Below are 72,089 nucleotides of genomic sequence, written 5' to 3'. Positions count from 1 at the left end.
CACCTGGGCATTGATTTGGCTGGACATTTTTAGAGAGCACCCACCCTGCAACTTATCAAAGGCTTATGATCCTGTGTAATGAATCCTGTACCTACTTGCAGGATTTCTGGGATTTCCATGATTTATATAGAAAACTAATACTTTGAGGCTGTTTTCTACCCCAGCACTTGGCCCACTCCCCCAAGGACCCCAGGTTGGGAGACAGAGCTACCCATTCTTCTCCCACCCTGATCTCCCAACCTTGAGAGATTCTGCCCAAAGACCAACAACACACAACCATTTTGTGCATTCATCACCAAGTACCGTGACATCCTTAGAAATGCACGATTTTCAACTTTCATGGCTGTTGCCTTAAATGGGCTCTTAATCTCCATGGGCCTTGAATTGTGGCAAGACTTCAAAGGAAGTGATCCCCAAACCAATGACTCGAGCACTCTGAAGTTTTCAAAGCAGTGCTTAGTTGCAGCCATTAGTTCCCTAGCAGGGAACTGGCAGGCAGCCATCAGGCTCAGATCAGCATTCACAGCAAATGTAGGTTGTCGGGGGAGGGGGGGTGAAAGGGGTTAGGGGGGAAGACTCGGGAAACACTGTTCTTCGTAGGGCCTGGGATTGCTCCATGTGTTGTAAAGCCTAATAGAACCTGTGAAAAGGATGATGAATGGGTCTGAAATTCCTGTCTTAAAAAATCTTGAGAAACAGATGTTAATGGAGACATTTGCTTCTCTGAGTCATTTCATAGTCATTGCCATAATTTTCTTTTCTGCCATTACCATTTCATGGCTGTTCTGAGTTCCTACTTTTGGTCAAGTGATTCAACAGTTCCCTGCTACTTGGTGAAAAGAAAAATAACCTTTTAGAAGCAGTGCACCTTTCCCTCAATCGACTGAAGGCATTTTTTTTTCATTGAGTTGGATGTTCTAATTTTGCTTTGCTCCCATTTGTCACCCCATCTCTGTTGACTCTGCCTTTTAAATTAATCCTTCTGCCCATATGACTTAGTCTCATCGCTAACACTTCTCCCCATACAACCTCATCTGTTTGAATTGCCTGGTGTCAGTCATTGCTTAGGGAACAGAAGAAATGAAAATGGCTTCTTGTATTTATTTCATTCCCTTTTCCTGCAAGATTATTCTACCAAGGGGGCCTTTTGAGAAGGAGTTTTGGCCTATTCAGAGGCACACAGTATTCACAGACATGTACAAAGTCTTCCTCCGATATTTAATCATTGAAATTATTCTTTGCATTCAACTCTAGCCAGTGATCTGGAGATTTCTCAGGCCACTTAAAAGGAGGCCGGCTCATCCTTGGGATCTGGTCTTTCCAAATGCTCTGAGTTGCTTTTCCTTTTTAGTTGATACAGATTCTTCCACTGAGGTCTCAGCGAGAGCTGACGTTCCCGTCCCAAACCTTCTCATGACTCATTGCCACCTTGGGAAACTCCCTCCTAGAATATTCCCCGAGGCTGGAGCACTGCATCTGCAGTGTCACACAGCAGACATCCACCTGAACCCTACACTCACATGTCATCACATCTCTTATTCTGTTGCAAACTCACACTGCAGCGTGTAGCCCAACTGTTGTTCTCATCTCTACGAGGGAGGCGGAGGCCTAAGGAGGCCTGGCTTATAGTTTCCACGTTGCTGCTGAGCAGCTGGGTGCACTTGAACAAGTGGCTTTTCTCTGTGTCTCGGTTTCCTCATTTCTACAATGAAGGGGTTATTATCCAAAACAATTCTATATTGGAATCTAGCTTGGAATCCTTCTTCCTCCAACATTTGGGCATGGAATTTACGTTCCTTAGCCATCAAACAGATTCTGTTTCTAAACTTTGGTCCTCACTTTATCATTGCCTACTCTTTTTCCTATTATTTCTTTTGATGGGATACCTTACCATTTAATCATTGAAAACCATTTTTATTTCTATCTAAGAGTTATTAATGTATTAATGTTTGAATATAATAGCATCAAATTATTTTTAGTATCTATAAATAATTTTCAAATTTCTGCCTTCAGTTTTACTCTGGTAGTAAATTTTTATTGCAGTGTTAACATACATGTTAAAAAAGTACACAAATAATAAACATAGGGCTGAATGAATTGTCACCAAGTGAACCACATGTATTCGGAACCAGATCAAGAAACAGCTTAATAAGCTTCTCAAAAGCTCTCTTTATTCCCTATTGAATTCACTCACCTCTCCCCCTATAAGGGCAACCACTGTGCAAACTTCTAACACTATATAGTTATATTACTCGTATTTAAAATTTAAATAAATGGACTCATACTATATGTACTGGTTGGGATCTGGCTTCTTTCACTCATTGAGAGTCACATATGTTACGTGGGGTACTGTAATTTGCTTATTCTCATTGCTGTTTAGCAGTTTAACTTTTTCAAATGATTTTCTTAAACTAGCATAGGAATTCAGCCCTGTGTTTTTATACCATATAAATGCTGATGATGTCCTTCTATGTTAGAAATTATAACACTGGAATGGTATAAGATTTCTAACTTTTTCCCACCTGTGGCCATGGCAACCATTGGAAATGCTGGGGAGCTTGGTGCTTAAAAGGGGCTACCAGACTGTTTTTTGGATAGTTCAGAGGATCCCAAAATCTTTCATAAAATGAAGAAAAGCAGGCTTCAATAAACCTTAATCTATTTCACTGAGCAAAGTAACCACAACATAGATGCTCCGCTACATATTATGTCGTCAGTGTTATTTGGAAAGTAGACAGATATAGGACATAGTCAACAACAGCGTTGGATAGGTCAAACAGAGGTTCCAGGTAGGAACAGAAACACCATGAGAAGGAAGCCCACAAAAGTCTGGCAGGCAAAAGTCCAATAAGCAAACAGCAAGCTCGGGCTCAGGGCACGGACTCAGGGCATTCTGAGTTCAAATTCGAATCTATCATTGGCTATGCCTTTGAAAAGATAGGCATACTTGGTTGAATCTCTTTCTCCTCCTTCTAGGGAAAGCGATTTCAGTACAACAAAAAGCTTCCTATTTGTCAAGGTTACGTATTCTAGTGAAGGAGAGATTAAATGCCATTTTGACATGGACATTAAAAATCCTCATTTTGGGAATTATTCATGTACAAACTCTCCAAGTTCCAAGTAGGAGTACTATCTCCAACTATTTTTCCTACATGCCTGGTTTCTCCTATACCTGTTGACAAAGAAGCTGCCCTAGAATTTTTTAGTTCTTTTTCACCTATCTGCTAAGGGACAATTAGTTGTTACTTTCTTTAGCATTTTCACCATTCTCCAAAGTGAGTCAAAACAGCAGATTCACTCCCTTTAGATTAGGGCCTGGATATTTTCTTCTTGTTTCTTGGTTAGGGATGAAAAGTTTTCCTTTCACTCATTTCCTTCTATCCATCAGGATTTCGAATGGACGCAGCATATATTTTTCTTATTGAAGTATAGTTGACACACACGTTACATTAGTTTCAGGTGTACAACATAGCGATTCAGCAAGTCTGTACATGATACCACGCTCACCACACAATGCTCTTAGAACATCCTTGACTATATACCTTATTTTGTACTTTTCATTGTGTGACTGATTCAGTCCATAACTGGAAGCCCGTACCCCCCACTCCCCTGCACCCATTTTGCTCATCCCCCTAGCCCCATCCCCTCTGGCAACTGCCAGCTCTCTGTATTTATGGCTCTGTTTGTCTTGGTTTTTCGATTCCACATGTAAGTAAGATCTTACGGAATTTGTCTTTTTCTGTCTTACTTATTTCATTTAGCATAATAGCATCTTAGTCCATCTGTGTTGTCACAAACGGCAAGATCTCAATCTCTTTTAAGGCTGGGTAATATTCCACTGTGCATATATACCACATCTTTATCCATTCATCTCTCAATGGACACTTGGGTTGCTTCCATATCTTGACTATTGAAAATCATCCTGTAGTAATCAGAGGAGTGCATATATCTTTTTGAATTCGTGTTTTCATTTTCTTTGGATAAATACCCAGTAGTGGAACTACTGGATCATACAATATTTCTATTTTAACATTTTGAGAAACCTCTATACTGTTTTTCACAGTGGCTGCACCAGTTTGCGTTCCTACCAAGAGTGCACAAGTGTTCATTTTCCTCCACATCTTCACCAACGCTTGTTATTTCTTGGCTTTTTGATTCTAGCCACTCTGACAGGTATGAGGTACAGCTCATTGTGGTTTTGATATGCATTTCCCTGATGACTAGAGATGCTGAGCATCTTTTCGTGTGTCTGTAAGTCTTCTTTAGAAAAAACGTCTTATCTAGGTCTTCTGCCCATGTTTTAATTGGGTTATTTGGGTTTTTTTGTGTTGAGTTATATGAGTTCTTTATACATTTTGGATATTAACTCCTTATCAGATATATCAGTCGCAAGTATCTTCTTCCATTCAGTTCAATTGTCTTTTCATTTTGTCAGTGGTTTCCTTTGCTGTGCAAAAGCTTTTTATTTTGGTGTAGTCCTAAAAGTTTAATTTTGCTTTTGATTTACTTGCTTGAGGAGACGTACCTAGAAAAATATTGCTAAAGTTGATGTCAACGAGATGACTGCTGTTGTTTTCTTTCAGGAGTTTTATGGTTTCTGGTCTCACATTTAGGTCTTTAATCCATTTTGAGTTTATTTTTGTGTATGGTGTAAGAAAGTGGTCTAGTTTTCCCAATACCATTTGTTGCAGAGACCATCTTTTCCCTCATTGTATATTCTTGCCTCCTTTGTTGTGGATTAATTGACCATATAAGCAGGGATTTTTTTCTGGGCTCTCTATTGTATTCTGATCTATGTGTCTGTTTTTGTGCTAGGACTCTACTGTTTGGATTATTATAGCTTTGTAGTATAATTTGAAATCCAGGATTGCAATACTTCCAGCTTTGTTTTTCTTTCTCAAGATTACTTTGGCTATTCAGGGTCTTAGGTGGTTCCATACAAATTTGGGGGATTATTCTAGTTCTGTGAGAAATGCTACTAGTATTTTATTAGAGATTGCATTGAATCTGTAGATTGCTTTGGGTAGTATGGTTATTTTAACAATATTGGTTTTTATAACCCATGAGCATGAAATGTCTTTCCATTTGTGTCATATTCAATTTGCTTTATCACTGTTTTATAGTTTTCAGAGTACAGGTTTTTCACCTCCTTGGTTAAGTTTACTCCTAGGTATTCTATTCTTGTTGGTGCAATGGTAAATGGGATTGTTTTCTTAATCTCCTTTCTGCTACTTTATTATTGGTGTATAGAAATGCAACAGATTTCTGTATATGAATTTTGTGTCCTGCAACTTTACTGAGTTCATTTATTACCTCTAATAGCTTTCTGGTGGAAACTTTAGGGTTTTCTTCGTATAGTAACATGTCATCTGCAAATAGTGAAAGTTTTACTTATTCCTAACCAAATTGGATGCCTTTTGGTTCTTTTTTGGGGGGAGGGGTCTAATTGCTATTGCTAGGACTTCCAGTACTATGTTGAGTAAAATTGGTGACAGTGCACATCCTTGTCTTATTCCAGATCTTAGGGAAAAGCTCTCAGTTTTCCATCACTGAGTATGATAGTATCTGTGTGTTTTTCGTATATGGTCTTCATTATGTCGAGGTATGCTCCCTCTAAACCTACTTTGTTGAGAGGTTTTTTTTTTTTTCAAACTATGAATGGATGTTGAATTTTGTCAAATGCTTTTTCTGCATCTATTGAGATATGATTTTTATCACTTATTTTGCTAATGTCGTATATTAAGTCGATAGATATGCAGATATTGTACAGTGCTTGCATACCTGAAATAAATCTCATTTGATCACAGTGAATAATCCTTTTAATGTATTGTTGAATGCTGTTTGTTTGCTAATATCTTGTTGAGGGATTTTTGCATCTATGTTCATCAAGGATATTGGTCTGTAGTTTGTAGTGTCTTTGTCTGGTTTTGGTATCAGGGTAAGGGTGACCTCGTAGAAGGTATTTGGAAGTTTCCCTCCTTTTCCTGTTTTTTTGAATAGTTTGAGGAGAATAGGTACTAACTCCTCTTTAAATGTTTGGTAGAATTCACCTCTGAATCCCTCTGGTTGTGGAAATTTGTGTATTGAGAGTTTTTTGGTTATTGATTCAATTTTGTTACTAGTAATTGGTCTGTTCAGATTTTCTCTGTCTTTCTGATTCAGTTTTGGAAGACTGTATGTTTCTAGAATTTATTCATGTCTTCTAGGTTGTCTAATTTGTTGGCATATAATTTTTCATAGTAGTCTCTTAAAATCTTTTGTGGTATCAAGTATTCTTTTCTTTCATTTCTGATTGTATTTATTTGGGAACTCTTTTTTTCTTGATGAGTCAGCTAAAGTTTTATCAATTTTGTTTATCTTTTTGAAGAACCAGCTCTTAGTTTCATTGATTTTTCTCTGTTGAATTTTTTTTTTTTTTAGTTTCTATTTCCTTTATTTAGGCTCTGATCTTTAGTTTTTCCTCCCTTCTGCTAACTTTGGGTCTTGTTTGTTGTTCTTTTTCTAGTTTCTTTAGGTGTAGGGTTAGATTATGAGAGATTTTTCTTGTTTCCTGAGGTAGGCCTGAATTGCTATAAATTTCCCTCTTAGAACTGCTTTCACTGCATCCCAAAGATTTTGGACTATTGTGTGTGTTTTCATTTTCATTTGTCTCCATGTATTTTTTTATTTCATCTTTGATTTCTTCAATGATCCATTGATTATTTAGGAGCATGTTGTTTAGCTTCCATGTGTTTGTGCTTTTTCCAGTTTTTCTTTTTGTAATTGACTTCAAGTTTCATATTATTATGGTTGGAAAAGATGCTTGATATGATTTCATTCTTCTTAAAGTCATTGAGACTTGTTTTGTTGCCTAACATGTGATCTATCCTGGAGACTATTCCAGGTGCACTTAAATAGAATGTATATTGCTGGTTTGGGTTGGAGTGTTCTGTATATATCTGTTAAGTCCATTTGGTCTAATCTGTCATTCAGAGATACTGTTTTCTTGTTGATTTTCTCGCTGGATGATCTATCCATTGATGTCAGTGAGGTCTGAAAGTCTCCTATTACTGTATTACTGTCATTTTCTCCCTTTAAGTCTGTTAATATTTTCACTCTATGTTCTCCAATGCTGGGCACACAGATATTTAAAATTGTTATAGCTTCTTATTGGATCAATCCCTTTATCATTATGTAGTGCCCTTCTTGGTCTCTTGTTTTAAAGTCTATTTTGTCTGATATAAGTATTACAACACCAGCTTTTTTTCCCACTTCCATTAGAATGGAATAGATTTTTTTCATCCTTACACTTTAAGTCTGTATGTGCCTTTAGGTCTGAAGTGAGTCTCTTGTAGGCAGCATACAAATGGGTCTTTTAAAAAAATCTATTCCATGACCCTATGTCTTTTGATTGGAGCATTTATACCATTTACATTTAAAGTCATTATTTATAGGTATGTTCTTATTGCCATTTTGTTAATTGTTTTCTGGTTATTTTTGTAGTTCTTCTCTGTTCCTTCTCTTGCTCTCCTTCCTTGTGATTAATGACTTTCTGTTGTGTAAGGCTTGGCTTTCTTCCTCTTTTGTGGATCTATTATCGATTTTTGGTTTGTGGTTGCCATGAGGTTTATAAATAACTTAAAAGTTATAGCAGTCTATATTAATTTGATGGTCACTTAAGTTTGAACACATTCTAAAAAACTTCATTTTTACTCCCTCCTCCATATTTTATGTATATGTTACCCCATTTTACATTTTTTGTGAGTCTTATTAACTAATTTTTAAGATATAAATAATTTTACTACTTTGGCCTTTTAACCTTCATAGGAGCTTTATAAGTGATTGCTCTACTACCTTTATTATATGTTTGCTTTTACTTATGAACTATTTTTCTTCCACAATTTTCTCCCAATTATGGCCTTGTCTTTTCCACTTAAACAAGTCCCTTTATCATTTCTCGTAAGGCTAGTTTAGTGGTGATGAACTCTTTTAGCTTTTGTTTGTTTCTGTAAGAAACTCTGTATCTCTCCTTCAGTTCTGAATGATAAGCTTGGCAAGTAGAGTATTCTTGGTTGTAGGTTTCTTCCTTTCAGCTCTTTAAATATATAATGCCACTCCTTTCCAGCCTGAAAAGTTTCTGCAAAAATTCAGCTAACAGCCTTATGGGATTTCCCTTGCATGTAACTAGTTGCTTCTCCCTTGCTGCTTTTAAAATTCTCTTTATCTTTAATCTTTGATTTTAATTATTATGTGTCATGGTGTCGACTTCCTTGGGGTACATCTTCTTTGGAATGCTCTATGCTTCCTGAACCTGGATATTTGTTTCCTTCCCCCAGTTAGGAAGGTTTTCAGCCCTTTTCTCTCTCCCCCTTTTCTTGGACCCCTGTTCGATTGATGTTTTTCAAGAAATCTCTCATCTTGTTCTCATTTTTTTTTAAGATTTTATTTATTTGACAGAGATAGAGACAGCCAGTGAGAGAGGGAACACAAGCAGGGGGAGTGGGAGAGGAAGAAGCAGGCTCATAGATACCACCTTACGCCAGTTAGAATGGCAAAAATAGACAAGGCAAGAAACAACAAGTGCTGGAGAGGATGTGGAGAAAGGGGATCCCTCCTACATTGTTGGTGGGAATGCAAGTTGGTACAGCCACTCTGGAAAACAGTGTGGAGGTCCCTTAAAAAATTAAAAATTGAGCTACCCTATGATCCAGCCATTGCACTACTGGGTGTTTACCCCAAAGATACAGACGTAGTGAAGAGAAGGGCCATATGCACCCCAATGTTCATAGCAGCATTGTCCACAATAGCTAAATCATGGAAGGAGCTGAGATGCCCTTCAACAGATGACCGGATTAAGAAGTTGTGGTCCATATATACAATGGAATATTACTCAGCTATCAGAAAGAACGAATTCTCAACATTTGCTGCAACATGGACGGCACTGGAGGAGATAATGCTAAGTGAAATAAGTCAAGCAGAGAAAGACAACTATCATATGATTTCTCTCATCTACGGAACATAAGAACTAGGATGATCGGTAGGGGAAGAAAGGGATAAAGAAAGGGGGTAATCAGAAGGGGGAATGAAGCATGAGAGACTATGGACTATGAGAAACAAACTGAGGGCCTCAGAGGGGAGGGGGGTGGGGGAATGGGATAGACCGGTGATGGGTAGTAAGGAGGGCACATATTGCATGGTGCACTGGGTGTTATACGCAACTAATGAATCATCGAGCTTTACATCGGAAACTGGGGATGTACTGTATGGCGACTAACATAATATAATAAAAAATCATTAAAAATGGTCAAAAAAATAAAACCACATCTCACCACAAAAAAAAAAAAAGCAGGCTCATAGTGGAGGAGCCTGATGTGGGGCTCGATCCCATAACGCCAGGATCACGCCCGAGCTGAAGGCAGATGCTTAACGACTGCGCCACCCAGGTGCCCCATCCTGTTCTCATTTTTTTAAAATTCTTTTTTTTCCCTTTTTGCTGTAAAGCTTGGGTACTTCTCATAAACTTGAAGAAATAATCTTGTGTATGGCCAATCCCTGTGTAGACTATGTGTGCCTGGTGACTTTGGCTGGCTGGCTGGAGCTGTGGCTGTCACGGACTGGGGGTCACTGGGCACTCTGTCCTGGGCTTCCCTGGTGTGATGGCCTGAGCTGAAGTGGGCATAGGCTAGGGCAGTCCTGATGCTCTCTGGACGGAGGGCACCCTGGCAGGATAGATGAAGCTGAAGTGGGTGCATGCCAGGAGCTGAGGTGAATGTAGGCTGGGGGTACCCATGACACTGCATGCAGAGGTCGTCCTGGAAAGTTGTCTGGAGCTGAAGTGGTATGGGTCTGGAGTGTTCTGGAGTGCTTTGCACTTGTGTCACTTTGGCAGGATGGCTGGAGCTCTAGTAAGTGCTCACCAGGGTGTCCTAGTGTGTGCCATGCTAGGGTCACCTTGGTGGGATGGCTGGGGTTGGTGTGGGCCAGGGCCCCAGGGATCACTGAGATGGTAGGCCAGCTAGGGCACTTAAATCCTGCTTCCAATCTGTTGAGGGTGGAGGGGAAATGTAAACTGTATTGCTCACCAGCCCTTCAGACCTAGACAGAGTTTCTGCAACTCCCCTACCATTTGGTGGAATTCTGCAGCTGGCTCTTTTATATTCCAGTTGGTTTTTTAAACTGCAGCTTTTTTTCTATGCTCCAGGGTATCTGGGGTTGGTATAGACTAGGGGCCCAGTACTTGCTGAGGTGACTGGCTATGGTGCTCACACCCTGGAGGAACATATTTATCTGATGTGGGATAAGTAAATATCCCAGAATCCATTTAAAACATCATGTACATAAAAGAAATGTCAGTAGTCTCATGCCCTTCAGAGTTCATCAGTCTCTCACTTGACGGGGACACTTAATCTGTTGAGGCTAATGTGAATTGGGGCCATCTGTGCCATAGTTAAGTGAATGCTGTAGGCTTAGAGGGGGTTTCAACAAGCTGATCTTAATTTTTTTTTAATAAGTGGACTCTTGCAACATGACTATAGTTTTGGTATTCTATAGTGGGATAATACTTGGGGGCTGTGAAGAAGGTTATGCGGAGAATGATTGATTTGGTAAGAAAAAAGTGGTACCCAGGAGGGGATACTAGGATTGTAAGGACTAGGTTGCAATAAAATCCCATGTTCGTAATTAATTATTCCAATCACTGATGTCCCTTTTTCCCCATTTTCTCCAACATTAATTTATTCTTGCACTTTATTCACAGTTTTTTGAGATTTACTTTTAGGTGATGAGCACTATTTTCTATTACTATTACTACTCTTATTACTAATAAATGTGTATTGAATGCTGAGTATATGTCAGGCATTATTTTAAGTATTTCACATATTTTATACAATCCTTACAGTAATCTGAAGATAAAGGTATTATTATTATGTCCAAGGTACAGCTGAGGAAAGTGACTTAGAGATTTTAAGTAACTTGCCCAATATCACTCAGCTGTTAAATGGTAGACACAGTATTTGAACCCAGGCAATATTACAACAGAATAATACTAGTAGTATTAACTACTAATTATCTTACTTCATGAGTGACTACTGAAAATTAAAAAGAAAAAGCATAAATTTAGTTTATGCACTCATTTAAAAGTTAATTTTCAGTCTTCAAATAAGCTCTCAAGTAAACTTTATGGATTCCACATATTTATTCATTGCCTTATATGTCACTGAAAAACCAATCCCAGTTCTCACCCCCAAACCATAATTCTAAAAAGTATCATTATCTGTAAAGCATTTTATTAGCCCATAGTGATATTAAAAAGAATAGATTTGCCTTCTGTTTTGTAAGGAATTATGACATGTTCAAAAATAACTTTTAAGTCAATGTGTTAACAAGATGTGTAGATGAGAAAGTTACAGGAATTTAGAAGTAATAGCAGTTAGGTTGAAAATTAAAGAGTGGCTAGGAATTTGACAATGAAAAAGAGTTCACTCCATTGCATATGGAGGCTACAGTTACAAAGAATGGAAAGGCGTATTTATAGAGCTGCAACACATTCATTTGATTGGAATAGGGGAGTGTCAATGGTGTTCCTGAGCAGACGGACTCCTACAGGCTAGGTAGAATCAATTGTTAAATATTCAGGAATTTTTGTGAACGAGTTTTAAATCTTTGGTAGCTTGAAGTTGATCATGGTGGGAGCATTAAAACCATGAAAACCGGCAAATAGTACAAATTACGGATTTGTTTGTTAAACTCGTGAGAGGTGGTTTTCCACATCACCGGTTGTGTGAGAGAAATTAAAAAGACAGGAAAGGTTGTTGGAAGCAGTGTTTGGCTCCAAATTCCAGCCCCAGGTATACAGGCATCATTCAGTACGTAAGGGTGGTTATGGAAGGTCATTTGGCAAGACGTCAAAGTAACTAGTGAGGAGAATAGTGATACTTAGATGTGACGACTCATTGACTCTTACTATCTCCAGTATGAAAGAGACCTCAGTGGTCCAAATACTCCTCTGATGTTAGAATTGTGATTCTGCTTTCATTTTCCCTGAATTCTCCAAGTTCTTTAATTATTCAGGTGATTGGGTTTTCAAAATACTGCAGTTATGCAATATGTATATATTTTCTTGCATATAGGTATTCTGTTTAGGCTTGATGAAAACAGTTTGAGCACTAATTTTAAGCAGTGAGATACAACTGTCTTGCCAGTGTTAGTGCCATCTTTCTGAATGCAGATGATTCTAAATTACAAAACAGACTCAGGTCAGATTTAAAGAAGAATGGACTATGTTGTGGTGAAGCTCTTCTGAAAAACTCAATGCAAGATAAACTCAGCCTTCAAAATGGATAATCAGATTATTCACATTTAAAAATAATTTGTCATAGGCTTCCCTGGTATAATTAAAATGGGATTTAAAATACTAAATATTGACAAAGGTTGTTGAAACAAACATTTTGATGTTTTGAGGTGCACCTGCCCTGAACATTCATTACCCTTTTTCCACTCCATGGTTTCTTACAATTAATCTTTACTAAAATGATTCTCCTGGGTGACAGTAAGCAGATGGCCTATTTTTATCATGATCAGATCAGGCTTTTTAATATCTACATTTAAAAAAAATATGTTTAGTATGTTTTGCTTCCTGAATCAAGTGTGTGAATATGCTTCAGAACAATTTTTAACAGGATTTTAAGAAAAGGGGTTTAGGTTAATTCTTGGCTAATCAGAAGTTATACACGGAAAAGATGATGGAATTTTCAGCTCAGAGATCTTTTTATCAGTTCTTGGTTATGTAGTTTTAGACAAATAACTGAGTCTCTCTAGGCCTTAGTTTTGTCATTTGTGAAAGTGGGATAGTAATAAGCCTGGTTTGCCTTCCTGAATACCTGTGAGGATCAAATACCATGAACTCTTTAAAAATATCTACAAATTCTAGTTACTAGTCACTAAGAAAGTAAATTATTTGGTAGATCCCATTCCAGAAGCATTCTGCTTAATTGGTGTTTGCTTCACCTCATCTTCTTGTCTCTGCTTTCTATTAAGGTCTTCCTGTGTTATGATATTTCTGAAAAAAACCTAGCCATTAGCTCTGGAATTACACATAATTTCTTATGCTGTATTCTCTGCTCCTATATTTCTTATGGTTGTAATCAGAGTTGGTTCTTTCATGCACTAAAGTTGTATGAATGTGTGAGGAAAGACAGTTATGAAAGCAAGTGAGGGAAAAGCTCCTCACAGATAAGGAGACAGAGCAGGTGACTTCCGAATATTTCCTCTGGAAGGTAGTAAGTGTAGTCAATGTACCTGCAATTGTCAGGTACTAGACTGATCACAAATAAGGTGAGAAATACCCTCGGTTTAGCTTGAGAGGCCACTATCTTAGAGTTGAAGTTGATTGGTTAAAGCCACTGATTGAGATTGTCCAAGGTTTGTGAGTTGTTAAAACACCATGTTGTAAGGCTGATGATAAGAATTAAAATTCTCTTGTGCTTTATTCTAAATATCACCACAGACTTTGCTCACAACTTGGAGAAGCTGCCTTGCAAGTACCTTTTATTGTTATGGACAACAGGCTAAGACAGGGCAGAAAGGGCAAAAAAAGTATGCAGCCAAATTGATGTTTGCATTATAACCTAACTAGAATGGGTCAAGAGTTTTATATTTTCTCTATGGGAAAGACAATTAAAATGTAAGTGATCTTTTAAAAAGCCAGTACATTAGCTTTGATCCTAGGAGAGGAAACTGAGAATGAAAGCAGTTCACTTATCTCAAGTAAGTTGTGGTCCATAGGGAAGGGTGGGAGGTAGAAAGGAAGAAACTCATGAAGAATTACAACATGTTACACCTAGAACATTCGCATTTTCCAAACGAAGGAACTAAGGAAAGGTAAATGGTTTACCCACAACTGATGCCTTTGGAGGTACTTTTCTCATTTCAGGTGATGACTTTTTTTTTTGGTAGAAGGTCTGAATTGCTTTCCTTTCTGATTCCCATGCTTTTGGTCAATGCAATATTATCTTCATTTTGGTGTACTTCGGCTTCTTAAAAAAATAAAAGGCTGTTAGAGTTTATCTATTTCACAAGGCCTTTTATATGCCGGGTCCTGTGCTAGCCACAGGTGACATAATGGCAAGACACTGTAATGCAAACACAGTGCCGTCAGGACCAACCATCACAGACAGATCATTTTTCACTAAGAGTTTATTCAATTTATGTTAACTCCAAAGAAACCAAATTTTGGGATTATGAAGTGATCCAATCATTTGCAGTGTACCATTCTACTAATTCAAATCATCTCAAGAGAAAAAGCACATTACACTGCTCAGCAATGGAGAAACTCCATTGTTTTTAATTTCTTACTGAGGTTTACTAAGGGGGCAAAGGCAATATTCACTTTTAAATTTTATGAATTTATGTCCATGAGGTTTGGATGAAAAATAAATTCATTTTCTGTAGGACTGCTCTAGGGACTTTTGGTTGGTTCAAGCTTCTGTTCCAAATAGATTTGTTTAAGAACCTCAAAACGTAATGAAACTGTCCTATTCATGGCATGCCACCTGACTCTCCCACTCATATCTGCCTGGGCTAAAAGTAGAGCAAAACAATACAAACACGTTTTCCACTCCTAAGTAGCATATTGATGCCCACTGTTGAGTCTCAATATCTTAAGTGAAAACATAATTTGCGTATTCAGCCAAGGAGAGCCAGGAGATGCTTTCATAACCTTGCTGTAAAACTAAAACAGCTTGAAATTTGAAACCGGTTGAATACGTAACAGTGAAAGAAAATTGTGCTACAGTGAAAGAAGCAAACAAAATGACAAAGATACTGCCTTTAAAAAATCAACTTTCACTTGGTTTTCAACTATAAGACTCCTACTTGAAATATTTTAGAAAGCATTGATCCTCCCAGAATTTGTGATACCATAACTACCAATGGAATATATAGCCCCAGATCTCCACTCATGGCTCATGGCCTCAGAGAGCATTCAACATATCACTATGGGCACACCCAGGAATGTGAGGCGCGAGGGTTCTATTCCAACTTAGGGTTAGGAGGGCACCTGCTGTTTGGAATGAATTTGCTCTAGGAATGATAGTGACAATAAGGAATGCTTGGTGAATAACACTTTTTAAGATTTTGGATTAACATGACTTGCCTTTTGTAGCATATTAATTAATATTCATTAATAAGACAATTTTGTATATATTCTGGTCCTAAGCTTTCAAGTTAGTATAGTTGATGGGATCCCATGGTGCTGTCCAGAGTTGGTACTTACCAGAAGAACGAAGTAACGCTGAAGAGCGGCTGGCTGTCCAGCTGGACAGCGTACACACCATAAACCTCTGTGAACTATCCTCATGTTATAACTCGGCCTTCTGTTGAGAGAGTCACAATCAAGGGTCAGCTCAACAGGAAATGTTTTATATTCCCATGGTGTATAAGAGAAGGAAAGGTATAGATGCCCTTGGTTTCAAAAATCATTTACTGCATATTTTCTGATTACATAAATTTAAAGGCAATAGAGTAATTATAAAAAAAAATGGGTGCAAGAAAGAAAACTACCCATAGTTCTATCATCCAAAGGCAAATGTTAACATTTTGTTGCATTTCCTTCCATAGTTTTTCTAAGCATATTTTTAACTAATGGTGATCGTTCGAGAAACTTCCTTTTGTTGTCTGCATTTTCGGGGTTGGTATGAAAATTTAATTCCATTGATAAGTTTCTAGAGATTTAATCATCCTTCTCTTACAGAAGGATAAGTTCTATTTAGTTTTCAGAGCTTTTCCCTTGTTGGCTATTTCTTTCCTTCAAGATTTATTTATTTATTTGATAGAGAATGTGAGCAGGGGGAGGGGCAAAGGAGAGAGAGAATCCCAAGCAGACTCCCTGCTGAGCACGCAGCTCAACACAGGACTCAGTCTCAGGACTGTGAGATCATGACCTGAGCTGAAACCAAGAGTGGGACGCTCAAGTGACTGAGCCACCCAGGCGCCCCCCCCTTGTCTGCTATTATTTCTTAAAAATAGCCTAAAATATTCCTTATGCCAAAGCAGCACATTCTGGGGTACACATTCTGCTCCCCATCTCACTGGACCAGTCTCTTAATCTTGAGAATAGGCCAGTTCATTTAAACAGTGTCTCTTGTCAGGAGGCAGTGATACAGGTGGGCTCCCAAAGTTGGGCTAGATGGCATAAGCAATCAGGTGCAAGACATTTCTCTGGAAACAAAGCAAATACAGAGTTTAATCACTGGAGCAAGATGATAAGCCCTGTCTGAGTCCTGATGGCACGCAGCCTGTTAAGAAAGATTTCTAGATGTTGGGGGCTGCAGCGTCTTTTGCAGTTCAAATGTCTCTGATGAGGTCCTCAAGTGTGCAGGTAAACTTTCTGAGTGGCCCACATAGCAACAGGCATAAAGATTTTCTAAATATGAATTGTTGTGGTGATTTCTTGGAAAAGTAGTCAAAAGTATGGGAAAAATTTGGAGAGTTGTAGTCAGATATTGGAGGAAACTAGAATTCAGGATCCAGTCTAGTTTACAGGTAAAAAATCTCAAAGATAATTAACAGAACTAGAATTTGATACACAACTGTATCTTACGGTTACTACTGAAACATATCTATCAGACATAAAGCAAGATTAATTTGTTTGAAAAATAAATCTAGTCTCAATAAATTGGCCTGCTTATTTACACAGGTACAATAAGAATAGTGAGTAATCATATAGGCTCTTTTCATAGGAAATCTCAGATTGGACTTTTAAAAGCCTCTTCAAGTATTTAGACTTCACCTGCAATATCTACAGATCTGGGTAGACTCCTCTCTTCTTGAGGTCCCCCAAATATCCTGAGTTTCCTGCAGGAAGCGACCCTCTTTACTTACCTGGTTAGGCTGCAGGGAACCCTGTAAGTACAGCACCAGGTGGCTTTTCCAAGGGTCTTTGTTGTCTCCATAAAGTCAGACTTTGTTCCTTAAAATTGTCTGGTCACATCTGAGTCTATGCACACCATTCTCAAGACATTCCAGTCAAAGCCTTGGTAGTACCACCAGTGTTTCCGATTTTGTACTGTTATGAGGAAAACAGATTCTTTCTGAACTTAAATAATGATTTTGCCGTGAAAATAAGAATACTAACAGTTTCTGAATTCTGGAGGGATCAGATAGGGAAAAAAGTAATTGTATCATCGTTGTTCACAAAAAGGTATACTTTTTGTGATACATCACAGATATAATTTTTTGTGCTGTAAGTCATAGATGGCTTAAGAGAAAAGATATTCTTAAATCTGGATAAAACAAAACATTGTTGATTCTTATTTTATAAAATTTTTATGCCTTTTTTCTTTAATCATTGTCATTGGTTCATTCAGTCCCATGTAATTAATTCTTGACTTGTCAGAGTCCTTTCCATTAATCTCTGAAGATGAAGCACTTTTGCAAAAGCATCAGGATAAAATAAAACCGTCCAGAAAGGACAAAAGATTTTAAAATGGCCTTGGTTAAAGATCTGATGAGAGATCATTATTGAAAGGAAGACTTGGTTATTTCTGCGACATGCATTTTAAGATGGTAACTAGAATTATTAATATCTCTCTAAGGAGAGAGAACAAATCTTTTGAGATGTTCCAGCAGCCCTCTGGCAGTTCCTTCCTCGTCAAAAAGATTGCAGTTAGTATTTGATTTGGGGAATGTTGTCAAAACTATCAAAAGTTTTGGACATTGGGCTGAATAGAATCACAGATCATTACGAAATGCTAATTATCTGTTTAACCATAGCTGTGAGCAAAACTTTAGCTCTTTTAATACTGAACAAGTTCATTTTCTGAAAAAAATCAAAGACCTAATTAATATACAAAATCTTTGTTTCCTATGAATATTATAAATGCTTTTCTTTACCTTTTAAGTAATCCAGAAGTCCAAAACAAACACTTTTTCCCTTTAGCAGATGAAAGAAGCTAAGTTTTTTTATTTTATTTTTTGAAGATTTTATTTATTTGACGGAGAGAGACACAGCCAGCGAGAGAGGGAACACAAGCAGGGGGAGTGGGAGAGGAAGAAGCAGGCTCCCAGCAGAGCAGGGAGCCCAATGCGGGGCTTGATCCCAGCACTCTGGGATCACGCCCTGAGCCGAAGGCAGACGCTTAACGACTGAGCCACCCAGGCACCCCAAGAAAGCTAAGTTTTAGTTTTACATAAGTACACTATTGATATTAAAGCTTATTTTAATAATCCAATTTTAGCCATCTTAACTTCATAAAGTAAGATTTTCTCTTTCCAGCTTTTTATATCCATTGAGTTTATACTTCATTCTCCTCTTTGCCTTTCTGAAATAACCAGCTTTACTTTCATTTTCCTTAACAAAATGCATCTCCATACCTTTTCTTAGCCCAAACCACTTTGACACTAGCATTCTATAGATTGGCAAATTTATGAATTCGTTTCATAACTTCTAGAAACAAGCCTTTTTATAGTACAATTTCCCAATGTGGGACAATTCCTATTTACTAACAAACTCAAACTATGTTAGGTAATGAATATTCAATATTTTATTGTATTTGGAAGTGATCTAAATATTCAGGAATAAATTTCTATCATTTAACTTAACACAGCAAAACTCTGAGGGTGGAAGGTACCAAAAAGATTTGAGAAGCTTTTACTAGACATACCATAACTCCTACTGAAAAGTTCACCAAAAAACCTCTTATCTCATTCACATCTTTCTACATCACTTGCTCCCAACATTATGTTTAGGTTACTCCATAAAATTTCCCAGAACATTAGCCACCTAGCCATCATCTTAAGGTATTTTTCTCTGATAAATTTTGCAACAGAGGTAACACAAACTTAGGACTACTAAGCTCACATAAACGTTGCATGTCTGCTTTATATTTAAAGCCGATAACGCTGAAGACATTCCTATTTTAATTAAAACAACAATCTTTTTGGATTAGTTACTGTATTTCTGAGAGTTCAGAAATGCTTAGTTCATATAAGTGCCTGTTTTTCCTTAAGCCAATTAAATCGAGCTCTTTTACACAGTAAACAATTCCATCTAGAGGTGGGAAACTATCACTCATCTACAACATACAGAGACACATAAACATACAGACCGATGCCGGCAGAAACCTTAGAGTTAATGTTCTAAAATTTTAGCCATGAGTCAGGTACAATACAGGTTTACACTGCTGTCTGAAAATAGCGTTCCTGTGAAAACTTTTCTAATTTATATGGAAAAATTTTTGAGTATCTCCAGACCCCCCACGTAACCTCTCTTAGGTGTTTCTGGGAACGCAGGCACAAAATAGATGGAGATAAAGCACAGATGCTCACAGACCCAGTTCAAAGCTATGATGGCAAGAAGGTGAGTGCAGTTCTGGGGAAAGGAGCTTGGCGGAGCCACTCTTGCTGCCCGAGGTGCTCTAACAGCTTGCTACAAAATACATGCGGAACGCTCTTTTGCTTTTTGTCTTCTTTTGGTAAAAGTGAAAATTCAGATTTCTTGTGGTTAGTAAAAACAGGTGCTAATGTGGGTCTTTCAGAAAAGTGAAGTGACATGACACTTCAAAAAGCAGAGATATCTGTAATACAAAATCGACTTGATTATAAAAGGATAGCTGGCTGCGAGTTGTGTTTCTGGCAGTTGTTACAAGTTTACCTGCTCAGGAGGCTAAGGCTTTTTAGTGAGAAACGTGGAGAAGACACCTCAGATTTTTAAATACCTCCTTTGCATCTTAAAAAAATGGCCTTTAGGTCTTAGAGAAGATGGGGTACAAAATCTACACCAAAAAACATCAAAAAGGGGGAAACATCTAAGTTTTCTCTTAGGTAAATATACCCCCAAACTCCTATCAGAAGTCGAGGGTACTTACTATTTAAATACTTCCTTCTTTTTCAGTGCGGGTTCCTTAGCGGGGGCTTCAGGGTCTACTCTATCGTGCCTTTGTGAAGTCTGTATAAAGTACTGCACGCAGGCCTCCAAATGCTCCCCTTTTTTTGAGCCTACAATCCAACAACAGATCGATTCACCTTATGGGGAAAAGCCTCTACTATCGATTTCATGAGTTCCTGAACATTGGCTTCCAACTGAACCATTCCTGAGCATTTGTAGGAGGCCCTGGGAGAAATTGTACAGATCATCTGTTGCCTCTGCAAGGGACGTTTCCCCCAGGGGGCCATCTGGCATGTTTGTTAACTGCATTCTAATTTTGGGCAGGAAGAACACCACTCAGCAGCCAGTCAAGGGCCCTGTGAGTACCCACCATTCTAACTATACACTAAACTTGGTACTGTCCTCTGAAAATGGAGGGGGGAAAAGGCTTTGCAATTTCATCTTGCTACAGGAGTCCCTAAGGCTAGGTGTTAGAGTCCTTTACATCTTTTCAACTTGGTGTTTCCACAGGTACCAATAAGACGATTGTTTGGGATGATGGGTCTCTAAAATGTTTTCAAATATAGAAGCTTTGCCAATTCAAGGGATCAACCGTGTGGCCACAGATGTGTAGGATCTTACTAATCTCCAAAGCAACTCCAACCAGTGAGCCTTTTTATGGCTTAGCCAGGGATGCAAGAGGAGTGCCCGGAAAGTGTAAAACACACAGCCCACACAAGATCTGAAAAGTGCACTCCCAGAGTTGGCCTAGGAAAGCAAAGAAAGACTTTCGTTGTCCGGGTAGTATGAATGCTCTGGTGCAAATGGTATCTCTGGTACCCCCAAGAATATGAGAAGCCTCCAGTCACAGACCTGCTAATCATCTCTGACACAAGGCAGGAGCTACTAGAATGTGACTTTTCCAGCACTAATGAGACAATGAAGGTTGAGATGAGAAAAGGCCCCTTATGAACTGCGACCGCCTTTGACAAACTCCCCCGTGAACTAGTGTGATCAGAGCTAACGCTGCTTCTGGGATCCACAGTCTATTTGGCTGTTCATCAGATGCATGCTGGTCCATGCAGCCTCTGCTAGCAGAGGAGGACTGGTCGTGAAGCCAAGCTCTGAAGACAGAGAACAAGAGAAAAGGAAAACCTTATCAAACCTCTGCTTCTCCTCCTTATGACCACCTCTGGGAGAAAGAGGATCCATAAAAAGGAGTACTAATCACGCATTTGTGCTAGAATCGTTATACCCAAGAACTAGTAAATATTTTCTCTTGCTAATCTAATCTAAATTTTGAAAAGGACAAAGTGATATTTTTACCTTCCTCTTTTGACTGGGTCCTATAGAGAGAGATCTGGGAAAACTGGACTATGCTGAGAAATCTTACCTTTCGCCAGCTTCTGCCAGTTTTTCGGGATCCCATCTGCAGGCTTTGGCGTGGGTATCATGGCTCAATTTTCTCTCTCCCCTTCTACGTTCTTTGTTTGAAACTCCCCTGCAATAAAAAGATTAACAGAAATAGAAGTTTCTTGACATGTATACCTCCTGCATATATGGAAAAGACCTAGGAAAACTGAGCTACTCCATTTTTACATAAAATTATAAAAGCACATTTCCTTATTCTGCATGTACATAATTTTAATGGCTGCATAATCTTTTGTTTACAACTGAGCTACTCCTCTGCATTTTTACATAAAATTATACTACACTTGATCTTAGCCAAAAGGCCGAGAAGCGATTCATTTTTACATAAAATTATAAAAGCACATTTCCTCATTCTGCATGAACATAATTTTAATGGCTGCATAATCTTTTGTTTACAGGTGTACCACAATTTAAGATATCCCTTTTACTACTGGATATACATTACTATTGGATAGTTGTGGTATGGTTTTTAATTTTTTTTTTTTTTTTAGTAAAGCTGTGTAAAGGTCTTTGGATGACGGGTTGGGGGTACGTGAGTAGTTAAAAAAAAATCATACTGCTATCCCTATCACTTTCTTCATCCAACTGATAAGGTTAACTCGCTGAATTGGTATATGAGACTAACCCATAAAGCTACAACCAGTAATTTAGAAGAAAACTGGAATGTTGGACCAAAGACCTGTTGCATTTCCAAACGTCACAGCTTTGTCTCCTCCCTTTGAAGGTAACTGGCTCAAAGGTGAAGAACCGTCACCACTGGTGAAGGCCTAGCGATGTCTTTCTCCATGGCTCTTCTCAGCTGACATCCCCACTTTCATGTCTAAGATGTTTATTTTTCTAAGTTGGCATTAAAAAAAAATGACCGGTGGGAAATTTGTGGTGATCAGAGGGGATGTGCGTGGGGGTGGGTCAAATAGGTGAAGGGGATTGAGAGCACACCTATCATGGTGAGCACTGAGTAACACAGAGTTGGTGAGTCACTTTCTTGTACACCTGAAACTAATATAACAGTGTATGTTAACTGGAATGACAATTAAAAAACTTAATAAAAATATATTTTCTACTTGAATTCCTTTGTTTTTTTTACCACGTCTAAACACAGTTACCAATTTTTAAGAGTATGATCAAAAGCTGAGGTGCTCAGTAAGGAGCTAAAGCCAAAATCTTAAGTATTTGTGACTCTGCTAAGCTCAATTTCATCTCTTTTGATTGACCGATTTTACATAAAATGGATGAGATTTGTCTTAAGGACTTTGTTCTTCTTTAGATAGTGTCCTTCATTTCCCCATGGTCAATATCTCTTTTACTGTTTGAAAACCAGCTGGGAAAGGAACTTTGAGCAGAAGAACTTCCATGTGGTTTTTAATTGAAACCTTTGATATGTTTTTAATCCAAATTTTTATTACTATAAGCAGAGCTCTGGGTTAAAAACCCTGCCATTTTCCACTTAAAATATACACATAGCCAAAAAGAGTTAATTTCAGAGAATTTTACAGGAAAAACAGTACATTTTGCCAATTCACTGAACTTCTTGTTAAGTAGGCAAGAGGCCACCATTAAGAATTTATTGTGGTGGACAAAAAAGTAAGATCTGTATATACCGTTCAAAAACAACTGTGGGAAAAAAATAGGAAATAAATAGCATAAGAAAAATAAAATCTGTCAATCAGATTTATTTACTCTGCTTATGTCTACAATCTAAAATATGTTTATTTTAGGTAATTTAAAAATTTTGTGTTGTACTAGGTAACTGGAAAAATCATACTGCCATAAAGCACTTAAAAAATGTTTGTAAAGGGGGAGGCAATATTTTTTTAATTGGGTATTTGAGCTTATAACAGCAAAATAGGGGCAATCCTCAAGGGGGAAAAATCCAAAAGAAAATTGAAAACCAGAGTCTAAGTACCTGAACTGAAGCTGAAGGTGCCCTAGGTAAAGAGGGGATGGATGTTAGTCTTATTAACCTAGCAGATTGGTTTTTAGTGCCTTCTTGGGGATAACAGACAAGGCTGTAGGCTTTTATAGTCTGGCAGATGGAAATGAAATACACACACATACATCAAGTTAGGACTCTCAAAGGACTACCTCCTCAGTTAAAGGACTGAGAAGAGGGAGCGAGAAAAGAAGTTTGCTGGCCTGGCCTGGGTGGGGAAAAAAATACCCCATGATAACGTGTAAATTTTCCCTCCATAGTAGTTGTTCTATGTTTCATTCCCACCACCAATACATCAGAGTTTTAAATTTTATGTTACTCCACAGATTAAGCAGCCACTGCACTATAAAATCTTACTATATTCACAGCAACAGACAGAATACACAGTTAACTATAGATAAAAGGGACCCCAATTTATGATTAGAATCAATATTCTGGAGGACTAAACACACAGTTCAGCAGCACCCTTTAAAATGATGCCTTAAAATGGTTTAATTTCACAAAATGGAAAACTTCATATTGTTCAGATGGCAATACTCCCAATACTGACCTACAGATTAAATGCCTATCAAAATTCCAACTGCCATTCTTCTTCCGCAGAAATCAATAAGCTAATCTTGAAATTCACAAGGAAATGTAAGGAACCTAGATAAGCTAAAAAGCAACCGTGAAAGAGAGGAATGTCGGAGGACTCAAAATTCCCAATTTCCAATCTTACTACAAACCTACAATAAAGACAGAAGAGCCGATGTGAGGATAGACATAGACCAATAGAACCCAGAAATAAACCTGTACATCTGTGATCAACTGATTTGTGACAAGGCCACTAAGACCATTCAATGGGGGAAAGGTGGCCTTTCCACAAATGGTGATGGAATAACTGAATATACACAGGCAAAAAAAAAAAGTGAAGTTGGATCCTTAATGCACACCATATATACAAATTTACTCAAATGGATCAAAGACTTTAAGAGGTAAACCTATAAAAATCTTCAAAGAAAACATAAATCTTCATTACCTTGGATCAGGCAATCATTTTTTAGGTATGACCTGAAAACCCAAGCAACCAAAGGAAAACAGACAATTGGACTTTAAAAGCTTTTGTGCTTCAAAGGAGACCATCAAGAAAGTGAGAAAACCAATAGCATCAAAAACAATAAAACACTTAGAAACTGAACCAAGGAGATGAAAAATCTGTACACTGAATACTATAAGACGCTGATAAAAGAAACTGAAGACACAAATGGGAAGATATCCTGTGTTCATGGATCAGAAACCTTAAAATCTTTAAAAAAAAACCCAATATTTTTATTTGAGAGAGAGCACGAGCAGGAAGGAGAGGCAGAGGGAGAAGCAGGCTCCCAGCTGAGCAGGGAACCCCATGCGGGGCTCGATCCCAGGACCCCAGGAGCACGACCTGAGCCGAAGGCAGACATTTAACCGACTGAGACACCCAGGCGCCCCCCAGAAACTTAATATTATTAAAATGTCAATACTACCCAAAGCCACCTATAGATTCATTGCAACCCCTATCAAAATTCCAATGGCGTATTTTACAAAAATAGAATAAAATCCTAAAATTTGTATGGAGCCAGAAAAGACCCTGAATTGCAAAAGCAATCCTGAGAAGGAACAAAGAAACTACAGACATCACACTAACTGATTTCAACTATACTACAAACCAATAACAATCAATATAGTATGGTACTGGCATAAAAAAGACACACAGATCAATGAAACAAAATTGACATCCCAGAAATAAGCCCACACATGTATGGTCAATTAATATTTGGCAAGGGAGCCAAAAATACTCAAGGGGGGAAAATATAGCCTCTTCAATAAATGGTGTTGGGAAAACTGGATATCGACATGCCAAAGAATGAAACTGGACCCCTGTAATAAGCCAGGTAGAAAAATTAACTCAAATGGATGAGAGACTTACATGTAAGGCCTGAAAATCATGAAGCTTCTGAAGAAAACAGGAAAAAAGCTCCTTGATGTGGGTCTTGGCAATGAATTTTTGGATAAGACACCTAAAGCACAAACAAACAAAAATTAACAAGACTATGTCAAAATAAAAGTTTTTGCACATCAAAAAAAAACCCTGACAACAAAATCAAAAATCAACCTATGAAATGGGAGAAAATAATCTACAAACCATCTATCTGATCAGGGCTTAATGTCCAAAATACATAAAGATTTCCTATAACTCTGTAGCAAAAAACAAATAATCAAACTAAATATGGGCCGAGGACCTGAAGAGACATTTTGCCAAAGAAGATATGCAAATGGCCAACAGCACATGAAAAGATGCTCGACATCACTGATCATCAGGAAATGCAAATCAAAACCACAACGAGCTATCACTTCACATCCGTTAAAATGGCTAAATTACCAAAAAGACCAGTCGCAGCACATTCTGGCGAGGATATAGAGAAAAGGGAACCCTTGTGAACAGGGGGTAGAACTGTAAATTGGTAAGGCCACTACTGAAACAGTGTGGAGGTTCCTTGATAAATTAAAAATAGAACTAACATATTATCAAGGAATTCTACTTCTGCGTGTATATCCGAAGGAAATAAAATCACAAAGTCAAACAGATACCTGCGTTCCCACGTTAACTGCAGTATTATTTACAATAGCCAAGACATGGAAACACTCTATCAATTGATAAATGGGTAAAGAAAATGGATGAAGTGGTCAAAGAGTACAAATGTCCAGTTAAAAGACAAATGAGTTCTGAGGACATAATGTCCATCAGGACGACTATAGTTAATACTGTATTGTACGCTGGAAAGTTGCTAAGACAGTATATCTTAAATATTCTCACCACACATACCAAAAGGGTAGCTATGTGCAATGATAGGTGTGTTAACCCTATGGTGGTAATCATTTCACAAAACGTGTGTATCTATCAAATTATCAGATTGTACCCCTTACGCAATGTTATATACCAAATACATCTGAGTAAAGCTGGAAAAAAAAAGAAAAGTGAAAAAAACAACCCATAGAGTGAAAGAAAATATTTGCCAATCATTTATCTGATACAGGTCTAGGATCCAGAACATATAAACAACTCTTCTCCAAAGGAGATACGCAGATGGAAAATAGGCACATGAAAAGATGCTCATCATCGTTACTCATTAGGGAAATGCAAATCCAAACTACAATGGGAAACAATTTCACACTCATGAGGTTAACTGTAATCATTTTAAAAAAGACCCAGAGAGTACATGTGTTGGTGAGGATGTAAAGAAATCGGAAGTGTCGTGCACTGCTGGTGGGACCAAGAGCAGAGGAACCAGCCATGCACACCTGGACATCTGACCTACAATACTGTGGAATAATCAATGTGTGCTCTTTAAACTGGTAAATCTGTGGTAATTTGATATGGCAGCCAAAGAAAATACTGCGTGACTACCAAGGCTATGTTGTAAAGGGCAAAAAGGCAGTGCAATTTTCACTGGCCTACTCTCCCTCTGGATTCATACCTTTGGAACCCTGAGCAACCATGTCAGAAGCATGGCTGACCTGGAACCGCAGTGCTAGAGAGAGTCCACAGAGAAAAGAGGTGTCCCAGCTGGTCCATTCCTAAGCTGGTTAAGTCTTCCAGTTTAGGTGCTAGACATCTGAGAGGATGCGTCTGACATGGATTGAGCCACAGCTACCACCAGATTGAGAGACCCCTAGTAGGTACCACCTAGCTTCGCCTAATCAAGCTCTGTAACTATGAGATGATGGCGATAAAATGATTGGTGGTTTTGAAACTAAGTTTGTGGTGATTCATTATATGGCCATAAAAGGAAGATCCAAACACTTCTTTAGATCTGTTTGTCCTTCCCTGAAGAAAGATGAAAACTTTCCTTGGATGAAGGAAGAAGGAGCTGAATCATAAAAAAGTATGCTAAGTGAAATAAGTCAAGCAGAGAAAGACAGTTATCATATGGTTTCACTCATATGTGGAACATCAGGAATAGCACGGAGGACATCAGGAGAAGGAAGGGAAGAAGGAAGGGGGGGTAATCAGAAGGGGGAATGAAGCATGAGAGACTATGGACTCTGGGAAACAAACTGCGGGCTTCAGAGGGGAGGGGGTGGGGGACTGGGATAGGCTGGTGATGGGTAGTAAGGAGGGCACGTATTGCATGGAGCACTGGGTGTCATACGCAAACAATGAATCATGGAACACTACATCAAAAACTAAGGATGTGCTGTATGGTGACTAATTAAAAAAAAAGGAAAAGAAAGAAAAAAAATCAAAGAGGGATGTACTGCTACAGGCCTTCACTCTTCATTTCCCTGGTAGGGCTGAGGCAAGAACAGCAAGTACCTGTGGCTCACTTTTCATCTCGAAAAGGAACTGGCAGACTTTTACTTAAAGGGCAAGATAGTAAATATTTTAGGCTTCCCAGGGAAAGAAGCAAAATCAAGGCTATGATGTAGTGACTTACATAACCATTTGAAATATAACCATTTATTTTTATTGGCTAAATATATGCACTACACTTTATATTTTCTTCCCACCAGTATGTGTCTCTGCTTCCCACCACCGCACTAGAGGCACGCTGCTCTTCAGTAAGAGGCCGTTTCTAAGTTCAGAAATGTGAGTCTCTCTGATTCTGTAGACAAGGATTATATGAACTGTGATTTTAACCATTCTGGGCTGAGCTTCAGTTTCTGTAAACTGATGGGATTGATATCTGCCTGCTCCTTTAATATGAGTGGTTGAAGTTCAAGGAAGCTAAAACAGTATGAAGGTGAATTGCAGCCTCAAAGTGCATGACACCTTCTAATTGGTATTGATACGCCTATTACAAAGCATTCGGCCATATCTTCCTAGCTTCCTCTTCTTCCCTCTTGTGTTTCAAAATCTTTACTCTTCTTTGCTCTGTATGGATGTAGTTTGATATTCACTTAACTGATAAATTAATTTTGATGACTTCGCATTCAGTATGTTCTCCTCTGATCCAATGTCTCCCAGTAGTGATTTTCTGGAAATAAGATGGAAAAATGATGACATCCAATGGTGGAGAGTGGGGATACGTGGCACATGATCATAGAAGTTATCTTGTATGAGAAGGGCCTTTTGGAGCTCATGTCAGCCTTTGATCCATAAAATCATTAATTCTCAAATAATTAGGAGTACCACCTCTTTGAGAGGTGCTATGCTTGGTGCTGTAGATACAGCAGTGAATGAGACAGAAAAAGGTCCTCCTGCATAGATCCAACATGCTAATGGGGAATGAATTTGTTTCCTACTGCTGGTGTAACAAGTTACCACACACTCAGTGGCTTAAAGCAACACAAACTTGTTAAATTATGGAGGTCAAAAGTCAGGAGTCTAAAATGGGTCCACAGGCCTCTGTTCCTACTGGAGGCTCCAGGGAAGAATCTATTAAAGGATGCCTATATGCTATGGCTTACAGACCTTTTTTTTTTTTTTAACTTCAAAGCCAGAAATATAACATCTTCAAATTTCTTGGAAGCAGAGAGACAGTCATCACTTCACCTGTTGTCCGACACTGATTCTCCGGCCTCCCTCTTATAGGGAGCCTTGTGATAATAGTGGGTCCACCTAGATAATCCAGGAAAATGTCCCCAACTCGAGATTCTTAACTGAATCAAATCCGCAAAGTGTCCTTTTTTCATGACAGGTAACATTTATAACTTCTGGGAATTATGTTAATATATCTCTAGGGGATCATTATTCAGTCTACCAGAGAAAGAGAAGGAGGAGGGGAGAGGGAGACTAAGAGAGAGGGAGAGGGAGGGAGGGAGAGGGAGGGAGGGAGGGAGATAGAGCGGGGAAAATAAACAGGTGTGTAAATATGTAAGATGATTTTATTTATCTTTGATTTCATTATTTTTAAAAGATTTTATTTGAGAGAGAGAGAGAAACAGAGCGAGAGAGTGAGAGAGAGAGAGAGAGAGCACAGGCAAGGGGAGAGGGCAGAGGGAGAAGCACACTCCCCTCTGAGCAGGGAGCCCGATGTGGGACTTGATCCCAGGACCCAAGATCATGACCTGAGCCAAAGGCAGACGCTTAACTGACTGAGCCACCCAGGCGCCCTATAAGATGATTTTAGGTGAGATATGTGCTGTGAAGGTGATAAGGGGTTAATAGAGCTGCACCACCCAGTGTGGTAGCCACAAGCCACAGGTGACTACTGAGCTTTTTAAATGGGGCTAGTGTGAATGAGCAGTTGAATTTTACGTTTTATTTCATTTTGAAAACTGCAAATTCAGGTAGCCAAAATGGCTAATGATACCATATCAGACAGTACAGCTCCAGGCTTTTTAGAGGCCACAGAAGAACATGTTTCCTTTCTTTTTAACTTAACTGAATTGTCTAAAGATCCATGAAAGCAGTCAATCCCCACTGACCTTAATAGATGGAATAAAGCTGCTCAGGTGAGCAAATAGGTGTTTTTTCCCTGAACGAGCAAAAGAGAAACATTCCCTATTACTAAAGCAATCTTCCAGCTCCAACCAGAGAAACTCCCTTCCATTTAGGGGCTAAGGTAGGGCACAGCTTGTAATACTTCATTTCCTTCCTTATAGATACACATGCTTACCCTGGCTTCATGGTGGCTAAGTGTATGTCCTTACTTACTGACTTTGGACTTGGCCATGTGGTTTGTTTTGGTCAATGAAACGTTAACAGCTGTGACAGAACCATGGGCTTTATACATGCTCACATGGTTGGGTTTACTACCCTCTTGTGTTCCTGTGACTGCTACGAGAACAGCCTATCCTGGGTAGCCACTGGTCCAAGGAGAATGTGGAGATATGTGGGAAGAGGCCTGAATCCAAGCTAGAGACACACCTTGAGCCTGGAGTCCATCCTACCTCAGCTGAACTATAGCCAATCTACAGGTCTGTTGTAAGGCACATTTGGGTCAGTTTGTTACTTACCATTATTGTAGCACAGGTGACTGATACAAGGGGAAATACAAGAAGGACTTCTCCTTTTCTTGGAGGACTTTACACATTACTGAGGGAGGCTGATTTCTCCATAATTCCTCCAAGCTCCTTTGGATTTTACATTTAACAAGGGGGAGACCAGACGGGGATTATTTGCTTTCAAGGCAGTTTCTTTTAGTAGTTTTAAGAAGAGGGAGACCTTCAAAGTCTAAAGATTTGTGTAACCGAAATTGTACAGCTCAGTGAGCAAAGCAGCTAAGTGGAACGTTTCACTTTAACAAGGTCTATTTTTGGCTTCAATGACGCAACTTTGTCCTTCCTGAACTCACCATCTTTCAAGCTTTGTTACCAGGAAAGCAAGGAAAATACCACTAGTTAGCCTTCCTTCTAAAGTAAGTGTGATGAAAAACAAAATTGGCGAAGACTTTGAAAAGCCAACAGTAATTTAAATATATGGGTTTTCTTTCAGTAGCTAGAATCACTAAAAGTAAACCTGGCAATGCCTCTCAAATGGACATTCTCTTCTTAGTGACCGAGTAGAAGCTTAGCCACCTCTCCTGCTGTTTCTCTGCATGGCCAAAGTTGAGTGCATTTTTCTCCCTGTGATTTTTTGTTGTCTCCTGAGCATTAATGATGCTGGAATAGTATTGTACTCTCCCCCCAGGTGCATCGATTTTCCTGCTTGAATTGATGTAGTCCCACAAAGAGAACACCTCACTGTTATTATCCTTTTGGATGCTCTATTCACTGGCTTGGCCATTCTACTCAGCTTAATCAAAAGTAGGCTGTGTCTATGGAAGAAAATACAACTTTTCAGATGTGGAAAACTTCCTGAGCTTGATACATGATGAGAATAGGCATCTACTCAAAGATTGAGGGAATCAAATTTCAAAAATTTAATATAGCCACTGGTGAAAATATAAATGGAACAGCAAACTACAGCATGTGAGATTTTGAACTCTACTTAACAGGAAAAATCACTTCCTATGTGTTTGGATCTGGCAACAGAGGCCAAAGTTGTAATTATTGCTTTTATTTTCTCTTTTCTGGATGCGGATATTTATTCATGGAGGAAGCCATTAAATCGGGACAATTACCGATATCCACACAGAGAAGTCTGGCTCATTCCTTTGTGCTCTTGTTGCAGTTGTTCAACTCAATTATATTATTCCCATTTGTGCTGTGTGTCCAGAAACTTCTCCCTCAGGCCAAAGGTCAGCCACACTATCGTGGTCTTTTGGGTACAGGACTAAGGGAGAAATTCTTTTCCCCGAAGCTTCAGTAGGGCTGAAACCAAGGAGGATGCATACCTGAGTTAAACAGGAAGTTAAGTCTAGTGCACCAGAGAGGTCGATTCAGAGCGGATGCTTAGAGCTAACAGGTAAGAAGTAGATGATGGCGGGCATTTGGTGCCAGGGGAAGAGAAATCCACTTCACAAAAGTAGGGCATAATCCCAGGTAATTCTTGGAATAAGCACTATTGTCAGGGGCTGGAACCCATGGGCCCGTAGGTCTCTATTAGCACATGCAGTCAGCTATAAAGCACAGAAATGGGACCTACCCTCCAAGTCTGTCTCTCCCACGTGACTGAGCCCCCTGGGAAAGCTATTACCTAAACTTCCTTCTTACTCCTCTAGTGCTTATCATATATGAACTATATAAGTTTTGGCAGCATGGAAAAAAAATCCAGATTAAGTGGATACATGATATTTTTGTCAATGTAACTACTCAGGTAAGTCAAGTTACACCAAGAGACAAAGGTTCAGGTGAGTAAACTTTCATTTATATAATGAATTGCAATTTGTGTAATGGAAGACCAGAAAAGACAGAATTAAAAAGGCAAAAAGTAGTTTTTGAAGAAAAAATGCTGGTCAGAGGGTTTTCTGGGTGCAAACTAACTGCATGCTTTCGAAAAGGCTACAGTGATTCTCTGGAGCTGGGAAAAAATTATGGCTCCTACTGCTGTGAAAAGAAGATGGGCTTGAAATGTACCCTTTAGATTCTTTTTAGAGAAAAGCACTTTGAAAGGAGAAAACACCACAGAAGTGCCAAGTCTTATTATCATCACTGCCATGAATACCTCCAAGCCACAGAAAAACATGTTCATCAAAGAAGTCTGTTTTGGAGATGGGCCAGTGAGGAAAGTTCACGTGAAATAGTTTGTGCACAAACTGCCTGCATTTAGTGCCATCTCCCTGAAATCCCAAATTACTACCGTCGCCACTGTGCGCAGAAAAACTTTCAGGTACGTAAAGAGCACAGTGGGAAGAAAATGTTAAATGCTTATATAGTGGTCTAAGGATAACAATCCCAGAGCATTATTTACTTTCGTGGTAAATCATAGTGTGAAAATAACAATATACATTCCTGTTACTCACCACTGTCACCAATCACTATGGAACACTGGCTCTTTTTTTTTTTCCCTACAATTGCAGAAAGCCTAAAAGAAATCTTCCACACATGAATGCCAGGTCTATTTGGCCTCTAGCTTTTCTAGAACTGCTGAAGTTCTCATGCTCATATTCACCTATATATTTCTGATATGTTCGTACAGACACACATCTAGAGTAGGAGCTGGCAAAAGACAGCCTGTGGTCCAGGTGTAGTCCGAAATGCCCAAATGTCCATTGTCTGTTTTTTCTATGTCTCATGAGCTAAGACTGGTTTTTCACATTTTTAAACGTTTGGAAAAAAATGTCCAAAGAGGGATATTTCATGACAGAAAATTATATTAAATTGAAATGTTGATGTTTTCATAAATACTTTTATAACTGTGATTACAGTTGCATTTACTAGTATGTGAAGAAAAAGAAACAAACTTGTCTTATTTATTGTGAATAACTGCAGAAACTAGCATAATAGTTGGGGACAAAGTTAGAACTACATGTATACAACTCCACATCTCAAAATTGCTAGGCACATATTCTTAGGCAATGTCTTTACCTTTGTTTTTAAAGTGGAAAATCTTGAATCCAGAGTTATTATGAGGATTATTAGACAAAACATATATGACCCTTTTGTTTAGCGCCCAGCATAACACTCAGTTATGTGTCATTTAAGCCCATGTCTACCATGCACAGAGTGAGGAGAATTTCAACTTCTGGCAATGTAACACGTTTCTCAATGAGAGCAACTAGAAAATCTGAACAAAGTATTAAAAACCTCTATTTGAAGGCATAGGGGACCTATCAAGGTACAAAGATTAGATTAGTGGCATTAAGATCCTACAGAGAAGAAAAGCCAGAGAAGTGAGCCTGGCACTTGGCACTGCTTTCTGTCTCAAGGTGTCTGACAATTCCACGAGCAGTGGCTGAGAGGCTAATAAGTAGGACAGAGATTTCAATACACTCGGAGACATCCTGGGATGAAAATTCAAGTTCAAGACCACCAAGGGGGAGGAGTCCTAACACATACTTAGAGATTTCTGTTAGAATTCTAAAGACACCTAAATTTAGAAAGCAAACATTAACAGACCAAAAGAAAGAAATAGACAGCAATATATTAATAGTAGGGACTTTAAGTCCTTACTTGCATCAGTGGATAGATCATCCAGGCAGAAAATCAATAAGGAAACACTGGCCTTAAATGACATGTTAGACCAAATGGACTTAACTGATTTATACAGAACATTCCTTTCAGAAACACCAGAATACACATTCTTCTCAGTGCACAGGGAGCATTCTTGAGGACAGAAATATGTTAGGCCACAAAGCAAGTCTTAATAAATTTAAGAGAATTGAAATAGTATCAAGCATCTTTTCTGACTACAACGGTATGAATTAGAAATCAATTATAAGAGGAAAACTAGTATTCACAAATATATGGAGATTGAACAACAAATGGTAAATGAAGTGATCAAAAGAGAAATAAAAAAAATGAGATGCAACAAAAGCACTTCTAAGAGGCAATTAATAGCACTAAACGCCTACCTCAAGAAACAAGAAAAATCTCAAACAACCTAACTTTACACCTCAAGGAACTAGAAGAATAAGAACAAAGGAAGCCCCAAGTTAGTAGAAGGAAGGAAATAACAAATATCAGAGCAAATATATATGTTTGTAAATATATATATGTATATATATGTGTGTGTGTGTGTGTGTGTGTGTGTGTGTGTGTGTGTGTATATGTAAACTAAAAAGAAAACAGAAAAGATCATTGAAGAGCTGGCATCAAGAGCTGGTTCTGTGATAAACTGAAACAAAGTTGGCAAACCTTTAGCTACATTCACGAGGAAAAAGAGAGGAGTCAAATAATTAAAATCGGAAGGAAAGGAGACATTACAACGGATACCACAGCAATACAAATGATCAGGAGCCTACAATGAATAATTCTATACCAACAAGTTAGCGGCCTAGAAGAAATACATACATTCATAAAAATATACAACCTTCCAAGACTGAATCATGAGGGAATGGAAAATCTAAACAAACCAATTAGTAATAAGGAAATTGAATCAGCAATCAAAAACCTTCCAAGAAACTAAAGTTCAGGACCTGATGGCTTCATGGGTGAATTCTACCAAACATTCAAAGAAGACTTAATACCAATCCGTCTCAAACTCTTAGAGGAGGAGACTCATTTTTCAAAGCCATCATTACCCTGATACCAAAATCAGACAAAGACACCACAAGAAAAAAAATTGCAGGCCAATATCCCTGATGAACGTAGGTGCAAAAATCTTCAACAAAATATCTGCAAGCTGAATTCAACAATACATTAAAAGAATCATATACCTTGATCCTATGAGATTCATTCCAAGGATGAAAGGATGGTTCAACATCCACAAATTGGTAAGTGTGATACACCACACCAACAAAATGAAGGATAAAAATCATATGATCATCTCAGTAGATGTGGAAAAAACATGTGATAAAATTCCAGATCCGTTTATGTATTTAATAACTCCCAAAAAAGTGGATATAGAGGGAATATACCTTAATTGTAATAAATGCCATATATGACAAACTCATGGATAATGTCATACTCAACAGGGGAAAGCTGAAAGACTGTCCTTTGAGACCAAGAACAAGATGAGAATGCCCACTCTCACATCTTTTATTTAAAAATAGAATTGGAAGTCTTAGCCAGAGTAATTAGTCAAGAACAAGAAATAAAAGGCATTGAAATTGGAAAGGAAGAGGTAGACTGTCACTGTTTGCAGATGATAAAATTATAGAGAAGGCGCTAAAGATTCCACTAAAAGACTGTTAGAACTAATAAGCAAATTTGGTACAATTGGAGGACACAAAATCAATACAGAAAAGTGTGTTTTGTTTGTATACACTAAAAACAAACAAAGCGAAATTAAGAAAACAATTCCATTTTATCATTGCATAAATGAATACAATACTCAGGAAAAAATTTAGCCTAGGAAGTTAAAGACCTGTACGCTGAAAACTATAGGGCACTGATGGAAGAAACTGAAGAAGGCATGAATAAATGGAAAGATACTCCATGCCCATGGACTGAAGAATTAATACTGTTAGATGTACATACTAACCAAAGTAATCTACAGATTCAATGCAATTCTGATAAAAATTCCATGGCACTTTTCACACAAATAGAACAAACAATCCTAAAATTAGTATGGAACCATAAAAGACCCCAAATAGGCAAAGCAGTCTTGAGAAAGAACAAAACTGGAGGCATCACACTCCCTGATTTCAATCTATATCACAAAGCTACAGTAATCTAAATAGTATGGTATTGACACGGATATCAATGGAACAAAACAGAAAGCTTAGAAGTAAGCCCATGCATACATGATCAATTAATTTAGGACAAAGAAGCCAAGAACACTCAATGGGCAAAGGACAGACTACAATAAATGGTGCTAAGAAAGTTGGACAGCCACATGCAAAAGAATGAAACCACTGTCTACATGACCCCCCCCCCCCCACACCTCAAAATGGATTAACAACTTGAATGTAAAACATGAAACCATAGAACTTTTAAAGAAAATAGGTGGTATTTTTGCTTTTCTTGCTAGTTCAAAAAAAAAAAACTGAACTGTGAGACTACAAGTGAGATGACATCAAATGAAAAAGTTTCTGCACGGCAAAAGAGATCATCTACACAACTAAAAGGCAGTCTACTGAATGGGATAATATGTTTGCCAATCATAGATCTCATAAGGAGTTACTATCCAAAATATATAAAGAACTCATACAACTTAGCAAAAACAAACTCAATTTAAAAAATGGGTAGAGGATCTGAATAGGCATTTTGCCGAAGGAGAACTATAGACTGCCAACTATAGACGTCTATAGTGCTCAGTATAGTGCTCAGTATAGTGCTCAGTATCACTAGTCATCAGGGAAATGCAAATCAAACCACAATGAGGTATCACCTCATACCTGTTAGAATGGCTATTCTCAAAAAGACAGGAAATAACAAGCGTGAGGTTATGGAGAAAAGGGAACCCTTGTGTACTCTTGGTGGGAATGTAAATTGCTGCAGCTACTATGGAAAAAAGTATGGGGGTTGCTCAGAAAATAAAAAACAGAACTACCATAGAATCCAACAACTTCAGTTCTGGGTATTTATCTGAAGAAAATGAAAATGCTAACAACATGGATGGACCTTGAAGGCCTTATGCTAAGTGAAATAGAGAAAAAATTACTGTATGATCTCACTTATATGTGGACTCTTAATAACAAACAAAGACTATGCTCATAGATACAGAGACAAATTGGTGGTTGCCAGGGGTGGGGGTTAGGGGTGGGTAAAATGGGTGAAGGAGATCAAAGGGTACACAATTCCAGATATAAAATAAAACATAGTGATGTAATGTACAGCAGGGTGACTAAAGTTAATAATTACATACTACAGATCTTAAAAGTACTCATCCTAAGAAAACAACATTGGTAACTATAGTGATGGATGTTAGCTGGACTTATCATGTTGATCATTTAGCAATGTACACGTATGCCAAATCATTATGTTGTATACCTGAAACTAGTAAGATGTTACATGTCAGTTATACCTCAAATTAAAAACGAACTCTAAAGGACTGCACTTTAAGATTACGTGTTAATGGCACGTTTCAGCTTTCAGAGATACCGAAGCCTAGCTTTGGGTAATATTCCACGATTGAATTAAGTTGTTCTGGGATTTCTAGTGCCCTTAAACTACCACCCCCCCCCCCCCGCCTGCAAGGGAAAAGTAAACACTCTCTGCAGGAAGATGCCGTCATCTGGAACCTCAACTTATCTTTGCTTTCATATGAAATGTTCAACAGTGACTTAAAGATAACCAGCTATGCACAAAGAAAAATTTGTTCAAAAACCAACAGCAAAAGCAGACACAAAACAAACCCACAGGAGGTCCATATAAGGAAGAAATCATTTAGGAATTTCATATATGGTTAACTTGCTACCAAATTAACTTAATTTCACACTCTCATATTACAGTTGTTTCTTTCACTATCATCATGCAGCAATTATAGCACTGCCATTTTCTTAGGGTGTGTCACAAACCACTAAAATACAAAAGGAAAATGTGGGATATCAGTGCACAGCTGTTGCTGAAAAAGAGCAAGAAATCATAACAGCAATCAGAACATTTTAACATCTAAAAATGGTTCCAAGATAACTAAATACTTCTTCAAATACTCTACGCCTTTGAAAGTGATAAAAGAATTAAAAGAACATGAAATCGGAATATAGACAATCACAAGGACATAACCACACAAAATCCTCAATTTTCATTTGCAAATAAAATATTCAGTGAAGTTTTAACAATTGTAACATGAAATTTTAAGTTAATTTGGTATCAAGTTTACCATATGGGTAAATATTTACATTGGCAATCATATGACCCAGGCTACAGCCTCACAGAGAAGTGGCCAGACTTAGAAAAACAAGTATACAGAGACAGCTCTCTACATGAAAGAAATGCAATGCCCATTTCCACTCTCCCTTCTTTTTGAGAGTCTAATTATAGGACTTTTTTTCTGAGTCCTCATGAATGCTTTGTTCTTATGTTACATAAAGTGGGCAGACAGCTTCTAATGACCCTCTCATTTTCTCTGTTTCCTATGATGCAGCACCTAGAAAATTGCCTTTCATTCATAGGAGCTTAAAAGAAGCAGGTTATAGTAATAGCTAACAGTAAATGAGTACTTAGCATGTACCAGGTACCATAATAGGCATTTTCATGTACCCAAATACTTAATATTTGCAATACACTTAGGTTTTTACCAAAAAAGAGTTTCAAAATAACACTAGTTGATATTTTATTTTATTTTTTAATATTTTAAAGGAATTGAAAGAAAAGACAAAGATTTTTGGTTGAGAAATGGAAACAAAAAGAGCATTTGAAAGGAAATTATAAAAGTAGAAATAATTAAAATTGAGAGCTCAATGGATTAAGTGTAGATTGGATGCAAAAGTATATGGAATTAGCTAACTGGAATATGAATCAGAATAAAAATATCCAGACTTTAATTACAGAGAATCAAAAGGGTAGGAATAAACACAAACTTTTGGCACACAATAAAAAAACTCTAACTCCTATAATTAGGTTCCCAAAAACAAAGGAGAGTGAAAATGGGCAGAAATTAATAGCAAGGTAATGGTTGACCATTTCTCAAAAGTGGTGAAAGAGGGGCGCCTGGGTGGCTCAGTCGGTTGAGCATCTGCCTTCAGCTCAAGTCATGATCTCAGGATCCTGGGATCAAGCCCTACCTCGGGCTTCCCTGCTTAGTGGGGAGTCTGCTTCTCCCTCTATGCCTCCCCTGCTTGTGCTCTCTCTGTCTCTCAAATAAATAAATAAATAAATAAATAAAACCTTTTTAAAAAAAGTGGTGAAGGGTGTCAAGCCACAGACTAAAAGCAGTACCACATATGCCAAACTGGATACACAATAAGAAAACTGTATCTAAATACTGTATAGTAAAATGTCAGTTAAGAAAACGAAGCACAAATTAAAACAAGATACCATTATATACTTATTGGAATGGCTAAAATCCAAAACATGGAGAACACCAAATACCAGAGAGAATATGGAGAAAAAAAGGACTCTTACTATTTAGGAAAGCAAAATGGTACAGCCATTTTGGAATACAGTCTAGCAGTCTTTACACAGCTAAATGTAGTATTGCCATATGATCCAATAATCCCGATCCTTGGTAATTACCCAAATTCGGTGACAATTTATGTCCATGATAACCTGCACAAATATCTTATAGCAGTTTTATTTATCATTGTTAAAATCTGGAAACAACCAGTATGTCCTTCAATAGGTGACTGGATAAACAAACTCTGGCACACCCCTACAATGGAATAATATTCAGCACTAAAAAAGATATGATCTATCAAGCCATGAAAGCACATGGAGGAGCCTTAACTGATACTGGTAAGTTAAAGAAGCTAGTCTGTCGAGGCTACAGATTGTTTGATTCCAACTATGTGACATTCTGGAAAAAGGCACAAATAGAGAGTTAAAAGATCAGTGGTTGAAGGAGTTCAGGGGGGAGAGAATAAGGAATAAATAGGTGGAACATAGGGTAATTTTCAGGCTGGGAAACTATTTTGTATGAAACAATCTAAAAAACAAAACTAAAAAAATATCTTAATAGGTGCAGAAAAAGCATTTTATAAATTTAACATATATTGCTGATAAAAAAAAAACTCACTGCAAAACACAAATAAGAAGGGAACTTCCTCATCTTCATAAAAGGCATTTACAAAAACCTACCATAACATATTTGATGGCAAAAGCCTGAATGTGTTACCTTAAGATCAGGAGCAAGAGAAAGATGTATGCTCAACATTTCGATTCAACAGTGTGCTAGATGTTAGAGCCAGTGCCATTAGGCAAGAAAAAGATAGAAGGTGGGGCACCTGGGTGGCTCAGTCAGTTAAGCATCTACCTTCAGCTCAGGTCATGAGCACATGGTCCTAGGATCGAGCCTGGCATTGGGCTCTACGCTTCTCCCTCTCCCTCTGCCTGCTGCTCTGCCTACTTGTGTGTTCTCTCTCTCTCTGTGTCAAAATAAATAAATAAATAAATAAATAAATAAATAAATAAATAAATAAAATAAATAGAAGGCCTCTGGACTATAAAGGAAGAAATAAAAAAAAACTGTAGTCACAGAAGGTATGATTACTATTGTAGAAATTCTGAAGGAATTTACAAAAAGGCTACCAGAACTAAAAGTGAGTTTTGCAGGGTTGCAAGATACAAGATCAATATACGAAATCAAAGATTTCTCTAGGTATGTATAATAAAAAATCAGAAATTGTAACAAAAATACTACCAATTAAAATAGCATAAAATACGAAATACAAAATATGTGAAAGACCTGTATATTGAAAACTACAAAAGGCTGTTGAAAGAAATTAAAGAAGACCTAAAGAAATGGAGACATACACAGTCTTATGGGTCCTGAGATTCAGTATTATTAAATGTCAATTCTCTTCAGTTGACTTGTATCTTCACAATCGCAACCAAAATACCAGCATGCTTTTTTGTACAAATTTACAAGCTGATTCTAAAATTCCTATGGAAATCCAAAATATCTGGGATAGCCAGAACAATTTTCAGAAAGAACAAAGCTGAAGGGCTAAAACTATCTCATTTCAAGAGTTATTAAGATATGGCTAGCCAGACTGTACGGTACATGCACAATGACAGAAAACTAAATAAGTGGAACAAAATAGAGTCTGGGAAGAGACCTGCACACATATAAACAAGTATGTTCTGACAAAGGTGCAAAGCCAGTTCTGCACGGAAAATATTCTCTTCTCAACAGAGTGTTGGCAAAAGATAAAGAAATTTCATCCATACCGTATACTATATATAAATATTAACTTGAAGTAAATCACAGACATATATGTAAAATCTAAAACTATAAAATGTGTAAAAGAACACATAAAAGAAGATATACAGGTGGCAAACAAGCTTATGAAAAGATGCCTTACATCCTCTTAATCAGGGAAATGCAAATTAAAATGAGATACCACTACACACCTATTAGAATGGCAAAATCCAAAACGCTAAAAACTTCAAGTGCTGGTGAGGTTGTGGAGCTCAGGTTCATTGTTGATGGGAATGCAAAATAGTACAGCCACTTTGGAAGACAGTTCAGCAGTTTCTTAGAAAAGTAAACATACTAATGCCAGTGGATCCAGTACTTGAGTTCCTTGATAGTTACCCAAAGGAGTTGAAAACTTACGTACGTACGTACGTACACACGCACACACACAACATAGCAGCTTTATTTGTAATTGCCAAATCTTGGAAGCAACCAATATGTCCTTCAGTAGGTGAAGGGACACATTAACTGTGGTACATCCAGATGACGGGATGTTATTTGGTACCAAAAAAAAAAAAAAAAAAAAAAAAAAAAAAAAAAAAAAAGAACTATCAAGCCGTGAAAAGACATAGAAGAAACTTCAGTGCATATTACTAAGTGAAAGAAGCTAATCTGAAAAGACTATATAATGTATGATTCTGACTAGATGACATTCTGGAAAAGGCAAAATAACGGAGAGTAAAAAAAATCCATGGTTATCAGGGGTTGTGCAGGGGTGGTGGTGAATAAGTCAATCACAGAGGATTTTTAGGGAACTGAAAATATTCCTATGATACCATAATGATAGATATGTGTCATTATACATTTGTCTGAACCCACTCAATGTACGATGCCAAAAGTGAACCCTAATGCAAACTATGGATTTTGGGTGATTATGACTTATCAAGGTAGGTTCATCAATTGTATAAGTGTACCACTCTGGTAGGGAATGTTGATAATGGGAGAAGCTATGTATGTGTGGGGGCAGGGGTTATAACAGTCTCCCCTTATCCATGGGGAACACATTCCAAGACCACCAATGGATGCCAGAAACCATAGGTATTGCCAAGCCTTACCTATACCATATTTTATCTTATACAGACACCTATGACAAAGTTTAATTTGTAAATTAGGCACAGTAAGAGATTGGAAAAAAACTAATAATAAAATGCAATGATTTAAATAATATACAGGCTTACCTCACTTTATTGTGCTTTACTTTATTGTACTTCACAGATAGTGTTTTTTTGTTTTGGTTTTTTACAAATTGAAGGTTTGTGGCAGCCCTGCACGGAGCAAGTCTATCAGTGCCATTTTTTCCCACCAGTATTTGCTCACTTTGTGTCTTTGTGTCACATTTTGGTACTTATCACAATATTTCAAACTTCATATTTGTGATGGTTTTCTGTGATCAGTAAGCTTTGTTATTACTATTGTAGTTGGGGGGGCAAAAAATGTGCCCATATAAGATGGCAAGCTTAATTGATAAATGTTGTGTGTTTTTGAGCTGCTCCACCAATCGGCTGTTCCCTCATCTTTTCCTCTCTTCAGGTCTTTCTAGTCCCAGAGATACCACAATATGAAAATTAGACCAATTAATAACCCTACAGTGTCCTCTGAATGTTCAAGTAAAAGGAAAAGTTGCATGTCTTTCGCTTTAAATCCAAAGCTAGAAACGATTAAACTTAGGGAGGAAAGCATGTTGAAAGCTGAGACAGGCCAAAATCTAGGCCTGTTGGACAAAGAGCCAAGTTGTGAACGCAAAGGAAAACTTCTTGAATGAAACTGAAAGAGCTCTTCCACACAAGGCCAACGTCATACTCAATGGTGAAAAACTGAGACTTTCCCCCCAAGGTCAGGAACAAAACAAGGATGTCCGGTCTCACCAATTTTATTTAACACACTACTGGAAGTCCTAGACAGAGCAATCACACAACATAAAGAAATAAAAAGGCATCCAAATTGCTAAGGAAGAAGTAAGGAAGAAGTATATGCAGATAACGTGATACTATATTTAGAAAACCCTGAAGACGCCACCAATAAACTACTAGAACTGATGAATGAATTCAGTAAAATCACAGGATACAAAATCAACATACAGAAATACGTTGCATTCCTATACACTAATAATGAAGCTAAGAAAACAGTCCCATTTACAAGTGCACCAAGAACAATAAAATATCTAGGAATAAACTTAACCCAAGAGCTGAAGGACCTGTACTCTAAAAACTATAAAACACTGATGAAAGAAATTCAAGACAATGCAATGAAATGGAAAGACATTCCATGCTCATGGGTTGGAAAAACAAATATTGTTAATGTATCTATACTACCCAAAGCACTCTACACATTGATGTAATCCCTACCAAAATACCAACAGCATTTCTCACAGAACTAGAACAAACCTAAAATTTGTATGGAACCACAAAAGACCATGAATAGCCACAACAATCTTGAAAAAGAAAAATGAAACTGGAGGTATCACAATTCTAGATTTCAAGTTATATTACAAAGCAGTAGGAATTAAAACAGTATGGTACTGGCATAAAAATAGACACATAGATCAATGGAACAGAAAACCCAGAAACAGACACACAACTATATGGTCAGTTAATCTTCGACAAAGCTGGAATGAACATACAACAGGAAAAAGACAGTCTCTTCAACAAATGCTGTTGAGAAAACTGGACAGCCACATGCAAAAGAATGAAACTGGGCCACTTTCTTAAACCATATACAAAAGTAAACTAGAAATGGATGAAAGACCTAAATGTGAGACCTGATACCATAAAAATCCTAGAAGAGAGCACAGGTAGTAGTAATATCCCCGACATCAGCTGTAGCAACATTTTTCTAGATATATCTCCTGAGGCAAGGGAAATAAAAGCAAAAATAAACTATTGGGACTACATCAAAATAAAAAGCCTCTACACAGCAAAAGAAACAATCAACAAAACTGAAAGGCAACCTACTGAATGTGAATGGGAGGAGATCGTTGCAAATAACATATCTGATGAAAAGTTAGTATCCTAAATATATAAGGAACTGATACAACTCAATACCCAAAAACCAAATAATCCAGTTAAAGGGTGGGAGAAGACATGAAGAGACATTTCTCATTTCTCTAAAGACATACAGATGGTGAACCAACACGTGAAAAAATGCTCCACATCAGTCATCATCAGGGAAATGCAAATAAAAACTACAATGAGATGTCGCCTCACACCTGTCAGCATGGCTAAAATCAAACACAAAGCAAACAAGTGTTGGTGAGGATGTGGAGAAAAAAATCCTCTTGCACTGTTGGTGGGAATGCAAATTGGTGCAGCCACTGTGGAAAACAGTATGGAAGTTCCTCAAACAATTAAAAATAGAATTACCCTAAAGAAAAAATAGAATTACCCTATAATCAGGAATTACACTACTGGGTATTTACCCAAAGATACCAAAGCACTATTTCAAAGGGATACATGCACCCCTATGTTTACTGCAGCATTATTTACAATAGCCAAACTATGGAAGCAGCCCAAGTGTTTATTGATAGATGAATGGATAAAGAAGATGTGGTGTACGTACACACACACACACACACACACACACACACACACACACACGAATACTATTCGGCCATAAAAAAGAATGAAATCTTGCCATCTGTAGCAACATGGACACAGCTAGAGAGTATAATGCTAAGCGAAAGAAGTCAGAGAAAGAAAAATATCATATAATATGTGGAATTTAAGAAACAAAACAAATGAGAAAACGGGAAAAAAAGGCAAATGAAGAAACAGCCTCTTAATTATAGAGAACAAACTGATGGTTACTGGTGGACTGAAGACCAAACCAGCCACAACATTTCCTTAAACCAAAGCCTGGTGCAGAGAAAAGCCCCAAGTCGTCTTAGTTCTGCTGAAGCTGAGAGAGGTGAAGAAGTTACAGGAGAAAAGTCTGAAGGCACCAGAGGTTAGTTCATTAGGTTTAAGGAAAGACGTTGTCTCCATAATATAAAAGTGTAAGGTGAGGCAGTACGTGCTGGTGTAGAAGCTACTTCGAGTTATCCAATGTTCGGCTTTAAAGCTTCTTAGAACAGGCTGCCTCTCCTGTTGGGGGCTCAGGTCGCTGGTGAGGCTACACTGAAGCCAGTGCTCACTGACCACACCAAATGCCTAGCTACCTTAAGAATTATGTTAAATCTACTGTGTCTCCCATACATGGACCAACAAAGCCTGGATGACAGCACATCTGTTTACAACATGGCTTACTGAATATTTGAAGCCCACTGTTGAGACCTATTGTTCTGAAGAAAAGATTCCTTTCAAAATAAGGCTCCTCATTAACAGTACACCTGGTCACCCAAGAGTTTTGATAAAGATGTACAACAAGATTAATGTTGTTTTCCTGGCCGCTAACACAGCATCCATTGTGCAGCCCATGGATCAAGAAGTTAGTCTGACTTTTGAGTCTTATTGTTTATGAAATGCATTTCATAAGGCTACGGCTGCCACAGATAGTGGTTCCTCTGATGGACGTGGGCAAAGTCAACTGAAAAGCTCCTGGAAAAGAGTCACCATTCTAGATGCCTTTAAGAACACTGGTGATTCATGAGAAGAGGTGAAAATATCAACATTTACAGGAGTTTGGAAGAAGTTGATTCCAACCCTCATGGATGACTCTGAGCAGCTGAAGACATCAGTACAGGAACTAACTGCCAATATGCAGTGGAAACGGCAAGAGAACTGGAATTAGTAGTGGAGCCTGAACATGAGACTGAACTGCTGCGATCTCATGATAAAACTTGAATAGAAGAGGACTCACTTCTTAAGGATGAGCAAAGAAAGCGGTTCCTTGAGACAGAATCTGGTAAAGACTGTTGAAATGACAACAAAGGATTTAGACTATAACATAAACTTAGTTGATATAGCAGTGGCAGGTGTGAGAGGACTGACTCCAATTTTAAAAGAAATTCTTATGTGGTTTAAATGTTATCAAAGAGCATCACAGACTACAAAGAAATCATGAAAGGAAGAGCTGATTGATACAGCATACTTCACTCTTGCATTATTTTAAGAAATTGCCATAGCCACCCCAACCTTTAGTAATCAGCACCCTGTTCAGTCAGCAGCCATCAACATCAAGGCAAGGCCTTCCATCAGCAAAAAGACGGAAACCTGCTGAAATCTCAGATGATTGTTAGCATTTTTTAGGAATATTTTTTAATTAACGTATGCACTCTGTTGCTTTAGATATAATGGTATTGCACACTTCATATTGCCGTGGTCTGGAACCTAACCTGTAATATCTCTGAGTTATGCCCATACTGTTAATAACGGTTATGTGAACATGGTCTTTCTCTCTCACAGCATCTTACTGTATCGTACTCACCCTTATTCTTCTTGTGATGACGTAAGATGATAAAATGCCTGTGTGATAAGATGAACTGACGTGAATGATACAGGCATTGTGATGCGGTGTTAAGCTACTACTGAGCTTCTCATCACACTTCAGCAGGAGAATCACCTGCTTCCAAACCATGGTTAACCACAGGTAACTGAAACCACAGAGGAGGGGCGCTGGTGGGGGGACACTACTTAATGTGGGAAATTTATATATCTTCTCAATTTTGCTGTGAACCTAAAACTGCTCTTTAAAATAGTCTTACTAAAAAAAAAAAAACACCTAGAAGAAAAACTGTGATCTTGGGTTAGACAAAGATTTCTTATATACAATACCAAAAGCATGATCCATAAAACTACAAATTGATAAAATGGACTTTATAAAAAAAATACTATCATCTGCATTTTGAGAGACACTGTATACAGAAAATGAAAAGACAAGCACTAGACTGGGATAAAATATTCACAAAATGTTCACATAGCAGGTATCTAAGAAAGGACTTGAATGTAATATATAAAACTCTCTCAGAGCACCTGGGTGGCTCAGTCAGTTAAGCGTCTGCCTCGGCTCAGGTCACGATCCCAGCGTCCTAGGATCAAACCCTGTGTCAGGCTCCCTGCTGAGCCTGGTTCTCCCTCTCCTCCCTGCTGGTGCTCTCTCCCACTACCTCTGTCACTATCTGTGTTGCTTTTTCTCTCTCAAATAAATAAAATAAAAATAAACCTCTCAAAACTTAAGAGAAAAAAAAACAACCCAATTAAGCAAATTCGAATAGACACTTCACCAAAGAAAGCCTACCAATGGCAAATCAGCATATAAGAATATGCTCATATTATCCCTGGGTAAATGCAAATTAAAACTATAATGAGATAGCACTACATATCTATTAGTATAACTAAGATTTAAAAGACTGACCATCCCTAGTGTTGACAATAATGCAATTAAGCTGGAACTCTCATACAGTGCTGGCAGTATTGAAAAATGGTATACTCGGGGTGCCTGGATGGCTCAGTGATTAAACGTCTGCCTTTGGCTCAGGTCATGATCCCAGGGTCCTGGGATTGAGCCGTGCCTCAGGCTCCCTGCTTGAGAGGAGCCTGCTTCTCCCTCTCCCTCTACTGCTCCCCGTGCTTGTGCTCTCTCTCTCTGTCTCTGTCAAATGAATAAATAAAATCTTTAAAAAAGAAAAAAGAAAAATGGTATACTCACTTTAGAAAACAAGCAATTAAAAAAAAAACTCAACATAGGAATGGAATGAGTGGATCATATAGTCGATATGATGATGTCAATTAGACCTCAACTATATGATCCACTCATTCCATTCCTGTCCAAAGACTTTTGTACGAATGTTTATAGCAGCTTTATTTGCAATTCCCAAAACTAGAAAGAACCAAATGTCTATCACCAGGTGACTGAATAAACGGTGGTATAGCCACGCAATGGAATACTACTCAGCAATGAAAAGGTATTACTGATACATCTTACAATGTGAATGAAACCCAAAATAATCATGTTGAGCTAAAGAAGCCAAAGTATATACTATATGAATCCATTTTTGAAAAATTCTAGGAAATTCAATATATTATACAGGGACAGAAAGTAGATCGGTGACTGCTGGGGACAGGGCAGGGATAGAAAGGAGGGAGTCCAAAGAGGTATAGGGAAGCTTTTGGGTGTTATGGTGTAGTGGGTTGAACTGTGTCCCTCCAAAAGATATATGCAAGTCCAAACCCTTGGCACCTGTGAATGTGAACTTATTTGGAAATGGGTTCTTGAGAGATGCAATTAAGGATCTGAGATGAGGTCAACCTGGGTTTAGGGTGGGTTCTAAATCCAATGACTGGTGTCCTTAAAAGTGCAAGGAGAGGGTGACTGGATACATACAGGGCAGAAGGCCATGTGAAGATGCAGGCACAGATTGGAGCTATGCTTCCACAAAACTAGGAGTACCAGGAGACACCACAAGCTGCCAGAGGCAAAGAAGGATTCTCTCCCAGAGCCTTTGGAAGGAGTGTGACCCTCCTGATGCCTTGATTTTGGATTTAAGGTTTCTAGAACTGTAAGTGAATAAATTTATGTTTTAAACCACCGAGTTTATGGTAATTCATTATAGCAGCCACAGGTAACTAATACAGATGGATATTTCATTGTTACAGTTGTGGTAATGGTTATATATATATATATATATATATATATATATATATACACACACATACACACACACACATATATATACACACACACATAAACTTATCAATTTGTACATTTTACATGTGTTAATTTATTGTATATCAATTAGACCTCAAAGGTGTTAAAAAAAACCCACAGCAACACAGAGGATTTAAACAACATGCTTAACAAACAGGACATAATTTTTTATATGTTGAACAATGTACCCCCAAAGTATAGCATAAATAAAAATTTCAGGTACATGTTCAGGGAATATTTGCCAATGTTGGCCAATACAAGTTCATAAAGCCACTCTCATCAAATTTTAAAGGAAGGAACCTATACAAATCATGTCATCTTACCATAGTAAAATTGAGATAAAAGTTAATAAAAAACATTATTTGACAATACTGGTACGTTCAGAAGTTCAGCAGTGCACTCCTAAATAAGCCACAGAATGACGAAGAACTCAAGATGGAAATTAGAAAATAATTTAACTAAATTATAATATTACATATCAATATTTGTGGGATGGAGCTAAAGTCAGGCTAAAAAATAAAGTATTAAAAATTAAACTTATGACCTTAATGGAATAAATGTGAATGGAAAAATTTAATCAATGATCTAATATCCATTTCAGGCAATCAGAAGAATAACAGAAAATTACACATAAAGGAAACAGAAGAAAATAATTGATAATGATACGAACAAAAATTAGTAAAATAGAAAAGAGAAACGTAGTAGAAGGAATTAACAAGACTCAAGTTATTTCTTTGAAAACAACCAATAAAACTGATATTTTCCATTGTAAGATCCAATAAGAAAAAGAGAAGGCAAAAAAATAAATCCCCAAAAAGTAGGGGTAAAAAGGAGGTGATCACCAAAAACCCTACACACATCATGAGTGAGCTTATATTAATACATTGGAAAATTAAGCTAAATGAACAAATTATTAGAAGTGATAAATATAGCAGGGATTCTGAACACAAGTCAGCATACAAAACTCAACTGTATTTTAATGCGATAATTAAAATGAAAATGGGAATAATATAATTTCCAGTAAAATCAGATGAACCAAATCCCTGGGGATAAAGCTAATGAAGTGCAAGGCCAGTTCACAGAAAACTTTAAAATACTATTGAAAATTTCTCTCAAATCAAGTAACAAATAAATAACTTGAAGATATAATACCATTTATAGATGGGAAGAAAATACCAGAAAGATGCCAATAATCTCAAGATGGACATAAAATTAAATTCAACCCCAATGAACATCTTGGAATACTTTCATATTGAAAGGGACACATAAAAATTCAAAAGCCAAAAACAGCCAAGATATTCTTTTTTTTTTTTTTTTTTTTTTTTTTTTTTTTTAAGATTTTTTATTTATTTATTTGACAGAGATAGAGACAGCTAGCGAGAGAGGGAACACAAGCAGGGGGAGTGGGAGAGGAAGAAGCAGGCTCATAGAGGAGGAGCCTGACGTGGGGCTCGAACCCGGAACGCCGGGATCACGCCCTGAGCCGAAGGCAGACGCTTTAACCGCTGTGCCACCCAGGCGCCCCCAGCCAAGATATTCTTAAAGAATAATAAAGTCAGAGGACTTGCTTTATAAAATAGCAAGCATTATTTTTATTTATTTATTTTAAAGATTTTATTTCTCTGAGAGAGAGAAAGCGTGCACACATGTGGGGGAAGGGGGAGAGGGCGAGAGGATCCCAAGCAGACTGCATCCTGAGCGTGGAGCCCCACGTGCCGCTCCGTCACAGGACCCTGAGATCATGACCTGAGCGGAACCAAGGCTTAAATGACTGAGGCACCCAGGCACCCCTATTATTTTTTTAGTTATATTTACTTAGAAGCATTCAAAATGTCAACAAAACAGCTGCAACTTTTTTTTTTTTTTGCAATTACAAAGTGGTATTGAGTTCACAGAACAACAGTTATTTTGTGTAAGCTGCATCAGAGACAACTGCAGATGGAAAAACTATCATCCCCACGTGTAACTAATTTGTGGGGGGCACCAACAGGAACCTGCTTTGAATTCCCACGCCAAGTTCCAGCCCCCATGCAGTACCGGGCAAGGTTAGTAGCTACTGAAAATACCACCAGGACAGGGCTATCTAAAGACACATTTGGTAGTATGTTGCCTACACAAAAAAAGACACTGTACAGTTTAAAAAAACAAATCTCACACAGCCTTACATTTCAAGTTTTTTTCTTTAAAAGGAGTGAGATGCGTACGGGGGCGGGAAGGTTACATGCTTTACAGACAGGGAAAAAAAAAAGGCACCAGAACCAACTTATTCATCATCATCTTCATCTTCTTCTCATCCTCTTCACCTTCCTTGTCTTCCTCCTCTTGCTTCTTTTGCTTGCTTTTCTCAGCCTTGATGACTCCCTTTTTTGCTGCATCAGGTTTTCCTTTAGCTCGGGATGCAGCAATATCCTTTTCCCACTTTTGCTGCAGCTTAGCAGCCGTCTTTCCATGCAGCTGCTTGTTATCTGAGGCAGTTTTACCCCACATCTCTCCCAGTTTCTTTGCAACGTCATTAATTAATAGGCTGGGATGTTCTCCTTTGACTTTTGGGCGATACTCAGAACAAAACAAGGAAAAGGCCGAAGGAGGACTCTTCGGTGCAATGGTGTATGTGCTGAAGTGAGCACAAAGTGTGCACTGGGATCCTTGGGATTCTTTTTTGTTTCCTCTTTAGAGGGAATATAAGTTTTCATTTCTCTTTCATTATGGGCCTTGTCCGCCTTTGCCGTATCTTCAAATTTTCCTTTGTCTTTAGCAGACATGGTCTTCCACATCTCTGAGCGCTTCTTAGAAAACTCAGAGAAGTTGACTGAAGCATCTGGCTGTTTCTTCTTGTGCTCCTCTTGACAAGTTTGCACAAAGAATGCATATGATGACATTTTGCCTCTCAGCTTCTTAGGATCTCCTTTGCCCATGTTTAATTATTTTCCCCAGCGAGGCTCAGAGTTGCCCAGTGCCCATCTGACTCTCACTTGCCCAGGCGCTGTCTCTGTGGAGCACAGTGCACTGCAATGGCTGCTGCAAGCATTATTTTAAAGCTTCCTTAATGAAGTTTGCTATTAGTGCCAGAATATAGATAACTGGAACAGAAGACAGAATTTAGAATTGATTCATATACATGAATACTTGATATAAAACAAAGTTGGCCATTGAAAACAATGGGGAAAGATTGTCTTTTCAGTAAATGATGCTGTATCAATTATATATTCGTATATCCAAATAGCCATATATCCAAGAAAAACTTTGCCCCTGCTTCAGACCAAAACAAAAAATCAAGTCTAGGTCTAAATCTGAAAGATAAAACAAATTTTCTAGAAGAACGTATAGAATATTTTCATGACATTTGAGTAGGCAAAAGTTGCATTAAAAAGATGCAAAAATCACTAACCATAAAGGAAATAATAAATTGAACCACATTAAAAGCAAAGAGTTCTATTCGTAAAAAGAAAATAGTAAGAGAGTCAAAAGGCTAGCCACTGAGAAGAAATTTATAACATGTATCTCTAACAAAAGGCTTGTATCCAGAATACAAAGTTAACACCTGCAGATCAATACAAAGAAAGATAAGGACGCGACAATGGTTCAACATCAGGAAATCAGCGGATGTGATCTACCACAAATGAAGGATAAATATCGTATGATCATTTCAGTAGATACGCAAGAAGCATTTACAAAATTCAACGTCTGTTTACGATGAAAACTCTTAGAGTGGGTATAGAGAGAAAATACATAATAACATAACATAAAAAACATAATAAAGGCCATATGTGACAAACGCACAGCTAACATCATACTCAATGGTGAAAAGCTGAAAGCCCTTCCTCTAAGATCAGTGACAAGACTAAAATGCCCACTTTCGTCACTTTTATTCAACACAGTAAGTCCTAGCCAGATCAGTTACGCAACAAAATAAAATAAAATAAAGGACACCCAAACTGGGAAGAAATAAAATTGTCGCTATTTACAGATGACATGGTATTATATATGAAAAACCCTAAAGCCTCCACCAAAAAACTGTTAGAATTATACAGGCTAGTTAGGATCTCTGATGAGCATAGACACAAAACTCCTCAACAAAATATTAGCAAACCAAATCCAACAACGCGTTAAGAAAATAATTGACCACAATCAAGTGGGATGTATCCCTGGGATGCCAATGTGGCTCAGAATTCACAAATCATTGTGATACATCATATTAATAAGAGAAAAGATAGAAACCATATATGTGATCATCTCAAAAAATGCAGAAAAGGCATTTGACAAAGTACAACATCCATTCATAAAGAAAACTCTAAAACATGTTTAGAGGGAACATAACAAAGGCCATCTATGAAAAAGCCCCAGCTCACATCATCCTCAATGGTGAGAAACTGAGAGCTTTTTCTCTAAGATCAAGAACAAAACAGAGGGCTTCGGAGGGGAGGGGGGTGGGGGATTTGGGATAGGCCGGTGATGGGTAGTAAGGAGGGCACGTATTGCATGGTGCATTGGGTGTTATATGCAAGTAATGAATCATGGAACATTGCATCGAGAACTGGGGATGTACTGTATGGTGACTAATATAACAAAATAAATATTATTTAAAAAAAAGAGTATTTGGCCAGTTAAATATGCACAAAGCTGAGTGAAAATCAGAACAAAATGAAATAAACCCAACTTTTGTTTTTCCCTATTAAAAAAAAAAGAACAAAACAAGGATGTGCACTCTTACCACTTTTATTCAACATAGCACTAGAAATCCTAGCCACAGTAGTCAGACCCCCCCACAAAAAGAAATAAAAGGCATCCAGATTGGTAAGGAAGAAGTAAAACTTGTACTATTTGCAGATGACACTATATATAGAAAACCCTAAAGACTTGACCAAAAACCTAGAACTGATAATTCAGTAAAGTTGCAGGATACAAAATCAATGTGCAGAAATACGCTGTATTTCTATACATTAATAGTGAAGTAGCAGGAAGAGAAATTAAGAAAACAATCACATTTATAATTGCACCAAAAGAATTAAATACCTAGGAATAAACTTAACCAAGGAGGCAAAAAACCTGTACTCTGAAAACTATAAAGCACTGATGAAAATAAACGAAGATGACACAGATAGAAAGATATTCCACGTTCATGAACTGGAGGAACTAATATTGTTTAAATGTCCATACTATCCAAAGCAATCTACAAATTTAATACAATCCCTGTCAAAATACCAATGGCATTTTTCATAGAACTAGAACAAACCCTAAAATTTGTATGGAGCTCCAAAAGACCCCAAATAGCCAAAGCAATCTTGAAAAAGAAGAAAAAAGCTGTAGGTATAATAAACACAGATTTCAAGATATACTATGAATCTGTAGTAATCAAAACAGTATGGTACTGGCACAAAAACAGACACATTGATCAATAGAACACAACAGAAAGCCCAGAAATAAATCCATGCAAATATGATCAATCTATGACAAATGAAGTAAGAGTATACAATGGGGAAAAATAGTCTCTTCAAAAAATGGTTCTGGGAAAACTGGATAGCTACATGCAAAAGAATGAAACTGGACCACTTTCTTATACCATATGCAAAAATAAGCTCAAAATGGATGAAAAACCTAAATGTGAGACCAAAACCCATAAAACTCCTAATAGAAAAGATAGGCAGTAATTTATTTGACAACAGCCATAGGAACACTTTTCTAGGTATGTCTCCTCAGGCCAGGGAAACAAAAGCAAAATTAAACTACTGGGACTATTCCAAAATAAAAAGCTTTTGCACAGCAAAGGAAACCATAAACCAAATGAAAAGGCAACCTACTGAGTGGGAGAAGCTATTTGCAAATGATATATCCAATAAGGAGTTAATATCCAAAATATATAAAGAGCTTATACAACTCTGCCACTCCCTAAACCCCCAAATTATCTGATTATAAAATGGGCAGAGGACCTGAATAGGCATTTTCCCAAAGACACACAGATGGCTAAGAGACACATGAAAAGATGTTCAACATCATTTATCATCAGGGACATGCAAATCAAAACCACAATGAGATACCCCCTCACAACTGTCAGAATGTCTAGACTCAAAAAGACAAGAAATAACAAGTGTTAGCAAGGATGTAGAGAAAAAGGAACCCTTGTATACTGCTGGTGGGAATGCAAACTGATGTAGCTGTTGAAAAGAATATGGAGGTTCCTCAAAAAATTAAAAATTACCATAAGATTCAGTAATTCCATTACTGGGTATCTACCCACAGAAAACAAAAACACGAATCTGAAAAGATACATGCACCCCTATGTTTGCTGCAGCATTATTTATAATAGCCAAGATATGGAAGCAACCTAAGAGTTGATTGATACATGAATGGATAAAGAAGATGTGGGATGTGTGTGTGTGTGCGTGCACGTGCACACGCATGTATAGTGAAATATTACTCAGCCATAAAAAAGAATGAGATCTTGCCATTTGTAACAACATGGATGGACCTAGAGGGTATAATGCTCAGTGAAATAAATCAGACAAAGACAAATACTATACAATTTCACTCATATGTGAAATTTAAGAAACAAATGAGCCAATGAAGGAGAAAAAGAGACCCCGCCCAAAAAAACCCACAAAAAATCCCCAACCTCTTAAATACAGAGAACAAACTGGTGGTTGTCAGAGGTGGGGTGGGTAGGGGGACAGGTGAAAGAGATATAGGAAATTAAGAGTACACTTATCATAATGAGCACTCAGTAATGTGCAGAATTGCTGAATCGTTATACTGTACACCTGAAACTAACACTGCATGTTAATTATACTTCTATTAAAAAAACTGTCAGAAGTAATAAATGGATTCACTTAAGTTGCAGGATACAAAATCAATATACAAAAATCTGTTGCATTTCTTTTTTTTTATAATAACATTTTTTTTATTATATTATGTTAGTCACCATACAGTACATCCCTGGTTTTTGATGTAAAGTTTGATGATTCATTAGTTGCGTATAACACCCAGTGCACCATGCAATACGTGCCCTCCTTACTACCCATCACCAGCCTGTTGCATTTCTATACACTAATAACAAAGTATCAGAGACATTAGGAAAACAATCCCATTTACAAATGCATCAAATGAATATAATACATAGGAATAAATTTAACCAAGGTGGTTAAAGACATGTATATTGAAAACTACAAGACATTAATGAAAGTAACTGAAGAAGACACAAATAAATGGAAAGATAGTCCATGCTCATGGATTAAAAGAATCAGTACTGTTCTTATTACTCAAGGTAATCTGCAGATTCAATACAAACGGTATCAAAATTTCAATGACATTTTTCAAAGAAACAGAACAAATAATCCTAAAATTTGTATGGAAGCACAAAAAACCCCAAATAGCCAATGAAATCTTAAGAGAGAACAATAAGTTGGAGGCATCACACTCCTTGATTTCAAACTGTATCACAAAGCTATAGTAGTCAAAACAGTGTGGTATTGGCATAAAATAGACACATAGATTAATGGAAGGGAAGAGAGAGGCCAAAAATAAATCCATGCATAAATCATCAATTTATGACAAAGGAGCTAAGAATATTCAATAGGGGAAAGGACAGTCTTTTCAATAAATGTTGGAAAACTGGACAGCTACATGAAAAAGAATGAAACTGGACCACTATCTTATACCATACACAGAAATTAATTAGAAATAGATGAAAGACTTAAATATAAGACATGAAACCATAAAATTCCTGGAACTACCATATGATCCAGCAATTCTACTTCTGGGTATTTATCCCAAGAAAACAAAAGACACTACCTCAAAAAGACATATGCACCCCCATGTTCACTGCAGTATTATTTACGACAGCCAAGGTATGGAAACACCTAAGTTCATCAATAGATGAAGGAATAAAGAAATTGTGATCTATATACACAGTATTATTCAGCCATAAAAAAGAATATAATCTTCCATTTGCAACAACATGAATGGACCGTGAGGGCATTATGCTAAGCGCAGTAAGTCAGAAAGAGAAAGACAAATGCTGTATGATCTCTCTTACATGTAGAATCTAAAAAGAAAACAAACAAAAAACCTAACAAACAAACAAACAAACAAAAAACAAGCTCAGGGATACAGCAAACAGACTAGTGGTTGCCAGACGAGGGAAAGGAGGGCTAGTGGGAGGAATGAGTGAACTGTTGGGTTTGGTTTTTTTTTCTTTTTAAGTGAATTGTTTAAATAAATTTTAAAAAACCCAGCCTAGCAGAAAAACAGGTAAGAATCTCATAAAAGCACTTCATAAAATGATATCCAAATGGTAAACTAACTTGGAAAAAAGGCAAACTAAACATTTAAGGACCTACCAGAATGACTAAAAATCTAAAAGCCCTGAAAATATCTAACATAGGCCAGAATGTGGAGCAAGGGCAGTATTTGTACACTATTGGTGGGAGATTTAATTGGTTCATCAACTTTGGAAAACTTTGTCAGCATTTACCAAAGTTGAATACAGGCATGTTCCATGACCCAGAAATTCCACTCTTAGGTACATAACCAATAGAAATGCCTACACATTTGTACCAGAAATATTCAGAAATGTTTATAGCAGTTTCATTTGAAATGACTAAGATCTAGGAAAAAAACCATCAACAAATGTGCATGAGCTATAGAATTTGTAAATGAGGTTGTCGTTAAGTTCAAGAACAAGCAAAACTAATCTATGCTCTTGGAATTTAGGATGGTGGTTACCATTTGGGGGATAAATGGGTCCTCATTGAGAGGAGGCATGATGGTGGCTTTTGGAGGCGGATAATTTGCTTTCTTGATCTGAGTGCTAGTTACTTGGGTGAGCTTACCTTGTGACGGTTCACTTAGGTGTTTATTTCTGATTTTGCATATATGTCATACTTCAATAAAAACTTTAAAAAATAACTTAGTTTCTTATAAAATGAAGAAGGCAAACTAAATAATCAGGTATACTCGATCATGCTTTTTTTCCAATCACAGTGATATTCATCTTTTTTCTATATTTATGTGCCAGTAAATTGATAATGTCTTAGTGACACAACATCTCAAAATAGGATAAAACAGACTTAAAAATGTTATTTTTTTATTGTGGCTAAAAAACCTGTAAGACTTACCCTCTTAACAAATTTTTAATTGTACAGCCAAGTATTGTTAAATATAGGCACAATGTTATAAAGCACATCTGTAGAATTTATTCACCTTGCATAAATGAAACTGAATACCCAGTGAACAACTTCCCATTTCCCCTTTGCCTAGTTTCTGGTAACTACCATTCTATTTTCTGCTTCTATGAGCTTGACTAGTGTAGATACCTCATATAAATGGAATCACATGGTATCTATCCTTCTGTTACTGTTTCATTTCACTTAGCATACGTCTTTAAGGTTAACCAATATTGTTGTATGAGATTTCATTCATTTTTTAAAAAGATTTGAGAGAGTACACGAGCAGGGGGAGGGGCAAAGGGAGAGGGAGAAGCCAACTTCCTGCTGAGTGCTGATCCTGATGAAATGGGGCTTGATCCTAAGACCTTGAGATCTTGACCTGTGCCAAAGTGAGATGCTCAACTGACTGAGCAACCCAGGCACTCTGGGATTTCATTCATTTTTAATGCTGAATAATATTCCATTGTATGCATATACCACATTTTCTTTATTCATCTGTTGATGGACATTTAGGTTGCCTCCACGTCTTGGCTACTGTGAATAATACTACAATAAATACAGAAGTCCAAATATTTCTTCAAGATCCTGATTTCAGTTCTTTTCGATAAATAGCCAGAAGTGGGATTGCTGGATCATACGGTAGTTTTAGTTTTAACTTTTTGAGGAACCTCTGTATGGTGTTTCCATAGCGGCTACACCATTCTACATTTATACCCACAGTGTACAAGGTTTTCAATTTCTCCACATCTTTCCAACACTTTTTTTTAAATAAAAAAATTATAAAAATGGCCATCCTAATCAGTGCGAGGTGATACCTCATTGTGTTTTTATTTGCATTTCCCTAATGAGTAGTGATATTGAGCACATTTTCATATACCTGCTGGCCATTTGTATGTCTTCTTTGGAGAAATGTAAATTCAGTTCTTTCACCCATTTTTAAATTGAGTTATTTGTTTTAGTTTTGCTACTGAGTTGGAGGAATTCCTTCTAAATTTTAGATATTACCCTCCTATCGGCTATTTGGTTTACAAGTTATTTTCCCCATTCCGTAGGCTGCTTTCTCACTCTGTTGATTGTTTCCTTAATATTTGTTTAATGTGTAAAAATGACAACACTAAATTAGTTTAATTTGGATTTAGTTTCCTTGCAGTTAAACAGAACTAATTTTCATCTTATGATTCATAGCTGCTGAAGAGTTCCTTTCACAAAATGGATGTGTAATTTAGTTTTTCTATTTTCTATGGATGCATTTGACTGCTTTATCTTCTTTAGAAGTTCCAGCTCAGATGTGTTTGGACATTTCAGTGCATTTCTGAGACACAACACAGCCTAATTTTACAAGGCATTCTATAACTTAGAAATGGGAAAAACCCGATCTACAATTTCTATCCTCATCATAGACTCTTACTTGTGATTTGGGCCAATCATGATCATTGTATAAACTTCAGATTTCCAATTTCTTTTTTTAAAAGGTTTATTTATTTCGGGCTCCTGGGTGGCTCAGTCATTAAGCATCTGCCTTTGGCTCAGGGCGTGATCCCGGCGTTATGGGATCGAGCCCCACATCAGGCTCCTCTGCTATGAGCCTGCTTCTTCCTCTCCCACTCCCCCTGCTTGTGTTCCCTCTCTCGCTGGCTGTCTCTGTCAAATAAATAAATAAAATCTTTAAAAAAAATAAAAGGTTTATTTATTTGAGAATTTGAAAGACACAGAGAGAGGAGAGGGGCAGAGGGGTAAAGGAAGAGAATCCTAAGCAGACTCCCTGCTGACCATGTCAGTCTTGACACAGGGCTCAATCCCATGACCCTGAGATCATGACCTGAGCTCAAACCAAGAGTTGGATGCTTAACCACCTGAGCCACCCAAGCACCCTGAGATTTCCCATTTCTAATGGAGGATTTTATGGTACTTCTTTGACTCTTTCATTTTCCCACTCATTGTGTTCTAGTCCAAGTGAAGCAATTTCTTCACCTGAGATTGGCATATCTTTTCCTTTTTAATGCTAACGCCTTACATTACTATATTTTCGCTTTGGGTTATAGGGTTTAATAATAAATATTCAGTATTATTCATTCTGGGCTCACTAAAACCAGTCAGATGTTTCTGGACCTACATGGTCACATCCTTGCTTGAATTATTTATGTATAATTATATTGCTTTTGAGAAAAACAGGAGATGCAATTGGTGAAGCTGTTAAAATGACTGTAATTAAAGTAATACATGAGAAAAAGATCCTATTTTATGGTTGTTTATGCTGCATTTTACCTTTCAGAACAATTAAACTGTTATTATACACATATGCTCATAGGGAATATTTGCAATATAATTTTAAATTGGGGCAAATTAGTATTTTCTATCAGCCCATTAGAAAAACAAGCAAAGAGTCTAATATCCCCCCACCATTAGGTTAGGGCAAACCCTGGTCTCAGGAGATGGCTATAATGTAACCCTGCTCCAATGTCAGTCCATTTCCCAACTCCTCCCTGATTTTAGTAAATCACCTTGCCATGGAAGTATGCATATTTGTGTGTCTGGACAGACTTAATACTTCTGCCATTTTTCAGTGTAATGAAAATCCACAATGAAATTATATTCTAAATATCTTTTGAGAAGTTTGGATAATTATTCATTACTCTATCTTAGTAGCTCAGTAGCCTTGAGTTTCCATCTAATTGGTAATGACCTTTAGCCAACTTCCTTCTCTCTCAAATTCCCTAATCACATTTCACAGCAGTACCATCAGACTATGCTGGAAAATCCACATGCCAAGATGCCAAAGAAATCCATGTAGGCTTGAAACACTTAAAGAGAAGTGGAGTAGACAAAAAAAAAGAAAAAACTGTTCAACCTCATCGAGTTTATAAAATTTAATGTCTGGCAATGCACCTCATTAGATGGTCCAAAAAATTTTTCAAATTATTTTCATAAAGAACAGACTTAATATTTCCAGAAAACTCAACTTTGGCCTGACTTTCCATTGTTTAATATTTTAGATTAGTCACAAAGGTCTGTTTTAAACATTTCTTCATCTTTAAATGAGCCTGGTATTATTTTTTCAGTGATGAATTAATGTAGACATGTAATATAGTCAAGGTCTAAGCCAAACATTATGGAAATACTGGAAAAGTAACTTGAAGAGAGTGTTGTTCCTCAGAAATAAATGCAACATTTTGAGAGATTCAGTGGGGTTCCAGGGCTTTATTGCCATGAAGCTAAGTCACCAGACCAAATGCAAAAACAGTACAGTCAAGCACCTAAACGATTTATCTGTAGAATGGATGCTTAGTTTAATGGAGCTGAAACAACTTCCCTAACCACCTGAGTGTTTCATATTTCATGGATTGTTATGGGATCGTGTAGACACTAACTATAATGCTAAGATCTATTTTTATTCAATAAGAATTGTGCATAGTATTATACATGCCTTGAATTTATATAACGCTCTCTATCATGGCATTTTACAAGAGGAGATGATTTTAAATGTGCCATCTGACTTGCAAGTAAAAAGAGCATCTCTAAAATGATACTAGTTACTGAATATACAGCAGTAGACAAGTTGCTTCTGGGAAACAAAAGAATGATTACAAAAAGCTCATTTGAAAGCCTTGTCCTGAAAGAAAGGACTCAGTTGGTAGAGCTTTATGTTTCATATCAGACTTTCCTCTTACCATCTCCTCCCAGTGCTGCCCCACACAGGGTACAGGTGTTTAGGCAAGTTTAGACAAGAATGAGAATGTACTCACCTACGCTGACATACAATTCTTCATTTTCTTGGAACTTCTGAATCCATTCTTTTTTTTTAAAAGATTTTATTTATTTATTTGTCAGAGAGAGTGAGCAACAGAGTGCACAAGCAGGGGGAGTGGCAGGCAGAGGGAGAAGCAGACTCCGCGCTGAGCAGGGAGCCTGATGAGGGACTCGATCCCAGGACCCTGGGATCATGATCTGAGCCAAAGGCAGATGCTTAACTGACTGAGCCATCCAGGCATCCCCTGAATCCATTCTAAGAGTTGGCTTAAGACTGGCCTAAAGAAAGTGAGAGAAAGCAAGAGAGAAAACCTATCATCCTAAAACAAGACAAAAAACCAAAATCATCATAGTTTGATCAAAATGAAAGCAGACCTAAAACACTTGATCTAAAACAAGAGAGAAAACCCATCATCCTAAAACAAAACAAAAAACCAATCAACATAGTTTGATCAAGATGAAAGCAGACCTAAAACACTTGATCTAAATTATGATCGCAAAAGTATACAGATGTGAATGTTTTATCTTACTATCTTGTGCTTTATGACCTCGGTGTCAGTTCTGTTTTTGTTCAGTTTTTTAAAAGGTACTTATTTAAGTATTTCTCTGAGATAAAAGGGATAAAGGATAGTTATTAAGAATAGTTTGGAAGAGAAAAGCTCTTCAGACAGCAAAGAACATTTTTTAAGGTTTATTTCCTGTACATGCATGATTGTTTTTTCCCTAAAATCGTTGGGGTTTCAGGATAAGATCAAACAGTGTTGACAACAAGTTATAAGTGATTCTAGTAACCATGGGCCTTTCTTCACCTCTTAGACTACAAAAAAGTGTTTAAATCAACCTAAGTATGAAATAGTTGTCTAGTGTTATGGCCTCTGCACATTTTGATCAGCTGCCAGCTGGCAAACCTTTGGGGCAAATCCTTATAAGCTTATCTCTTGGTTCATTAGGGTTATGGGGGGAAGAAAGAAAAAACAAGTCTTCAAGTTCCTGCTAATTAAAATGATTGCCAAGACTCCTCTCTAAGGACCACTCTTTCAGTTATAAAGTGCATGTGTAAATGAAGCACCCCAGGCCATCAGCAAATTGACAAAAGCAAGTCAGAACCAGTGACGCTTTCTGTTTAATCTGAGCTAGCATACAACAAGCTTAGCTGGAAAAAATGGTGAGGAAATCTATTTACAAGGGTTCTGTAGATTTTCTTGTATCAGCAGCTGTTTTGAGAAATATTGGGAAAATAATGGTTTCTTCCCTTTTTAAAAAGGCAGTTACCGGAACTTTGGTTCCACATTTATGATCCAAAACTCCGACCCACCATTTGAATTTTTCATTTAGAGGCTTCATTCTACTACTCTGGGGAAAGACAGCAACACCGCAGATGCTCTCAGCGTTCCACTCGTACCAAGGGCATCTTACTGCAAGTACCTGTGTCTCTGCCAGAGGGCAGTCTCTAGCCATGGAGCTCACAGAAGCTGGGCATAGGGCAGGCCCACTCTGGAATCTGGCCTCCAGTAATGAATGAAATAGTCATCCATTCATAAATGATAAGAGAATTCGCAGGCGAATGCCATGAGCTTACTTGGCCCTTGCATGGGACAACTCTGAGGTGTCTTCACTGTCTCCCAGAAGTTCCTAGTGGTATTGTGTCCCAGCTGCTCTCAGTGAGAGCCTGTTCATTATACAGCCTGTAGTGGCTTCTTTTGTCTATGCTATTTCCTCACTTTCCTCTCAGTAATTGCTGGAATCACCTCCCAAATGAACTATTTGCACTTAAATCTTTGTCTCAGGTTTTGCTTTTGGGAGAACCCAACCCAAAACAAGTGCTATTGCTAAGACAGAGGTATAGATGATTCACTTTGTATGAATCCAGATAAGTCACCTCGGATTTTATTTCTGTCCTTACATTCCTTAATCACATCCCAAAAAGGAGCCCCCACAGGGCATAATGATTAGGCAAAAGCTAAACAATGCGCACAACAACCACAGCTCTGAGGCCTCAATATTTATAAATGTTCATAAGAATTGTGAAACTGCTCTGAATTTTAAAAGAACTCACATGCAAGCATCTCATCTCACTTGAGATATTTTGATACAGTCCCAGGGATTTCTGTGACGTTATTTTAGATACCTATTAGTTGGAAACATGATTAGTTCATTGGATACGCTGTTGAAAATGGAAAACTTGAGTTTAAAACCAGAATGTTGGGGTGCCTGGGTGGCTCAGTCGTTAAGTGCCTGCCTTCGGCTCAGATCATGATCCCAGGGTCCTGGGATCGAGCCCCACATTGGGCTCCCTACTCAGCAGACAGCCTGCTTCTCCCTCTCCCACTCCCTCTGCTTATGTTCCCTCTCTTCCTGTCTCTCTCGGTCAAATAAGTAAACTCATTTATGGAACATAAGAAGTAGGAAGATCTGTAGGAGAAGAAAGGGAAGAAGGAAGGGGGGGGTAAACAGAAGGGGGAATGACCCATGAGAGACTAGGGACTCTGGGAAACAAACTGAGGGCTTCAGAGGGGAGGCAGGTGGGGGAATGGGATAGACTGGTGATGGGTAGTAAGGAGGGCACGTATTGCATGGTGCACTGGGTGTTATATGCAAGTAATGAATCATGGAACTTTACATCAAAAACTTGGGATGTACTGTATGGTGACTCACATAACATAATAAAAAATTATTATAAAAAATAAAATCTTAAAAAAATAGATCCTCCAAAAAAATAAAATAAAATAAAATAAAATAAAATGAGAATGTTGGTATATTCACCCACAAATATATATTTTTTCTTTTTTTAATTTAAATTCATTAGCTAACATATAATACGTCATTAGTTTTTGATGTAATGTTCAATGATTCATTAGTTGCATATAATACCCAATGCTCATCATATCACATGCCCTCCTTAATGCCCAACACCCAGTTACCCCAACCCCCCACCCACCTCCCTTTCTGCAACCCTCAGTTTGTTTCCTGGAGTCCAGAGTCTCTCATGCTTTGTCTATCTCTCTGATTTCTTCCCATTCAGTTTTCCCTCCCTGTCCCTATGATCCTCTGCACTATTCCTTATATTCCACATGTCAGTGAAACCATATGATAATTGTCTTTCTCTGATTGACTTATTTCACTTAGCATAATCTCCTCTAGTTCCATCCATGTTGATGTAAATGGTAGGTATTCATCATTTCTGATGGCTGAGTAATATTTCATTGTATATATGAACCACATCTTTTTCATCCATTCATCTGTTCAAGGCCATCTCGACTCCTTCCACAGTTTGGCTATTATGGACATTGCTGCTATGAATATTGGGGTGCATGCACTCCTTCTTTTTACTACATCTATATCCCTAGAGTAAATACCAAGTAGCGCAATTGCTGGGTCATAGGGTAGCTCTATTTTTAACGTCTTGAGGAACCTCCGTACTATCTTCCAGAGTGGCTGCACCAGATTGCACTCCTACCAACAGCATAAGAGGGTTCCCCTTTCTCCACATCCTCGCCAACATTTGTTCCCTGTCTTGTTAATTTTAGCCATTTTAACTGGTATAAGGTGGCATCTCAATGTGGTTTTGATTTGTATTTCCCTGATGGCAAGTGATGTGGAGAATTTTTTTCATGTGTTTGTTGGCCATTTTTATGTCTTCTTTGGAGAAGTGTCTGTTCATGTCTTCTGCCCATTTCTTGATTGGATTATTTGTTCTTTGGGTGTTGAGTTTGATAAGTTCTTTACAGATCTTGGATACCAGCCCTTTATCTGCTATGTCATTTGAAAATATCTTCTCCCATTCCATAGGTTGCCTTTTAGTTTTATTGACTGGTTTTGTTTGTTTGTTTGTTTGTTTTTTTGTTGTTTTTTGCTATGCAGAAGCCTCTTATCTTAATGAAGTCACAAAAGTTCATTTTTGCTTTTGTTTCCTTTGCCTTTAGAGATGTGTCTAGAAAGAAGTTGCTGTGGCTGAGGTCGAAGAGGTTACTGCCTGTGTTCTCCTCAAGGATCTTCATGGATTCCTGTCACACATTTAGGTCTTTCATCCATTTTGAGTTTATCTTTGTGTATGGTGTAAGAGAATGGTCCAGTTTCATTCTTCTGCATGTGGCTGTCCAATTTCCCCAGCACCATTTATTGAAGAGACTGTCTTTTTTCCATTGGATATTCTTTCCTGCTTTGTTGAAGATTAGTTGACCATAGAGTTGAGGGCCCATTTCTGGGCTCTCTGTTCTGTTCCATTGATCTATGTGTCTGTTTTTGTGCCAGTACCATACTGTCTTGATAATCACAGCTTTGTAATACACCTTGAAGTTAGGCATTGTGATGCCCCCAGCTTTGATTTTCGTTTTCAACATTCCTTTGGCTATTCAGGGTCTATTCTGGTTCCATACAAATTTTAGGATTGTTTGTTTCAGCTCTGTGAAAAATGTCGATGATATTTTGATAGGGATTGCATTGAATGTGTAGATTGCTCTGGGCAGCATAGACATTTTAACAATGTTTATTCTTCTAATCCATGAGCATGGAATGTTTTTCCATTTCTTTGTGTCTTCCTCAATTTCTTTCATAAGTGTTCTGTAGTTTCTAAAGTATAGATCCTTTGCCTCTTTGGTTAGGTTTATTCCTAGGTATCTTATGGTTTGGGGTGCAATTGTAAATGGGATCGACTCCTTAATTTCTCTTTATTCAGTCACATTGTTAGTGTATAGCAATGCAACTGGTTTCTGTGCATTGATTTTATATCCTGCCACTTTTCTGAATTTCTGTATGAGTTCTAGCAATTTTGGGATGGAGTCTTTTGGGTTTTCCACATAGAGCATCATGTCATCTGTGAAGAGTGAGAGTTTGACGACTTCTTTGCTGATTCAGATGCCTTTATTTCTTTTTGTTGTCTGACTGAGTCTGTCTGTCCTGGCTAGGACTTATAATACAATGTTGAACAACAGTGGTGAGAGTGGACATCCCGCCATGTTCCCATGACCTTAGGGGAAAAGCTCTCAGTTTTTCGCCATTGAGAATGATATTTGCTGTGGGTTTTTCATAGGTGGCTTTAGTGATATTGAGGTATGTTCCCTCTGTCCCTATTCTTTGAAGAGTTTTAATCAAGAAAGGATGCTGTATTTTGTCAAATGCTTTTTCTTCACCAACTGAGAGGATCATATGGTTCTTGTCTCTTCTTTTTTAATGTGCTCTATCACGTTGATTGATTTGTGGAAGTTGAACTACCCTTGCATCCCAGGAATAAATCCCACCTGGTCGAGGTGAATAATCCATTTAATGTACTGTTGGATCTTATTGGCTAGGATCTTGTTGAGTATTTTGGCATCCATGTTCATCAGGGATATCGGTCTGTAATTCTCCTTTTTGATGGGGTCTTTGTCTGTTTGGGGCATCAAGATAATGCTGGGGTCATAGAACGAGTTTGGAAGTTTTCCTTCTGTTTCTATTCTTTGAAATAGCTTTAGTAGAATAGGTATTATTTCTTCTTAAAATGTTTGGTAGAATTTCCGTGGGGAGCCATTTGGCCCTGGGTTCTTGTTTTGGGGAGGTTTTTGATTACTGCTTCAATTTCCTTGCTGGTTATTGGTCTGTTCAGATTTTCTTGTTTCAGTCTTAGTAGTTTATAAGTTTCCAGGAATGCATCCATTTCTTCCAGATTGCCTAATTTGTTGGCATATAGTTCTTACAATTGTCTGTATTTCCTTGGTATTGGTTGTGATCGCTCCCCTTTCATTCATGATTTTATTAATTTGGGTCCTTACTCTTTTCTTTTGGATAATTCAGGCCAGAGGCTTATTGATCTTATAAATAATAAAGATTAGAGCAGAAATCAATGAAATAGAAACCAGAAGTTCAGTAGAACAGATCAATGAAACTAGAAGCTGGTTCTTTGTATATTTAAATATTTGGGGAATTATCACCTTTTTTTTGGTTTCAACCACACGATTGTCATGTCATTTTTCATACTGAGTTTTGATATATCATTAAACTATGTTTACAGGGCTCTTCCCTCAACTCTCCTTAGTCTTTTAAGTGCACACGCCCAGTTGACAAGCATAGTGAAGTTGTGAACAGAAACATTTAAGGGTGCAAAGTCAAGCTAGCTCTCTCATTGTTCAAATTTTGTCATGATTATCCCATGCCACAAGGAAATGTGCCCTTCAGCCCATACCATTTGAGTGTTCAAGTTACTTTAATGTGCCTACATATGCAAACCACATAAAGGAAACAATGAATTCAATCAATTCACAGGTTAGTTACAAAATATCTGATTATTAACCCAGTTATTAAATAGCTGCAGCTGGTCAAAGAAAAGCATTGATGAAACCTGTGCTATAGACTCAGACCACCAGTATTTGAATAAGCTTTGCTCCATATTCTAGTTGCAGATTTTACACTCAGTTTGGCCAAACATATTAGAAATGTATGATTCTGGGGGCGCCTAGGTGGCTCAGTCGTTAAGCGTCTGCCTTTGGCTCAGGGCATGATCCCAGGGTTCTGGGATTGAGCCCCACATCGGGCTCCATGCTCTTCTGGGAGCCTGCTTCTTCCTCTCCCACTCCCCCTGCTTGTGTTCCCTCTCTTACCGGCTGTCCCTCTCTCTGTCAAATTAAGAAAATAAAATCTTAAAAAAAAAAAGAAATGTATGATTCTGGTCACCCTTAAGAAAAACCTTACATTTCTGAACCTTATTCAGTAGATGTCCCTCGTACCTTATGGTCCACACTTGTAGCTCTGTTCTTTTGCTTATTTGACGTTGTCCAAAACCCTTTGACTTTCATTCTGTTACATCTGGAGTCTTGACCTCAAGACAGAGTGATTATAGTCACCAAAGAGAAACATGAGAACGAGTCTTGTTTTTTTTGTCTGCTTAGCTTTTTCTGTGTGGCCTGGAATGCTAGATTTTAAAAGACCAACTAAGAAAAGGGAAACCAGAAAGACACAAATGATCAAATTTGGCCCTTTTTCTTCTTGGAAAGCATTTGACTATTGCTGAACTCCTGGCATCTAGATCAGGTCTTCACTGCAGCTAGTAAGCATAAACAAGGATCTCAAGCCTAGGTATAGACTATATATTTCATATTCTTCATTTATGTTGACTAAGATTGAGTTCAAATTGCATTTTGTGACGTTTTGATGCTTCTGCTACAGCACATATGCCTCTAGGAGATGAAGGATTACAGGCTCTTTCTATGGCTGCTACTGCTCCTATCCAACTGCTTACCTGTTCATTATCTTTTCCTCTACTTCCCCTCAGCACCTGCTCTTATCTTTCTGGAAAGTCAGAACGCTATGAATTAGATCGAATCAGTTCATTATAAACTGGCAAAAATCCAAGTAGAATAAAAGATATATGGGGAAGAGACATGCAATGGAGTATTGCCATCTAGAATGTCAAATATTTTCTTGATGTAATAGAGGAAAGGCTAATGAAATTTGTGGATTAGGCAAAGCAGAGAGAAATCCCAAATCTTTTAGAAGACTGAAATTCAATGAGATCTTAATAAATCAAATAAGTCAACCTAGCTTCAAAGAAGACCATGATAAAGTACTAATAATAATACAAAAAAAGATCCTTACACAGAAGTTGAGGGAGTTGTTTTCCTCTACGGAAGGAGATTTAAAGATTCAGATAAAATAGAAAACGAGTGTGAAGAAAAGACTCAACTTGATGAAATGTGTTAAAGCAAAACTAACATTGGGAACATGTTAATATTGAAGTTTGTCTTGATAGTAGGAAAACCATTAGGTTTGAAGTCAGAAGAGGGGCTCAAATCTTGGTTTCTCCATTTGCTAGCTGTGTGATTCTCGATAAATTACCCTCACTTAGCCTCATTTTCTTCAGCTATTAAAACTAAGATAATGCCATTTGTTTTACAATCTTGTTTTACACAGATTTTGTAACAGTTAAATGAGATCATGTAAGTCAGTGGTGCTCAAACAGGGACAATTTTGCTCCTTAGGAGACATCTGACAATGTCTGGAGACAGTTGCGCTTATCGTAACTCAGTGGTACTATTGGCATCTCGTGGGTGCAGGCCAAGGACGTTGCTCAACAAAGAACTGCCCAGCCCAAAATATCAATGGTGCTGAGGTTGAGAAACTCTGATTTGAAGTAAATATGGAGTAAATTGTCGGTACTATTTCCATTGCTGCTACCTAAATAAAATATCAAGAACTAACGGAATTTGATGGGAAGGGATGAAAGAAGAAACAATAGGATTAAGTTGAGCAAAACATGCTGAAAGTGACCCTGGTTATAACCATTTCAAGCCCTTGTGAGACAAATGGTAAAATGCTTATTCTGAACTTTTTATTTTAAACACTAAAACTAAAAGGTAAAAGTTTCAGCAATTAAGAAGTGATGAGACCATTTAAAACTTCCTCTTGCTAGGGTGATGAGAAACCCTTGGAAAAATTTAACCTATACAAACAAATAAGATGGAATTAAACACATTCCAGGGTATTAAAGCTATCAAGATTATTAGACTGAAATATGCTGCCAAGGAAGTGCCAAGATCCACCACCTCTTGAGACACTTAAAACTCAACTAACAAAACATGACAAAGTATATTTCTGGGAAAAGGGAACTGGCACAGATGGGGATCAAGCTACTAATTCAAAAGGTCTTTTTATTTTCCTTCTGATGTTCATGTTTCAGCAGCTGCTTTTAAAATGGTAAAAGGCAAAGCATCACGCTGGAAACGAGATTCCTGGGATCAAGCCATAACATCAGTTACTTGATGCATTTGGCAAAGAACATGGAAACGGGCAAAAGTTTATCTCTCATGAAAACAAATGAAGGCTGTTAAATAAGAAGAGATAATACCATCTATCAAACCAGCTTTAGCATCTACAAAGTAGATTGACAATGAGCAAAAAAAAAAAATATTCTTCAGACATTAACAAAACCTGGAAATTGTTAAATAAAAGATAATGATAAAATTCAATGTAATTTCTAATTGTATGCCTATCCCTTCCTAGTCGCAGTGTCTGTACCTCACAAATGGGGTAAAAGTTCACAAATCTTTGAAAATATTTAAGGACATTTAAAGATATACTGTTTGAGAATCACTTAGTAAACTATAAAGTAATAGAGCACAGAATATTACTATGTCTCTGTTGAGTACACTGTACTTCACTCTCCTTAATAGAAAGTCATTTCACAAGCATCATCTCAACTGATGCGACCAAAGCAAGATATATATAAATTCACAAGAACACAGAAGAGGCAGCCAAGTCAGGCTAAGTGACTTGCTGAAGGCCACTTAATATGTTTACAAGGCAGAACTGTATTGACGAAATTAGATTTTGCCTCTCTGACACCTGGATTATGCCCTTTCTGCTGTTTCGACACCCCACCCACTGCCTGGGCCCCGTTTAAGTAAGTACCCCTAAAAGGGCAATGCTTAAGGTTTGTATTATACAGATATCTAAAGGTTTGTTTCTATAGACCTTATGCTTCTAGCTCATGATTGTGTCCCTATCTGCAGCAGTTGGGCATTTAATAAATATGCTGAATTAATGAATAAAGTTTGAGTGTTTACCAAAGAGATTTGATAGATAGACCACTGAATTTTCAATGAAATGGATATATTTTCTTAAGGTCTCCACTACTCAAGGGGTGCCTAGGTGGTTCAGTGGGCTAAGTATCTGCCTTTGGCTCAGGTCATGATATTAGGGTCCTGGGATCAAGCCCCATGTGGGGCTTCCTATCAGCAGGGAGTCTGCTTCTCCCTCTCCCTCTGCGCCCCCTCCCGTTCCTGCTTGCGCTCTTTCTCCCTCTCTCTCCTCCTCTCAAATAAGTAAAAATTAAAAAAAAAATCTCCATTACTCAAGACAATCTTAGTTGCAGGTTAGGTGAAGTCACTTTGAATGAGGAACTAGGAATTGTCGATCCTTAATGGTCTAAATTAAGAAGTAGGACATGGGCAAGTGTTTTGAAGTAGAAGACATTTATAATGATTTGTTCTATTTTAGTTACCATTAGCTGAAAGCCAGAATATGTTGAAAGAAAATAATTCTTTTTAAAAAAGATTTGAGAGACACAGAGAGAGAGTGTGCACATGAGTGGGGCAAGGGGCAGAGAGAGAGAATCTCCAAGCAGACTCCCTGCTGAGTGTGGAGCCCAACCAATCCAGGCCTAATCCCACGAGCCATGACATCACAACTTGAGCCAAAACCAAGAGTCTGACCCTTAACCGACTGCGCCATGTAGGTGCTCCAAAAGAAATATATCTGAACCCCATGGAGATGACAGGGGAACACTAGTGATTTTCTACTATTGGAAAAGTTGTCAAGTAAAGAGGTACTAGGTTCATTCCATGGGATCCAAGAAGGCGGAACGAGAGCCAAATGATAAAAGACACAGGAAGTTTGTATAAATAAGGGCTGTTCCAAAGTGGGAATGGCTTTGTTGGGAAGAAATAATTATCTCATTTTTGAAAGCGCTCAAATGGAGAGGATGGACAATCGCTCCCTGGGAAAGCTCTGCAAAGATCCAGACACTGAGTAGGAGTAGGGCTTAAACTAAAAAATTCCATCTCTGAGCTTCTATTACCATGATGGATAAATGGATGTAAATTTGTCAAATTGCTACCCAGCTCTTTACCCTGAAAACTCTTACCAGCCAACAAGAGGTATACTTAAAACCGCATTGACTGTGTT

General features: G+C 37.7%; 2 pseudogenes; both read right to left on the bottom strand.

Moving 5' to 3' along the window:
- Window positions 1-21,486: 21,486 nt before the first annotated feature.
- Window positions 21,487-21,585, bottom strand: LOC123797221 (U2 spliceosomal RNA; annotated as a pseudogene).
- Window positions 21,586-50,791: 29,206 nt separating this feature from the next.
- LOC123797218 (high mobility group protein B1-like) lies at window positions 50,792-51,481 on the bottom strand (annotated as a pseudogene).
- Window positions 51,482-72,089: the final 20,608 nt, after the last annotated feature.

This window comes from Ursus americanus, chromosome X, assembly GCF_024610735.1.
Source record: "Ursus americanus isolate L20-20 chromosome X, mUrsAme1.1.p, whole genome shotgun sequence".
Classification (NCBI taxonomy): Eukaryota; Metazoa; Chordata; class Mammalia; order Carnivora; family Ursidae; genus Ursus; species Ursus americanus.
This window is presented reverse-complemented; position numbering and strand designations above follow the sequence as displayed.